The following is a 70,774-nucleotide window of genomic DNA, read 5'->3' as shown; positions in this document are numbered from 1 at the left end:
AGTGATACACAGCAAATAGTCAAGTGATTGAAGCTTATTCATTGAGAATAGCCAACGTTACTACACCGAGACCAGAACCATGTCCCTAACCCTCTAACCCTAACCCTAAACCTAGCCCTATCCTAAGCCTGAACCCTACCTTCCCCGAAACCTTATCCTAACCCTAACCCTGAACAGAGCCCCAATTCTCTAACCCTAATACCAGAACTAATCTCGATGACGTCATCACTCCCAGCTAGTCCCCTGGCCAAATCATTATCACCTGAGATCAATTAAGCCTGCCCACGTGGCCCCTCCCCCTTGGTGAGGTCATCACTTCCGCTTTAATGGCCTAACCAGGCTTCTTTCAAAATCGCCAACACATTGTCCCTGAATAATAAATGTAACCAATATCCAACTCGGTTCTATGTTCTTTGAACACGATTTCCTTGTCAGGAAACAATCTGTTACAGATATTAAGGCCCTTTATTCACGTATTCCTAGTGTTTGAAGCACTGTCTTAGATATTAACCTAGGTTATCATTGGGAATTTCCCGAGTAGGAGTCTCTCTCTTCCAGTGTCTCAAACTCTTTCATTGCGAATTCTACTTTGGTATAACAACTTTTTTACAAATATACCACTACTTACAACATTATTACCACTTGAAAGTCTATCCTACCTTTCAAAGCGCTTTGGATACAAATTCTCAGTATTTCAAAATTCAGTAGAGACGTTCGGGTTCTGAAACGTATGCCAGGAGTTCTAGAGACACTCTGCCATTCCCCTGGTCTGTTGTTTTGAGCTATGAGACTTTTCATTTTTACACGGGTGTCATACCGGCTTTTTAAAGGCACAGTAAAACGTTACTTGGAACCCTACCCTAACTAACATTTTTATTTCATATTGTTCTCAATACTTTCATACTGTTCGATAGCTCTAGGAAAATGAGTTTTTCAGTGGTTCACCAAAACCATTTCCCGAAAACGCCAACTCATTTTAACGGGAAAAATAAATGTAAACAGTGTCACACTCGCTTTTCAGCTGTTTGAACAAGATTTCCCAGTGACAAAATTGTGCTGTTCAGATACTCAGTCTATTGGAATATGTATTCCTATTGTGTGAAGCACATTTCTAAATATTTCCCTAGTCTGGAGTCGTAAGTTCTGAGTGCTACACACCACATTGTCCAGTGATTGAAGCTCATTCATTGTGAATAGCCAACATTACCACACTGTGACCATAACCCTGTCCCTAACCTTCTAACCCAAACCCTAAACCAAGCCATAACCTGAGCCTGAACCCTACCTCGCCCAAAACCTTATCCTAACCCTAACCATGAACAGAGCCCCAATTCTCTAACCCTAATACCAGAACTAATCTCAATGACGTCATCACTCCCAGCTGGTCCCCTGGCCAAATCATTATCACCTGGGATCAATTAAGCCTGCCCACGTGGTCCCTCCCGCTTGGTGACGTCAACACATCCGGTTTAATGGCCTAACCAGGCCTCTTTCAAAATCGCAAACTCATTGTCCCGGAATAATAAATGTAACCAGTATCCAACTGGGTTCTGTGTTCTTTGAACACGATTTCCTTGTCAGGAAACAATGTGTTACAGATATTAAGGCCCTATATTCACGTATTCCTAGTGTTTGAAGCACTTTTTTAGATATTAACCTAGGTTATCATTGTGAATTTCCCGAGTTGGAGTCTCTCTCTTCCAATGTCTCAAGCTTTTTCATTGTGAATTCTAATTTGGTAAAACAACCTTTTTTACAAATATACCACCACTTTCAACATTATTACCACTTGACAGTCTATCCTACCTTTCACAGCGCTTTGGATACAAATTCTCAGTATTTCAAAACTCAGTAGAGATGTTCGGTTCTAAAACGTATTCCACGAGTTCTAGAGACACACTGCCATTGCCCTGGTCTGTTGTTTTGAGCAATGAGACTTTTCATTTTAACACGGGTGTCATACCGGCTTTTTAAAGGCACAGTAAAACATTACTTGGAACCCTAGCCTAACTAACATTTTTATTTCAGAGTATTCTTAATACTTTCATACTGTTCGATAGCTCTAGGAAAATGAGTTTTTCAGTATTTCACCAAAACCTTTTCCCGAAATCGCCAACTCCTTTTGACGGGAAAAATAAATGTAAACAGTGTCACACTCGCTTCTCAGCTGTTTGAACAAGATTTCCCAGTGACAAAATTTTGCTGTTCAGATATTCAGTCTTTTGGAATATGTATTCCTATTGTGTGAAGCACATTTCTAAATATTTCCCTAGTCTGGAGTCGTAAGTTCTGAGTGCTACACACCAAATTGTCCAGTGATTGAAGCTCATTCATTGTGAATAGCCAACATTACTACACTGTGACCGTAACCCTGTCCCTAACGCTCTAACCCAAACCCTAAACCTAGCCCACACCTGAGCCTGAACCCTACCTAGCCCAAAACCTTATCCTAACCCTAACCATGAACAGAGCCCCAATTCTCTAACCCTAATACCAGAACTAATCTCGATGACGTCATCACTCCCAGCTGGTCCCCTGGCCAAATCATTATCACCTGGGATCAATTAAGCCTGCCCACGTGGCCCCTCCCCCTTGGTGACGTCATTACATCCGGTTTAATGGCCTAACCAGGCCTCTTTCAAAATCGCCAACTCATTGTCCCGGAATAATAAATGTAACCAGTATCCAACTCGGTTCTATGTTCTTTGAACACGATTTTCTTGTCAGGACACAATGTGTTACAGATATTAAGGCCCTTTATTAACGTATTCCTAGTGTTTGAAGCACTTTCTTAGATATTAACCTAGGTTATCATTGTGAATTGCCCGAGTTGGAGTCTCTCTCTTCCAGTGTCTCAAGCTTTTTCATTGTGAATTCTAATTTGGTAAAACAACCTTTTTTACAAATATACCAGCACTTTCAACATTATTACCACTTGACAGTCTATCCTACCTTTCACAGCGCTTTGGATACAAATTCTCAGTATTTCAAAATTCAGTAGAGATGTTCGGGTTCTAAAACGTATTCCAGGAGTTCTAGAGACACTCTGCCATTCCCCTGGTCTGTTGTTTTGAGCTATGAGACTTTTCATTTTTACACGGGTGTCATACCGGCTTTTTAAAGGCACAGTAAAACGTTACTTGGAACCCTACCCTAACTAACATTTTTATTTCATATTGTTCTCAATACTTTCATACTGTTCGATAGCTCTAGGAAAATGAGTTTTTCAGTGGTTCACCAAAACCATTTCCCGAAAACGCCAACTCATTTTAACGGGAAAAATAAATGTAAACAGTGTCACACTCGCTTTTCAGCTGTTTGAACAAGATTTCCCAGTGACAAAATTGTGCTGTTCAGATACTCAGTCTATTGGAATATGTATTCCTATTGTGTGAAGCACATTTCTAAATATTTCCCTAGTCTGGAGTCGTAAGTTCTGAGTGCTACACACCACATTGTCCAGTGATTGAAGCTCATTCATTGTGAATAGCCAACATTACCACACTGTGACCATAACCCTGTCCCTAACCTTCTAACCCAAACCCTAAACCAAGCCATAACCTGAGCCTGAACCCTACCTCGCCCAAAACCTTATCCTAACCCTAACCATGAACAGAGCCCCAATTCTCTAACCCTAATACCAGAACTAATCTCAATGACGTCATCACTCCCAGCTGGTCCCCTGGCCAAATCATTATCACCTGGGATCAATTAAGCCTGCCCACGTGGTCCCTCCCGCTTGGTGACGTCAACACATCCGGTTTAATGGCCTAACCAGGCCTCTTTCAAAATCGCAAACTCATTGTCCCGGAATAATAAATGTAACCAGTATCCAACTGGGTTCTGTGTTCTTTGAACACGATTTCCTTGTCAGGAAACAATGTGTTACAGATATTAAGGCCCTATATTCACGTATTCCTAGTGTTTGAAGCACTTTTTTAGATATTAACCTAGGTTATCATTGTGAATTTCCCGAGTTGGAGTCTCTCTCTTCCAATGTCTCAAGCTTTTTCATTGTGAATTCTAATTTGGTAAAACAACCTTTTTTACAAATATACCACCACTTTCAACATTATTACCACTTGACAGTCTATCCTACCTTTCACAGCGCTTTGGATACAAATTCTCAGTATTTCAAAACTCAGTAGAGATGTTCGGTTCTAAAACGTATTCCACGAGTTCTAGAGACACACTGCCATTGCCCTGGTCTGTTGTTTTGAGCAATGAGACTTTTCATTTTAACACGGGTGTCATACCGGCTTTTTAAAGGCACAGTAAAACATTACTTGGAACCCTAGCCTAACTAACATTTTTATTTCATAGTGTTCTCAATACTTTCATACTGTTCGATAGCTCTAGGAAAATGAGTTTTTCAGTGTTTCAACAAAACATTTTCCCGAAAACGCCAACTCCTTTTGATGGGAAAAATAAATGTAAACAGTGTCACACTCGCTTCTCAGCTGTTTGAACAAGATTTCCCAGTGACAAAATTGTGCTGTTCAGATATTCACTCTATTGGAATATGTATTCCTATTGTGTGAAGCACATTTCTAAATATTTCCCTAGTCTGGAGTCGTAAGTTCTGAGTGCTACACACCAAATTGTCCAGTGATTGAAGCTCATTCATTGTGAATAGCCAACATTACTACACTGTGACCGTAACCCTGTCCCTAACCCTCTAACCCAAACCCTAAACCTAGCCCACACCTGAGCCTGAACCCTACCTACCCAAAACCTTATCCTAACCCTAACCATGAACAGAGCCCCAATTCTCTAACCCTAATACCAGAACTAATCTGGATGACGTCATCACTCCCAGCTGGTCCCCTGGCCAAATCATTATCACCTGGGATCAATTAAGCCTGCCCACGTGGCCCCTCCCCCTTGGTGACGTCATCACATCCGGTTTAATGGCCTAACCAGGCCTCTTTCAAAATCGCCAACTCATTGTCCCGGAATAATAAATGTAACCAGTATCCAACTCGGTTCTATGTTCTTTGAACACGATTTTCTTGTCAGGACACAATGTGTTACAGATATTAAGGCCCTTTATTCACGTATTCCTAGTGTTTGAAGCACTTTCTTAGATATTAACCTAGGTTATCATTGTGAATTGCCCGAGTTGGAGTCTCTCTCTTCCAATGTCTCAAGCTTTTTCATTGTGAATTCTAATTTGGTAAAACAACCTTTTTTACAAATATACCAGCACTTTCAACATTATTACCACTTGACAGTCTATCCTACCTTTCACAGCGCTTTGGATACAAATTCTCAGTATTTCAAAATTCAGTAGAGATGTTCGGGTTCTAAAACGTATTCCAGGAGTTCTAGAGACACTCTGCCAATTCCCTGGTCTGTTGTTTTGAGCAATGAGACTTTTCATTTTAACACGGGTGTCATACCGGCTTTTTAAAGGCACAGTAAAACATTACTTGGAACCCTAGCCTGACTAACATTTTTATTTCATAGTGTTGTCAATACTTTCATACTGTTCGATAGCTCTAGCAAAATGAGTTTTTCAGTGTTTCACCAGAACCTTTTCCCGAAAACGCCAACTCCTTTTGACGGGAAAAATAAATGTAAACAGTGTCACACTCGCTTCTCAGCTGTTTGAACAAGATTTCCCAGTGACAAAATTGTGCTGTTCAGATATTCCGTCTATTGGAATATGTATTCCTATTGTGTGAAGCACATTTCTAAATATTTCCCTAGTCTGGAGTCGTAAGTTCTGAGTGCTACACACCAAATTGTCCAGTGATTGAAGCTCATTCATTGTGAATAGCCAACATTACTACACTGTGACCGTAACCCTGTCCCTAACCCTCTAACCCAAACCCTAAACCTAGCCCACACCTGAGCCTGAACCCTACCTAGCCCGAACCCTTATCCTAACCCTAACCCTAGCCAGAACCCCAATTCTCTAACCCTAACACCAGAACTAATCTCGATGACGTCATCACTCCCAGCTGGTCTCCTGGCCAAATCATTATCACCTGGGATCAATTAAGCCTGCCCACGTGGCCCCTCCCCCTTGGTGACGTCATCACTTCCTGTTTAATGGCCTAACCAGGCCTCTTTCAAAAACGCCAACTCATTGTCTCTTCATTATGAATGTAAACAGCATCCAACTCGGTTCTATGTTCTTTGAACACGATTTTCTTGTCAGGAAACAATGTGTTACAGATATTAAGGCCCGTCATTCACGTATTCCTAGTGTTTGAAGCACTTTCTTAGATATTAATCTAGGTTTTCATTGTGAATTTCCCCAGTTGTAGTCTCTCTTTTCCAGTGTGTCAAACTCCTTCATTGTGAATTCCAATTTGGTGAAACAAAGTTTTTTACAAATATACCAGTACTTGAAACATTATTACCACTTGAAAGTCTATCCTACTTTTCACAGCGCTTTGCATACAAATTCTCAGTATTACAAAATTCATTAGAGATGTTCGTGTTCTAAAACGTATTCCAAGAGTTCTAGAGACACTCTGAGACATCCCCTGTTCTGTTGTTTTGAGTTCTGAGAGTTTTCATTTTAACACGGGTGTCATACCGGCTTTTTAAAGGTACTTTAAAACACTACTCAGAGCCCTAGACTAACTAACATTTTGATTTCTTAGTGTTCTCAATACTTTCATACTATTCTATAGCGCTAGGAAAATGAATTTTTCAGGGTTTCACCAACTCCTTTTCCCGAAAACGCCAACTCCTTTTGATCGGAAAAATAAATGTAAACAGTGTCACACTCGTTTCTCAGCAGTTTGAACAAGATTTCCCAGTGACAAAATTGTGCTGTTCAGATATTCAGTCTATTGGAATATGTATTCCTAGTGTGTTAAGCACATTTCTAAATATTTCCCTAGTCTGGAGTTGTAAATTCTCAGTGCTACACTCCAATTTGTCCAGTGGTTGAAGCTCATTCTTTGTGAATACCCAACCTTACTACACCGTGACCTTAACACTTTCCCTAACTCTCTAACGCGAACCCTAAACCTTGCCCAAACATGAGGCTGAACCTTACCTAGCCCGAACTCTTATCCTAACCCTAACCCTAGCCAGAAACCCAATTCTCTAACCCTTACACCAGAACTAACCTCGAAGACGTCATCCTCCCAGCTGGACCCCGGCTAAATCATTATCTCCTGGGATCAATTAAACCTGCCCTCGTGGCGCCTCCCCCTTGGTGATGTCATCACTTCCTGTTTAATGGCCTAACCAGGCCTCTTTCAAAAACGCCCACTCATTGTCTCTTAATTATGAATGTAAACAGCATCCAACTCGGTTCTATGTTCTTTGAACACGATTTTCTTGTCAGGAAACAATGTGTGACAGATATTAAGGCCCTGCATTCACGTGTTCCTAGTGTTTGAAGCACTTTCTTGGATATTAACCTAGGTTTTCATTGTGAATTTCCCGAGTTGGAGTCTCTCACTTCCAGTGTGTCAAGCTCCTTCATTGTGACTTCCCATTTGGTGAAACAGCGTTTTTTACAAATATACCAGTACTTTAACCATTATTACCACTTGAAAGTCTATCCTACCTTTCACAGCGCTTTGGATACAAATTCTTAGTATTTCAAAATTCAGTAGAGATGTTCGTGTTCTAAAACGTATTCCAAGAGTTCTAGAGACACTCTGAGACATCCCCCTGTTCTGTTGTTTTGAACTCTGAGAGTTTCCATTTTAACATGGGTGTCATACCGGCTTTTTAAAGGTACTTTACAACACTACTTGGAACCCGAGCCTAACTAACATTTTGATTTCATAGTGTTCTCAATACTTTCATACAATTCTATAGCTCTAGGAAAATGAATTTTTCAGTGTTTCACCAACTCCTTTTCCCCAAAACCCCATCTCCTTTTGACGGGAAAAATAAATGTAAACAGTGTCACACTCGGTTCTTAGCTCTTTGAACAAGATTTCCCAGTGACAAAATTATGCTGTTCAGATATTCAGTCTATTGGAATATGTATTCCTAGTGTGTGAAGCACATTTCTAAATATTTCCCTAATCTGGAGTTGTAAATTCTCAGTGCTACACTCCAATTTGTCCAGTGGTTGAATCTCATTCTTTGTGAATACCCAACCTTACTACACCGTGACCTTAACACTTTCCCTAACTCTCTAACCCTAGTCCTAAACCTAGCCCTAACCTGAGGCTGAACCCTACCTAGCCCGAACCCTTATCCTAACCCTAACCCTAGCCAGAACCCCAATTCTCTAAACCTAACACCAGAACGAACCTCGTTGAGGTCATCACTCCCAGCTGGGCCTGGGGCTAAATCATTACATCCTGGGATCAATTAAACCTGCCCTCGTAGCCACTCCCCCTTGGTGACGTCATCACTTCCTGTTTAATGGCCTAACCATGCCTCTTTAAAAATGCCAACTCATTGTCTCTTAATTATGAATGTAAACAGCATCCAACTCGGTTCTATGTTCTTTGAACACGATTTCTTTGTCAGGAAACAATGTGTTACAGATATTAAGGCCCCTCATTCACGTATTCCTGGTGTTTGAAGCACTTTCTTAGATATTAACCTAGGTTTTCATTGTGAATTGCCCGAGATGTAGTCTCTCTCTTCCAGTGTGTCAAGCTCCTTCATTGTGAATTCCAATTTGGTGAAACAGCGTTTTTTACAAATATACCAGTAGTTTAACCATATTACCACTTGAAAGTCTATGCTGCTTTTCACAGCGCTTTGTATACAAATTCTCAGTATTTCAAAATTCAGTAGAGATGTTCGTGTTCTAAAACATATTCCAAGAATTCTAGAGACCCTCTGAGACATCCCCCTGTTCTGTTGTTTTGAGCTCTGAGAGTTTTCATTTTAACACGGGTGTCATACTGGCTTTTTAAAGTTACTTTAAAACACTACTTGGAACCCTAGCCTAACTAACATTTTGATTTCATAGAGTTCTCAATACTTTCATAGTATTCTATAGCTCTAGGAAAATGAATTTTTCAGTGTTTCACCAACTCCTTTTCCCGAGAACGCCAACTCCTTTGACAGAAAAATCAATGTAAAGACTGTCACACTCGGTTCTCAGCTGTTATAACAAGGTATCCCAGTGACAAAATATTGCTGTTTAGATATTCAGTCTGTTGGAATATGTATTCCTAGTGTGTGAAGCACTTTTCTAAATATATCCCTAGTCTGGAGTTGTAAATTCTCAGTGCTACACTCCAATTTGTCCAGTGATTGAAGCTCATTCATTGTGAATACCCAATGTTACCACACCGTGACCTTAACCCAATCCATAACCCTCTAACCCTAACCCTAAACCTAGCCCTACCCTAAGCCTAAACCCTCCCTACCCGAACCCTTATCCTAAGCCTAACCCTAGCCAGAACCCCAATTCTCTAACCCTAACACCAGAACTAAACTCGATGACGTCATCACTCCCAGCTGGTCCCCTGGCCAAATCATTATCACCTGGGATCAATTGAGCCTCCCCACAAGGCCCTTACCCCTTGGTGTCGTCATTACTTCCGGTTTAATGGCCTAACCAGTCTTCTTTCAAAAACGCCAAGTCATTGTCCCTCAATTATAAATATAACCAGTATCCAACTCGGTTCTATGTTCTTTGAACACGATTTCCTTATCAGGAAACAATGTGTTACAGATATGGAGGCCCTTTCTTCACGTATTCCTAGTGTTTGAAGCACTTTCTTAGATGTTAACCTAGGTTGTCATAGTGAATTTCCCGAGTTGGCATATCTCTCTTCCAGTGTCTCAAGCTCCTTCATTGTGAATTCCAATTTGGTGAAACAGCGTTTTTTACAAATATACCAGCATGTTAACCATTACTACCATTTGAAAATCTATCCTACCTGTCACAGCGCTTTGGATACAAATTCTCAGTATTTCAAAATTCAGTAGAGATGTTCGGGTTCTAAAACGTATTCCAAGAGTTTTACAGACTCTCTGACACATTCCCCCGGTGTGTTGTTTTGAGCTCTGAGAGTTTTCATTTGAACACTAGTGTCATAAGGGCTTTTTAAAGGCACCTTAAATCACTTCTTGGAACAGTAGGCTAACTAACATGTTGATTTCATAGAGTTCTCACTACTTTCAAACTATTCCATAGCTCTAGGAAAATGAATTTTTCAGGGTTTCACCAACTCCTTTTCCCGAAAACGCCAACTCCTTTTGACGGGAAAAATAAATGTAAAGAGTGTCACACTCGGTTCTCAGCTGTTATAACAAGGTATCCCAGTGACCATATTTTGCTGTTCAGATATTCAGTCTGTTGGAATATGTATTCCTAGTGTGTGAAGCACATTTCTAAATATATCCCGAGTCTGGAATTGTAAATTCTCAGCGCTACACTCCAATTTGTCCAGTGATTGAAGCTCATTCATTGTGAATACCCATTGTTACCACACTGTGACCTTAACCGTGTCCCTAACTGTCTAACCCTAACCCTAAACCTAGCCCTACCCTGAGCCTAAACCCTCCCTACCCGAACCCTTATCCTAAGCCTAACCCTAGCCAGTACCCCAATTCTCTAACCCTAACAACAGAACTAAACTCGATGACGTCATCACTCCCAGCTGGTCCCCTGGCCAAATCATTATCACCTGGGATCAATTGAGCCTGCCCACGAGACCCCTACCCCTTGGTGACGTCATCACTTCTGGTTTAATGGCCTAACCAGTCTTCTTTCAAAAACGCCAAGTCATTGTCCCTCAATTATAAATGTAACCAGTATCCAACTCGGTTCTATGTTCTTTGAACATGATTTCCTTGTCAGGAAACAATGTGTTACAGATATTAAGGCCGTTCCTTCACGTATTCCTAGTGTTTGAAGCATTTTCTTAGATATTAACCTAGGTTATCAGTGTGAATTTCCCGAGTTGGAGTCTCTCTCTTCCAGTGTCTCAAGCTCCTTCATGATGAATTCCAATTTGGTGAAACAGCGTTTTTTACAAATATACCAGCACTTTAACCATTATTACCACTTTAAAATCTATCCGACCTTTCACAGCGCTTTGGATACAAATTCTCAGTATTTCAAAATTCAGTAGAGATGTTCGGGTTCTAAAACGTATTCCAGGAGTTCTAGAGACTGTCTGATACATCCCCCTTGTCTTTTTTTTTTTTGAGCTCTGAGAGTTTTCATTTGAACACGGGTGTCATCCCGCCTTTTTAAAGGCACCTTAAAACACTACTTGGAACAGTAGCCTAACTAACATTTTGATTTCATAGAGTTCTCACTACTTTCAAACTACTCCATAGCTCTAGGAAAATGAATTTTTCAGTGTTTCCCCAACTCTTTTTCCCGAAAATGCCAACTCCTTTTGACGGGAAAAATAAATGTAAGCAGTGTCACACTCGCTCCTCAGCTGTTATAACAAGGTATCCCAGTGACAAAATTTTGCTCTTTAGATATTCAGTCTGTTGGAATATGTATTCCTATTGTGTGAAGCACATTTCTAAATATTTTCCTAGTCTGGAGTTGTGAATTCTCAGTGCTACACTCCAATTTGTCCAGTGATTGAAGCTCATTCATTGTGAATACCCAATGTTACCACACTGTGACCGTAACTCTGTCCCTAACCCTCTAACCCTAACCCAAAACCTAGCCCCACCCTGAACCTAAACCCTACCTAGCCCAAACCCTTATCCTGAGCCTAACCCTAGCCAGAACCCCAATTCACTAACCCTAACACCAGAACTAACCTCGATGATGTCATCACTCCCAGCTGGTCCCCTGGCCAAATCATTATCACCTGGGATCAATTGAGCCTGCGCACGAGGCCCCTCCACCTTGGTGACGTCATCACTTCCGGTTTAATGGCCTATCCAGGCTTCTTTCAAAAACGCCAAGTCATTTTCCCTCAATTATAAATGTAACCAGTATCCAACTCGGTTCTATGTTCTTTGAACACGATTTCCTAGTCAGGAAACAATGTGTTACAGATATTAAGGCCCTTTCTTCACGTATTCCTAGTGTTTGAAGCACTTTCTTAGATATTAACCTAGGTTTTCATAGTGAATTTCCCAAGTTGGAGTCTCTCTCTTCCAGTGGCTCAAGCACCTTCATTGTGAATTCCAATTTGGTGAAACAGCGTTTTTTACAAATATACAAGCACTTTAAGCATTATTACCACTTGAAAATCTATCCTACCTTTCACAGCGCTTTGGATACAAATTCTCAGTATTTCAAAATTCAGTATAGATGTTCGAGTTCTAAAGCGTATTCCAAGAGTTCTAGAGACTCTCTTACACATCCCCCCGGTGTATTGTTTTGAGCTCTGAGAGTTTTCATTTGAAAATGGGTGTCATACCGACTTTTTAAAGGCACATTAAAACACTACTTGGAACACTAGCCTAACTAACATTTTGATTTGATAGTGTTCTCACAACTTTCATACTATTCCATAGCTCTAGGAAAATGAATTTTTCAGTGTTTCACCAACTCCTTTTCCGGAAAACGCCAACTCCTTTTGACGGGAAAAATAAATGTAAAGAGTGTCACACTCAGTTCTCAGCTGTTTTAACAAGGTATCCCAGTGACAAAATTGGGCTGTTCAGATTTTCAGTCTGTTGGAATATGTATTCCTAGTGTGTGAAGCACATTTCTAAATATATCCCTAGTCTGGAGTTGTAAATTCTCAGTGCTACACACCAAATTGTCCAGTGATTGAAGCGCATTCATTGTGAATAGCCAAGTTTACCACACCGTGACCGTAACCCTGTCCCTAACCCTCTAACCCTAACCCTAAACCTATCCCTATCCTGAACATAAACCCTACCTAGCACGAACCCTTATCCTAATCTAACCCTAGCCAGAATCCCAATTCTCTAACCCTAACACGAGAACTAACCTCGATGACGTCATCACTCCCAGCTGGTCCCCTGGCCAAATCATTATCACCTGGGATCAATTGAGACTGCCCACGAGGTCCCTCCACTTTGGTGACGCCATCACTTCTGGTTTAATGGCGTAACCAGGCTTCTTTCAAAAACGCCAAGTCATTGTCCCTGAATTATAAATGTAACCAGTATCCAACTCAGTTCTATGTTCTTTGAACATGATTTCCTTGTCAGGTAACAATGTGTTACAGATATTAAGGCCCTTTCTTCACGTATTTCTAGTGTTTGAAGCCCTTTCTTAGATATTAACCTAGGTTATCAGTGTGAATTTCCCGAGTTGGAGTCTCTCTCTTCCAGTGTCTCAAGCTCCTTCATGGTGAATTCTAATTTGGTGAAACAGCGTTTTTTACAAATATACCAGCACTTTAACCATTGTTACCACTTGAAAGTCATTCCTACCTTTCACAGCGCTTTGGATACAAATTCTCAGTATTTCAAAATTCAGTAGAGATGTTCGGGTTCTAAAACGTATTCCAAGAGTTCTAGAGACTCTTTGACACATCCCCCTGGTCTATTGTTTTCAGCTCTGAGAGTTTTCTTTTTTACCCGGGTGTCATACCGGCTTTTTAAAGGTACTTTAAAACACTACTTGGTACACTAGCCTAACTCCCATTTTGATTTCTTAGTGTTCTCATTACTTTCATACTGTTCTATAGCTCTTTGAAAATGAATTTTTCAATGTTTCACCAACTCCTTTTCCCAACAACGCCAGCTCCTTTTGACGGGAAAAATAAATATAAACAGTGTCACACTCGGTTCTCAGCTGTTTGAACAATATTTCCCAGTGGCAAAAGTGTGCTGTTCAGATATTCAGTCTATTGGAACATGTATTCCTAGTGTATGAAGCACATTTCTATATATTTCCCTAGTCTGGAGTTGTGAATACTCAGTGCTATACTTCCATTTGTCCAGTTTTTGTAGCTCATTCATTGTAAATTCCCAAAGTTACTACACAGTGACCCTATCCCTATCGCTAACCCTCTAACCCTAACCCTAAACCTAGCCCTAACCTGAGCCTGAACCCTCGCTATCCCAAACCCTTATACTAACCCTACCCAAGCCACGTGTCCAGAGGGGCAGGCAAGATGGCGGCTGTCTCACAAGCCACAAATGTTGCCCCACCTCTAGCTGAGCCTTTTGCCCTCAGATGTGGAGTGTGACACGTTTAGCATTGGGTGCCCTTTCCTTCCCTCCCTCCATCCCTCCTCCTTTATTTGGGCTTTTCTGACGTTAAATAAATAAGTTTGTTTGAAAAGAAACTCCAGTTTTTTATTCTACTGCCACGCTTTGTAAAATCTGGGGTATTTAAAAAATTTAATCCTGAGTAGAATAAAGGAATCGAGAAAAAAAGCAAGCGAGTGCAAAGGGTTAATGTAGGCGGCTACATCAAGACAGGCAGTAAATGGTGGCTTCTAATCTGTTCCTAGGTTTTACTTGGATTAAATTACTTATAAAAACATTGGCTTCTCATGGAACTTAATGAGACATTTATTACATTTAGAAATCTAATTTATAAAGTAACTTACGTAGGTATCTTTAATTAAAAAGGCACAAAAACTTATTCAGTAAAACTTATAGGTTTGATACTTTATTGGTCTGATCCAAATGCATAAACACTGTCCCACCTCCAGCCCATTCAAAATGCAGGCTGCTTGAGGCTTTTGTCTTTCTTGAAATTCTACTGCTGTTGACAATTTTGGCTATATTTAAGAAATATAATGATTTTGCCCTTCTTTGAGGTGAAAACTTTCATAACATTCAGTATATGTATATAAGTAAAACATATTAATTAAATTTTATTTGATAAAGCTTTCCATGCGATTTCAAGTATCAATCTGTTTAATTAAAAAAATATTTCTTTTAAGAGAGAACAGACTTTTGTAACATTTCGGGGCTCATGAAATGTCTACTCTCAAAAGTCACGCTCAGTCTTGAAATACACTTGGAAAGATCAAACATATAATATATATTTATATATATGATTTAAGATTATGTACTTAAGTTATTTTAAAGAATATCATTTACATTTATTCTGGATCATAGAATTGATCCTCCTTTTTTAAATCAGACCAAGAAGTAACATATTTTGAATTCCTAATTATCAGAGAAAACACATTTTATTTTCCTAAAAACACTTTATACTTTAGGTATTTAATTAATTTCTCCCAATTCAATTTGCACTTTAAACTTTCAGAGCTTGCAAGTCAAATATTAGCAGTTCTTTGATTAACAACACTTTTATATTTTTTAAGAATAAATTTTAAAATCTAATAATTAACTTTAAACCATGTTTTTTCTGCCCAGGGAAACTGAGAAGCAAATGTGTAGGTATTAAAAAATGACTACTGGTGGAAAGCTGATTTTAAAGGAGCCACTTTTTCAGGAAAAACCTTTTGGCCTAGCCACTTGACCTTTTCTGGGTAGGTAGGCTAGCAAAAGGTGTAGCCATTTAAATGCAAATTAACATTCTTTAAAGATGGCTCCTGGTGGGAATTGGATTACCAGTTCTTCTGGGGGAAGGGAGTGACTACCTCTTCCTCTATTAACAAAGGGCATAGCCAGTCTTTATCTGGGCTACCTGATCTTTATAATATATTCTTTCAAAAATTTTTGAGTTTCAAATCCAATTCCAGTTACTTTAAGGCATTTACTTTGGATAAATTCTATGTCTTGAAGGCCTTAAAGTTAAATTTTAACACCTTTCATCAGCATTTTAAAAACTACTCTTTATTATGGAAATGCCAATCTGCTGCTGGAACTAGCCTGTGTTCTTTCCTTTTGGTCAAATCCACCATTTTTATTAGAAAAAAGTTCTGGGTTTTTCATTTCTGTAGCCTTTTCATAATGATAAAAGAGACCTTAAACTTTCAGAGCTTCAAATTTTAGGTAACAAAATTAAATACTTAGCATTTCTCAAATCAATAATACTTTTACATTTTTAAGGATATATTTCAAATAAAATATAAGGCATATTCAATTAATAGATTAACTTCTATCATCTAGACTTCATACTAGGCATACTCAGATCAACATTTCAGTATTATAAATTTCAATACATTTAGATAATTTAATTTTATCATTTGATTTAGTAAACTTCCAAGTTCTTTTAAATTCCCAGCCGATAGGCTTGGCCCAGCCACTAAATTTCAAAATGGTCACAATTTTCCTGCTGGGGAAGTCAAGAAGCAAGCTCAGCCATTCATATGTAAACTTGACTAACTACTTCCTGCTGTTTACTTGCCTCTGGCGGGAAATTTCAAAAGAGCTACTTTAGATGCCTTGGGAAACTAGCCTGTATTTCTTTCTCTGGTTCATCTCTGCCATTTTTAAGGCCAAAAACAGTCTCGGGTTTTTATTCTGTACACAGCAAAAGGTCAAGTTCAGCTCAAAACTATGCACACTCATTTTTAAACTGGCCATTTCCCTTTATATGTGCACAGAAATCCCCAATGCATTTATGAATTTGTAAAAGCTTTAAGTCATTAGCTGGGGGAAAAAAAAGGATGGCGAAGATGAGGGCCTTCAAAGTGTCTTTCTTGGGGAGTGGTGTCCATATTGGATAGCCACGTGTCTCCCTTCCCCCACATCCTGCTTGCTCTGGGGGAAAGATTCAGTGATGGTCTGGCATCTACTGTTTTTATTTTATTTACTTTTTCAATTTTTATTTATTTTTATTTTTAAGGAAAGAAAAAGATTTTTTAAACTAAGAATTACTGGCAGTTGCTGAGAAATTTCTTTAACCTTTTGCACTCGGATGTCGAGTGTGACTCAACATGGTTAGCATTAGAATTGTTAACGAAAAAAACCATTGAAACCTGTAAAGAATTTTAGTGAGTTTATTTGAGCCAAACTGTCGACATATGCCGGGAAGCAGAACCTCAATGAATTGAGATTATGCTCCGAAGAATGGTGGGTTACATCTGTATTTATGCATTGCCATCAAAGGACGGACATAGGTGGGCTACATGAAATTCATTGGATAAAGTCAAATGGTGGGAAACCCCTGGGATTGGACAAAAAGTAAAATGATGGACACACACTTAGGTGGGTACAGGAACAATTAACATGATAATGAAGAAATTTGAGGCATCTGTCCTGGCGCCTACCACATTTGGTTGTGCCCCAGGGGCTCCAGCAAAAGAAGGAAGTTACAAGTTACCCAGACATCTCACAGATATGTTATCTTAGAGGCAAAAAGGCAAATGGGCTCAGTAAAGAAGATCCAAGTTGATCTTTGTCAGGGAAGGTATCAGCTTAGGAATGACTGCCCACTATAACCTGTTTGTAGTTAAATATTTAATTTTCAAACCATCCTTTGTGGTTATTCCAGGTCTCTGAGTTTGCAAGACTGCCACGCAGGCCTCCCCTGAGCTTGTCAGGTTAGCATGTGGCTCCTTTCATCCACAGAATAAAGGAATCGAGAAAAAAGCAAGCGAGTGCAAAGGGTTAATCCTTCTCTACTTGGTTACAAGTAGTTTACACGTGGAGGCAGAGGAGGTGCAGATGGAATTCTTAGAGACTTGAACCCTTCCACTCCACCCCACATAGACATTCTTAAACTCTCCTGTGCTGAATCAAGGCCATCACCAATTAAAATAGGAATATTCTCTGGACTTTTTGCTGAGTATTGGTCACACAACTGCTTTCTAACCTTTTCCCAGATTTCATCAACAAAACTTAAGAAAGAAATCAAGAGTTTGACTACACTTAACAGAGCATAGTTTAAAGCATTTTTGAGGATTACCCACGTTTAACACCCGGCTAATTCATATCAATTCACAACATTATTCCTTTAAATCTGTGTTCACATGCTTGTGGGAGTGACCCCCTCGCTTCCTTCCCTTCGTACTCAGTCCCTGTTTGGGGGCCAAATGTGGGAGGAGAGCTGTTTCTCTCTTTTCCACGTCCTGCATGGAAAAGGAAACAGTCCGGTTGCTGAGTGTAGGAGCTGGGGATTAAGAAATTAAAGAAGGAAAGAGATCAAGAGGCAGAAATAGATTATGGCTGGGAGCTGGGTGGGAAGCCATTTCTCTGACGGAGAAGCAGCATGACGACAACGACCCGAGCCACGCAGTGCGTTTATTTTATAGGCCTAGATTTACATATCTAGTCCGCCCCCTGCCGACACCTAGGCTGCTATGAAGTCCAGCCTTATTGGGGAAGCATGTTCCCAGGGCGTGGTTCTGCCTACACCCTGAGTTCAACTGATGATAATTAAAGGAAAATGCCCATGTGTCTTCCCAGGCAGTCCTCTACACACAATGAAAGCAGTCCTGAGGGGGAAGTTTATAGCTCTACAGGCCTACCTCAAAAAAAAAAAAAAAAAATGGTAACAAATCATCTAACTCAACAACTCAAAGAACTAGAAAGAGAGCAACAAGAAAAAAACAGAGTGATCAGAAGGAAGGAAATAATAAAGATCAGAGCAGAAATGAATGACATAGAGACCAAAAAAAAAAAAAAAATACAAAAAATCAACAAAACCAAGAGCTGGTTCTTTGAAAGGATAAACAAGATTGATGAACCTCTAGCCAGGCTCACCAAGAAGCAAAGAGAGAGAACCCAAATAAACAGAATCAGAAATGAAAGAGGTGAAATAACACCAGACCCCACCAAAATGCAAAGGATTGTTAAAAAATACTACGAACAACTCTATTCCAACAAACTGGACAACCTGTGCAGAAGTCAGTTTTCGGCTCTCAAAAGAAATTTCAATCGTTGTACTGTTGATATTTGGTTCTGTTGACTAATGAGTTTGCTGACCACTGACCTACACAATGGAATACTATGCTGCGGTAAAAAAGAAGGAGTTCTTACCATTTGCAACAGCATAGATGGAACTGGAGAGCATTATGCTAAGTGAAATGAGCCAGTCAGAGAAGGATAAATATCACATGATCTCACTCATTTATGGAATATAATGATCAACACAAACTAATGAACAAAAACTGATCCAGAGACAGAGAAACATCCACCAGACTGTCAAACCTCAGAGGGAAGGTAGGGGAGAGATTAACCAAAGGACTTGTATGCATGCATATAGGCCTAACCAATGGACACAGACAAAAGGGGGGTGAGGGCATGTGTGTGCGGGCTGGGAGGGACTAATGGCAGGATGAGGACACGTATGTAATACCTTAATCAATAAAAAAAGAAATGTACATTAGATTACTGGCACAGATTCAGATTGCTATTCTCCCTCCCTCCCCCACAAATATCAGGATTACATTGGAATTAGCCTTTTAGCTTTCTCATTTTTACTATTGAAGTAAGGAGGACTTTATATATCCTGAATGTCAGTTCTTTGTCAGATATATGGCTGAGCAACCAGAAGTCAGGATCATTTTGTAGCCTAATCTTGTAAGTGATAGCCTGTTAGGGACAGAAAGAGAATAGAAGGGACTAGCTACAGTTATAAGAAATATTAATCATGTTCTGTTAACTGTGATTGTTCTGTCTGTTTAAAGAAAGCACATTAGATCTGGCTGAGAGTTGTATGCCCCAGGACATGGTAGTTAATTCCTTCCCCATGCCTGTAATTCCTCAGAATAAGCTTCATTCTCCTTTCCAAGAACTTCCTATCATCATGGAAAGATTAACAATCTTCTTGCCAAAACAAACTGGATAGGGGAGGTGCCCACCCTTTGCTACCCCCAGCACGCATTGCCTGTCCTGTAACCATTATACCTTGCCTACTTCCCCATGCCTGTAATTCCTACTCTTCTATATAATCTTTGTCCTTTTACCCAATATAAGCAGCTGGCTTATGGTGGGGTGCAGAGCAGATTTTTATGGATGACCTGCTCTCTCCCATCCTGCTGGCATTATTGGAATGTTTATATATGGTTCAACTCTGTCTCTGCTTAATTGGCTCATGTGATGACAAGCAGCCATGACCTATTGGTTGTCTGGTTTCAAACCATTGTTTTTGTCTTATTCTATTCATATTCTAATGTTGTAAACAAGTCTCTAGGCCCAGCCCACCTTCAAGGGAAGGGAGATACAAAAGGATGTGACTATCAGAAGGTGAGACCATGGAGAGCCATTTTAGAAACTGCCCACTACAAATGTCGAATTTTAATAACAATTAACATCTATTTAAACTTAGGATGAACATTTTTGATGTCATCTTAACGATGTATGAGTGGATGCAGAGTTTTCCAAAATTGTTTTAGAAATAAACAAGTACAGATGTTTGAAGACCTCAGAGCTTCAGGCCTAGTGCAGCTGGGTCCTTTTGGGTGGGGACTTGCGAGCAGGGTGGGGTGTCTGGGGGGAGTATGGGTCACCAGGAGTCTGCCAGCAGCGGAAAGGGCAGAAAATCCATAGCCCATTTCTGGGAGCTCCAATTCAGGTGGATGGAAAGTACAGGAAGATGCAAAGTGCATCTGGATTCCATGAGCATCAAAGGCTAGGAAATGCAGCTGGTTGTGGGTTTAGGATGGAGGGAGAAAAGGAATAAAAATGCAGTTTTCGAAACACAAATGAGTCTGGAGTGTGTAGGATGAAAAGAGAGGGCAAGGCTGGAAGCCAGTATCCAGCAGGAGGGATGGCAGGAACCCAGGACAGGGGATCGCACCCAACTGCAGATGGGAGAGGAGAGGATGCAGTTGGCACATGTTCTACAGGAGACTAATAGATGAAAGGGGCCGAAGATAGTCCTCCAGCAGACCAGGAGTAAGTCGCTTGAGAAACACTGCACTCTGGGCGCTTTTGGGAACTAATAGTACGAGGCCAGGGATCTCATCTCCCCAAGTTCACATCGTACTTGAGGGACAAGACAGCTCCGACTTCCTCTCTGGTGCGGAACAGGAATTCGCTGGTGCCTAAGCCGCCCCAGCCACCTAGAGAAAGAAAAAGGAAAGCAAGAGAATGGGAGGGGGAGAGGGTGGGAGAAGGGGGCAGGCGAGGAGGCTGGGCGTAAAGAGGGACCAGGACTAAAAAGAAAGCCTTTCTTTGAGTCTGGAGTAGGGGCCTGGCGTCGAAGGGCCGAGAAAAAAAAGAGAAGTCTGATTAGGGGCGACAGCAAAGAGGTAAAGAATGGAAACCGAACTTTGTAGCGTGACGATTGAAAGGTTTGCGACGCAGGAAACAAGACAGAGTCCAGGCCATGGAAAGGGGGGGAGGTTTTAATCTTGCGCTCCCGGGCGAAACTCACAGGTCCGAGAGTGGGCCAGGGGAGTTCGCGCCAAAACGGGGCTTAGGTACTTCCTTTATACAGCTGTTTAGTGAGGGGAGGGTGGAGGGCATGAGAGGTGTGGAATTCCTGCCTCGGGCAGGGGTCTGGAAAGGCTGGCAAGGTCTGGGAAGGCGCCAGTTATCTTTGTCACCATCTACCTTGTGGATGCTTGCAGGGCTGTGGTCTTTCCCCCCTGCCTTGACCTAACATCCCGGCCTTTTTGGTGATAGGGGGCGCCGAAATCGTCTGGCTACTTCCTGCTGATCAGGGGCGAGGAGGGTGGGGGATGTTAAAGGCCAGGGTCAGGCAGAGGCTGGTTGAGGGTGAGGGGCAGCCTAGTGTAGGGATGGAGCAGGAGCTGGTTTACAGTCACCGGTGACATTTCTGGATCCGGGAGCGGATGAATTTGAGGAGGCAGGGAGCTAGGAAAAAAAAAAAGACACAGATGAGAATTAGGGGCCCTATCAGGGGTAGGGTCCAGGTAGCTCTAAAGAGAGTTGTTCCGGGAGTGTCTTGCACGTAATTCTTCACTCAGCTTAGTCAGGTTCTGCACGTTCTGTTCCACCACTCTGGACTCGTTGATGTAGCAGCAGCATTCTTCTTGAAGGAACATGCAGGTTCCTCCTCTTTTCGCAGCAAGAAGGTCTAGGGCCCATCGGTTCTGCAGGGCTATTTGGACTACCGATGTTACTTGCCGCTGCAGGGAGGCTAAGGAGGTAGTAGTAGACTTCAGGGCTATCTGGAGTCTGTCATTGAAATCCTGAGCAGAGATTATGCTGTTCCCGAGGGCCCCCCCCCCCCCAGCGAGGCCTATCGAGGCAGCGATACTTACCCCCAACATGACCAGGAGGAAGGCGGCCCTGCGGGCCGGGGGTGGGATGAAGGGAGCAACCAGGCAAGCTCCGACTCTCCATACAAGGTTAGCTGGGGAACTACTGTGACCACGAAGCAAGGCCCGGGGTCAGAGGAGTTTACGCAGTTGCTTAAGGTGCCATTGCACCAAAAGAAGGTACCCGAGCTGGCCTTGTGGGACTGGCTGCAGTGTGGTTTTGGGTACAGTTCCAAGTGACCCGTCCCACAGTTACCGGGTTGCTGGTCTGGTAGCATATCCGTGGGGGCAAGGTGGGCTCTGGAGTTCCCGGTTCCCAGAGGGGAATGCCAGCCAGGGGAGGCTGACATTCACCGTGTCCTTGGGTTCCTGGAGGAGTCATGAGTGGGACGGCAGCCAGCAAAGGTCTTTGGAGAGAGACACATAAAAAGCAGTGCGAGACATTGGGCAGGGTGCGGGTCTCGTTAAGGAATAGTAGAGTGTGTTGGATAAGTTGGAGCCAAGAAGACAGGACTTCTACCCCGGGGGGAATCAGGCAGCTTCCCTTTAAGGGAATGTTCGGCCTGTAGGATGCTTTTGGAGACCTGGATTTGGGCCTCCTGGGCCATGATATATTCCCGGGCGATGAGGATGGTCCCTGAAGGGGTTGAGCTCCAACCACCCCCATATAGTTTTCCCATAATGCCTGCAACCCATCGCTGGTCCCAGGGGTCCCGGACCCTGATGTTGAAGGTCCCGTCCTTCCAGAAAAAGGAACCAGACCTGACCTCATTGTAGGCATCATGGATGACACAGCCTGACCAGCGGCAATCCCCACAGGTGTTGACGTCTCGATTACACCTGTCTGGGTTCCGCTGATCGTAAGCAGAGTAGGCATATGGTCGGCCACCATTGGACACTGACCAGAGGTCTACAGCAATCAGGATCTCCGCCTGGCATCCGACCAGAGGACAGTCCTGAGATCCTACCTGCCGGGTGACTTGTGTGCTGTCCTGGTCTGCTGTCCTGGTCGTAGGTTTCATGGACCTTGAACCTCCACACATAAGCAGGTGTGGGAGGGTGTAGGTTGCCCAGGGCTGGGAGGAGAAGGAGGAGGGGGAGGGCGGCTAAGGCAGACCTTAGTGGGGCCCAACACCTCACATTTATAGAAGTCATGCTGCTCCAGAGTCCTCTTGAGTCTGGAGAGGTGGTGCCACGATGGATCTTCAAGTAGTTTGGCTGCAGTGGGGGTTGTGAGGATTACTGTGTGCGGTCCCGTCCACCTGTCAGCCTGTTCCCGGAGCAGCTGCCTGCCAGTCCTGCCCTGGGAGGTGTCCCCTCATTTGATGGGTAGGAAAGTTGGGGCGCATTCCTCCTGGGGTGAGCAGGAGGAGCAGGCACTTATGACTGCCTCTCGTAGTGTGGGCGAGGTGAAGAGGGATGAAGGCCGTCTCCAGGGTCCACTCCAGTGTTACTATCGTGTAGGAGGCTTTCTGACGTCCCTGGGGGTCTAGACAAGAGCTTCCATCCACAAACAGAGTTAAGTCAGGATTAGAGAGAGGAAGATCTGAGAGTCCTGCCCAAGGTTGGGTGAGGACCTCTGACGACCTCAGGGCAGGAGCGCTTTGCTGCAGGTTGGGTGGAGGCGGCGGGAAGGAGAGTGGCTGGGTTCAGGGCTGGGGACTGAGTTAGGGGGATGTCAGGACTCTCCAGGAGCAGGAGATGGAGTTCCTGCATGGGGGAGGGGGCAAGGAGAGATAAGGACCGGTGTGACAGAAGATCTTGGAGAAGACCTGTAAGGGTTGCTGGAGGCCAATCTTCTGGGCCTCCTTGGTGAGAGCAGCAGCTGCAGCCAGAGCCCGGAGGCAGGGCTGCAATTCCCAAACTGTGGGATCAAGCTGTCTGGACAGGTAGGCTGCGGGGTGAAGGCTGGAAGAATCCTACCAGTGGAGGCCAGCTGTATGCCTCTGAGACGTGTCCAGGGAGGGGCTGCAGAGAAGGAGAACATCTCCATACTGGAGGAGAGTGCTGGGTTCTAATGAGCATTGTCAGAGGTCTCTGTTAGGCCTGGCCAAACAGATGAGGGCTGTCTCTGAACCCCTGGGGCAGGACCGTCCAGGTGAGTGGGTCCTTTTAAAATCCTTGTCAACAGTTAACTTTAAAACTTCTTGGAACAGGCCTCTAACTGCTTGAATTCAGAACTGAGTTTCTGATAAGCCTGTGCCAGCAAGAAAGTTGTTCTCTAGGGAGGGAGGAGAGGGGGAGAGGGCGGGGTGAGAAGGCGCTGAGGCCAGAGCATGTTTGCCATCAATACCCATGACCGAGATCGTGGAAGGGGCAATGGCCTGGAAAAGGAGGGCAAGAACAGAGACGTAGCCCCCGTATGATCAGGAAGGAGATCTGCTTACCCACTACCTTGAGCGTTTACCTGGGGGCCTGGCGAGGGTGATGGGTCGTTGAGTCCTGGCATCTTCAGCCTTCAGCCAGTTCCAGCGTGGCCAGCGGCAGGTCATGACCTGGAAGGACGGCCCCTCTACGTTGAGACGCAGAGGGCCCGTCACTTTTCCAGGGGCAGTCACTTTTCCAGTGGCCGCTTTGACCGCACGCCGGGCAAGGCTGGGCTGGAGCCCGGGGTTGGGGCACTGTGGCCTTCGTTTCTGCACTGGAAGCATCCTCTCGTTGCACCCCCACCACGCACGGTCCCTCTTGGACCATGCGTGGCTGCCACCGGCCCCAAAGGTAGCAAGGTTTGGGTTTGCAGACTCATCTCCTGTCGAAGGCGGGGCGTACTCTGCCTGCTCCTCACGGGCATTGAAAACCTTAAATGCCATATTCACCAGATCCCGGACAAGGGTCTGAGGGCCATCCTCTGTCTTTTTTAACTTTTTTTCGGATATCTGGGGCTGACTGCGAAATGAAGTGAGTGGCTAGAACTGTTGCTCCTGCCGGGGACCCAGGGTCTAGGCGAGTATATAAAGTCAGAGCCTCAGTCAGCCTGTTAAGGAAGACCACGGGTTCTCATCTGGTCCCTGAGTAACTTCCCTCAGTTTGTCAAAATTAACTACCTTGTGGGAGACGGCCTGTAGGCCGGCTATTAGGCATTGGAGCATCTGGTCGCGATGTCGGCGCCCCTCTCGCCCTTCCGGGGTATCTAGTTGGTACACCCAGCCTGGTTCCTGACGAGGAACGGCCTGGGGAGGTCGGGGAGTGAGGATGGGGGAAGGGAGGGAGCGGACGGCAGGGCAGAAGGAGGCAGGGCGGAAGGAGCCCTGTTGCTGGGAGGCGGGCGAGCCGGAGGGGAGGAGGAGGAGGAGGCGGGGCCGCGGACCCGGGGGCTCCAGGGTCCGAGCCCGGGTCGCTGTCCGGGCGGCCTGTGCCTGAGCCAGGGGCGCTGCCCGCCCTCCCCATGCCTGCTCCCTTGCCGCCTCCGCTCCCCCACCCCGGAGCGCGCGGGAGCCAGCTGTTTGGAGCGGCTTGCGGGATGGCGGGAGGGTGGCTCTCGTGCTGTGCGGCGCCGATGGTTGCGGCGATGGTTGCAGCCGCGGGGAAGAAAGCGCAGCGGCGGCCGCGGGAGGGAGCGGCGCGATCGCGGTGGTGTTACCCACGGCCGCGGAAGCCGCGGGTGGGCAGGTGAGGTGCTGCCGAGAAAGCACCTGCCACGGGGAAGAAGGAGCCGTGGCGGAGGAGGAGGAGGAGGAGGGAGCCGAAAGCGTTCGGCGGGAGGAAGAGGGGTGGAAGTGAGAGAGCAGCTGCATCCAAAGAGTCAGAGAGAGTAGAAGGAGCAGAGGAGGACAGAGTCAGAGAGAACAGAAGGAGCAGAGGGAGGGACGGGAGCGCAGATTGAAAAAGGCCTGGACATATGGAACCTCCAGCCCCTTCCCAGCTCATTGGCAGGAATTGTTAAGGTCGGTCAGGATGTTAAAATCGAAAGTCCCATCTTCAGGCCATTGTGACCTGTTGTCCAATTCATACTGAGGCCATGCCACGGTACAGAAGTAAATGAGGCGTTTAGGACGCAGATCCTGGGACAGGCCCAGCTTAGCCAGATTGGTGAGTAGGCACCCAGCGGCGCCTGCGAGTCAATTTTGGATTTCTGGTTGCCCATTTTGAAACCTAGGGTCAGTAGCAAAGGCCCAAGGATCAGCGTCCCAATCGTTGAGCCAAGGCTACGGACGGGAATCCGAGGGATGGTGGGAGACGTCTCTCGCCGACCCCCTGGGATCCGGAATGAGGCCAAAAGGCCGGAGACCGAGGGGAAGTAGAAACGTCTTCACTACCCCCCAGGGTCAGAACCTTTCCTGGAAAGGTCCGGAGGGCTATGCCCGGAAAGCAATCTCTGACGCGGACCGCGATTTACGGACAGAGACGCGGACGGAGGACCCTAGGAGTCAATAGGGACTGGGACTCACCAACTGACGCTGCCGAGCTGGAAAGAAGCCTGAGGGTTCCGGGGAGACAAGTGGGGAGGGGTACCCCAAATGGGATACACACTCAATCCCCACCCGGGTTCGGCACCAGATGAAAGGTTTGCGACGCAGGAAACAAGACAGAGTCCAGGCCATGGAAAGGGGGGGAGGTTTTAATCTTGCGCTCCCGGGCGAAACTCACAGGTCCGAGAGTGGGCCAGGGGAGTTCGCGCCAAAACGGGGCTTAGGTACTTCCTTTATACAGCTGTTTAGTGAGGGGAGGGTGGAGGGCATGAGAGTGTGGAATTCCTGCCTCGGGCAGGGGTCTGGAAAGGCTGGCAAGGTCTGGGAAGGCGCCAGTTATCTTTGTCACCATCTACCTTGTGGATGCTTGCAGGGCTGTGGTCTTTCCCCCCTGCCTTGACCTAACAACGATAAGAGCGGCATGAAATGTGGAGCAGCCTGAGGGTGGAAGGTGAGCTGATGGCCCGGCCGCGGGCGGGGTCTGCTGTGGGGAGCCGGCCGGGTGCGGGGCAGGCAGTCCGGCGTCCGGGCGCGCTGGGAAGATGCTGGAAGGGCGCGGGGAGCGGCTCCCTTCCCGAGCGGGCTGGGGAGGGACCAGCCTAGGGACACACCCAGCCGGAAGCCCTCCCCTCGGCGCGGCCCGCCCTTTGTCTGTGTTGGAGGCCGGAAGCGAAGTCTGCCAACTGGGACTTCTGAGCCGGGGAAGGCCCGGGCGTTCCTTCCCTGCGCCCCCAACTCTGGATCGCGCGCTCCGCTACAGTGCTGGGGGCCATGGGTGCTGTGTGCCGCCGACCTCTCGTCCTCCTGGAGCCCCCTCTGGGGCTGGGACTGTTGCTACTGCTCCAGTACGGGCTGGCTCCGTGTCGCGCTTCCCCGCGGCTCTTGGACCATCCGGCACCCATTTGCTCCCAGCAGGTGAGACCCTGCAGCGCCCCGGAGCGCGGAGGGACGGCTAGGCTGCCTGGACCGAAGCTGGAGCGGGGCCGGCAGGAAGTCTGTGTTGGGATCTTCGAGGGGGTTCGCGGCTTGGGCACAAGGAGCGGGCGCACCAGGGCGGACACTCGAAGCGTTGGGAGTTGAGGTTTGGAGCCGGGAGAAGAGGGAGTTTCCAGGGAAAAGAGATCGCGTGGTGTGTGTTGCACCACCTGGGCGGAGGCGGGAGGCGGGAGGCGGGAGGGACACCTCTGATGGGCTCCTAGGTTTGGGGAAAGAGATCGTGGAGTGCGGCCCGCCCAAGAGATAGAGTGGAGCTGGTTAGAACGAGCAGGGGGGAGGGACTGGGCCAGCTCCCCCTCCTCCCGCGCCGCGCACCCTGCAGACGCCCTGCTGGGCCCGAGCGGCCGCCGCCTGTAGAGCCCTGGAAGATAATTTGACCCTAATGCTACCTCTCCAGAGGAGTCCGGCAAGTCCGCAGCAGCCAGATCAGAGGTGGAGGCCCCAGCGGATATTAGCCCGCTCCCCCGGGGGGAGGGGGGAACACTTCGGAAGGACAACGCTGCGCACTAGCCTGGGCGGCCTCCGGGGCCCAAGGGTCAGAGCCTCCGGTGAGACGCGGTCTGTAACCTTCAAGGAACAGCAGGGCAGAGAACGCCTGCGGACGGGCAACTTTGTACCACCTCCCCAGCAGGGCTAAGCCCTGAGATATGCAGATGATTAAGACACCGCCCCTCCAGCGCCCTGCATCACCACTGCCACCACTCAGGCCTGGGATCTCAGTTTTACAACTGTCGAATAGTATCCACGTGTGCCCACAGGAGGTGACACACCTACCCTTGGGGTAGTGGCCCTGTTGTAGAGGACAAACTTAAGGGGTGCGAGGGGGGGGGGGGGGGAGAAACAGCAGCCTGGCTGGTGTTGCTTAGGGGTGGAGTGGGGACCTATGAACCAGGAGGTCAGCATTCCATCTGGTCAGGGCACAAGCCGGAGTTGGGGGCTGGGTCCCCAGTGTGGGGCGTGCAGGAGGCAGCAGATCAGTGATTCTCATAATTGAAGTTTCTGTCTTTCTCTTCCTTTCTGAAGTCAATAAAAAAATATTTTTTAAAAAAGGAGGAAACACAGTGCCCGCCTTCACAGCTTCTTTCCTCAAAGTGTTTCCCCTCTTCCCTCCACTTTCTCTCTGGTTTCCTCTGCTCCCTCCCTGCTCAGTGTCTGAGTCAAAGGATGTGAAACAACTCTAAAGATATTTCTCCTTATCTAATTTTTGTAGAGGATGGACTGTGAGTTAGTTTAGCATAGGAAAAATATGTCCTTGTGACTCCCACTATTGGACAAAGCAGGAGATATATGCTCAGCAGATCCTTCCCGTAGATTTGGTATAGAACTATTCTACCATGGAAGATTCCAAGTTCATATTTTGATGGCCATTTGTCAGGTACCTGCAAAGTACAAGGTACTGTTGCTGGGAACTGAAACTATAAAGAAACCCTAATGTCCAAGGGACTTGAATCATCCAGGAGAGAAAAGGCTTGAAGGTGGTAACTATGATACAAGGTGGCCTGAAGCAAGTGCTCTTTGTACAACCAGTGCATGTACAAAATTCCAGGGAAAGGAAAAATTACTTCCAGCTGGGGTGTTCTTTCTGGCAGAGAAGACAGTGTGGTAGCCCTGAGGGGTCAGTAGAAACCTCCTCAAGTTGTTGAGCATCCCATGTGGTGGAAAGGGGCTGAGCCACAGCCCTTGGTTGGGCAGGATAATGTATGTGGTTGAAAAGTGAGAGGGAGGGATTCTCTCTGGTTGGCAGGAGAGCTGGACTAACTGACTTTAACATTAATTGCTAAGTGGGAAGCTACTGAGAGTAGGGAGCAGGGGCACAGAATGATTCCAGAGAGAGCTGGGAAGAGATGCTCATTGGCCAGGTTTGTCTGCTATCTCCATGCCCTTCCTCCTCCCTCATAACTGCATAGAACTGGCTTACCAACAGTACACTTCTGTGACAAACAGCTCCCCAGTATCATTGACTGAGCCCTTTAAAAAAAAAGTAGCTAGCCCTGGCCAGGTGGCTCACTTGATTGGAGAGTCATCCTGTACAACAAGCATGTCAAACTCGCGGCATGCGGCCCACTGGCTGTGAGTTTGACGTACTTGTACACCAAAAGGTTGCGGGTTCAATTCCGGTCAGAGCACATGCCCAGGTATTGTGTTCAATTACACATGGGAGCACATTTGGTAGGTAACCGATTGTTTCTCTCTCTAAAAATAAATAAAAACATGTCCTTGGGTGAAGATTAGGAAAAAAAAAAAGAAACTACACCCCTCAGATTGTTCTCTCTCTGCTGGTGTTGTAGCTGCAACACCCTATAATGAGGAGAGTTAAAGCCGAAAACTTGATCTCAGAGGACCCGCGTTTACACCCCTCTTCATCACTTACAGTTTCTGCAACCTTGGACATTTTAGGCTGTCTGCACCTGGATTTCCTTATTTCCACAGTAGAAGGGCTGGTTAGGTGAGCCATCTCAAAGTGGGCTCATAACACTTTACAGAATATAACTGTCTATCCAAACCCCAGTTTGGTTTAGCTCTCAGTGACTCTCTTATAGACAGAGAAGAGCTTATTCTGTTCCTAGCCCAGTGCTACAACACAGGATGTGGGAGCTTGATAAATATCCTATCTAATAAATAGGGGATATGCTAATTGACCCTCATGCCGCTGCAAAGATAGCAGCGCCCACAGCCAATAAGGAGGGAATATGCTATTGCTGCCACACCCTCAAAGATGGTGGCTCCCACAGCCACAAGATGGTGGTGCCCAGTCCCCTCAGCCCCTCTGGGGTGGCAGGCGCGGCAAGGCCAGGCCTGCCCCCAGGTGGGCCCACTGCGTGCCTCCCTCCGGAGTCCCCCAGTCTCCTTAGCCCCCCAACCACCCAGGGCCAGCCTGAGGCACAGGCAAGCCTCAGATGGCAGCTGTCTAGCCACCCAGGGCTGTCCGAGGCTCAGGTAACCAGGGCCGGCCGAGGCTTGTGCTGACGGCAATGGCAGCAGCAGAGGTGTGATGGAGGCATCGCCTTCCCCCGATCACCACGTCGCCTCCCACCCCTGAGGGCTCCTGGACTGTGAGAGGGGGCAGGCCGGGCTGAGGGACCACCCCTCCTCCAGTGCATGAATTTTCATGCACGGGGCCTGTAGTCTGGAATAAAAAATCATAGGGATGAGTGGATTATGAATGAATGGTTAACTCTGCTTGAACAGCAGTGAAAAACTGGCTGCTTGGATTGGTACCTCAAAACCTGATGACATTGAGTTCCCACAGAAGTTGGTACTAGAGAAACCGTAGTAATTGCAGTTCCTGGGTAGGCTTTATGCAAGGTTTCCCTTGGCTATCAGCCCAGAGGAAAGCCCACAAAGATAGACAGTTAGCACACAATGTTTCAGACAGAGTGTGTATGGCATTCTAAATTATTTCTCGGTGTGAGCACTTCTGGTTTTGACTTGTGGTACAACAACTGTTTGTTTTAACCTTTACTGATTTTCAAAAGCTGCTTTCAGCTGGGCCGCTCTTCAAAGTGTACAAAGGTATGTTCTGTGGATGCTCTTGTGCAGTGTAGGCATTTAGGCAGTCAGGGCTGCTGTCACTGCTGGCAGTAGACCCAGCAAAAAGTTAACAGGTTCCTCTGCCATCATGCTGGACTTCTTACTTCCCCACTATGCTAACCTTTTATCTAGAGACTAACATCAAAGAGCTACAGAGGCTAAGCAAGAGGTGATGCAGTGCAGGGGAGAGCACATTTGGCTGTGAGTGAGACCTGGGCTCCCCTCACCAGCTCTACAGCCCTTGTCTGTTACTCTACTGCTGTGAGCATGTGTTTTAGTCTATAAAGGGAGGTGACCCTCACATATAGGATTATCTGGAGAGTGAGTAACTTGCTCGATATATGAAAGGGCCAGATCACATAGGTTACGGTGTGGGAAGGTGCAAGGGGTACTGACATGTACTATAGATTTGTTCAGGCACTATGCCAGGGGTGTTAGCATGTATAACTTCATTCAGAGCTCGCAGTAACCTGCCGGGCCTATCATCCCCTGTGTTAGAGAGGCTAGGTAATGGGCCCAGGATCGCACTGCTGACCCTGGTGAGTGCAGAGCTGAGAACCAAAGCTCTGCCTGGCCCTGGCCACCACGGCTCAATATTTTTTTTTCTATTTTTTTTATTAAGGTATTATATGTGTACATATCTTACCATTGCCCCCCCCACCCCACTCCCATATATGCCCTCACCTCCCCCCCAGAGTTTTGCGTCCATTGGTTATGTTTATATGCATGCATACAAGTCCTTTGGTTGATCTCTTATCTCCCCCACCTCTCCCTAACCTTCCTGCTGTAATTTGACAGTCTGTTTGATGCTTTACTGCCTCTGTATCTATCTTTTTGTTCAAGGTTATAATGTTCTTTATTATCCATAAATGAGTGAGATCATGTGGTATTTTTCTTTCATTGACTGGCTTATTTCACTCAGCATAATGTTCTCCAATTCCATCCAGGTTGCTGCAAATGGTAGGAATTCTTTCTTTTTTATGGCAGCATAGTATTCCATTGTGTAGATGTACCACAGTTTTCTGATCCAGTCATCTGCTGATGGGCACCTAGGCTGTTTCCAGATCTTAGCTATGGTGAATTGTGCTGCTATGAACATAAGGGTGCATATATCCTTTCTGACTGGTGTTTCCAGTTTCTTAGGATATATTCCTAGGAGTGGGATTACTGGGTCAAATGGGAGTTCCATTTTCAGTTTTTTGAGGAAACTCCATACTGTTCTCCACAGTGGCTGCACCAGTCTGCATTCCCACCAGCAGTGCATGAGGGTTCCTTTTTCTCCGCATCCTCGCCAACACTTGTCGTTTGTTGATTTGTTGATGATAGCCATTCTGACAGGTGTGAGATGGTACCGCATTGTCGTTTTGATTTGCATCTCTCGGGTAATTAGTGACGTTGAGCATGTTTTCATGTGTCTCTTGGCCTTCCTTCTGTCTTCTTTTGAAAAGATTCTATTTAGGTCCGTTGCCCATTTTTTTATTGGATCATTTATCTTCCTTTTATTAAGTTGTATAAGCTGCCTGTAGATGTTGGAGATTAAACGTTTATCAGTGATACCATTTGCAAATATGTTCTCCCATGCAGTGGGCTTTCTTGTTGTTTTGTTGATAGTTTCTTTTGCTGTAAAAAAGCTTTTTATTTTGATGTAGTCCCATTTGTTTATTTTCTCTTTATCTTCCATTGCCCTAGGGGCAGTATCGGTGAAGAATTTCTTTTGGCATATGTCTGAGATTTTGCTGCATGGCTCAATATTTACAGCGTCGGCCTGCACACTGAAGGGTCTTAGGTTTGATTTCCATCAAGGGCAAGTACCTGGCGCACATGTGGGAGGCAACCAATCCATGTGTCTCTCTCACATTAATGTTTCTCTCTCCTCTCTTCCCCTTCCCCCTCTCCACTCTCTCTGAAAATCAATGGGAAAAAATATTCTCAGGTGAGGATTTAAAAAAAATAGTTCTGCCTGGGACTTCAGAGTTTACTTCTCTTTACCTTGCACTTGGTAGTGACCACTGAATGCACAGGGTGAATACAGCCTTTTATTTCTTCATTTTAATCTTCACCACTATGGGTAGATAATGTTGGCCCACAATTTTTTATTGAGAGGCAGCATAGCAGTGATTAGGAGCATGAGTTCTGGAGCAAAGTTGCTTGAGTGTTAGCCCTGTGGGACCTTGAGCCACTTAGATAACATACCTGTGCTTCAGTTTATTCACTAGTAAAAATGAGATAACGGAACTTACCTCAGAGGGTTGTTGCAAAGATTAAATGAGATATGTTTATAAAGTGCTTAGCATGATGCCTGACACAGAAGAAGAGCTTGATAAATATTAGCTGCTACCATCATCATCATCATGAACATTCTCCTTCTTGGATTTCTGCAGGAGGCCTTAACATAATGTCATTCACAAATAGGTAGCTTATAAATAATATCCTGATCCTACTATTTTTTTTAAATAGGCATTTGAAATAAAGAAATTAGGAATGATTTATTGGAGGGGAATAAAACAAGATCCAAAGACCCCGAATGTATTTTTTTAAAATATGTTTTTATTGATTTCAGAGAGAGGAAGGGAAAGAGTCAGAAATATCATTGATGAGAGTGAATATTGATCAATTGCTTCCTGCAAATCCCCTACTGGGGATAGAGCCCTCTACCTAGGCATGTGTCCTGATTAGGAATTGAACCATAACCTCCTGGTTTATGGGTCAACGCTCAGCCCCGGAGACACACTGGCTGGGCCTGAATGTATTTTTTACATTATTAAAATGTTTTGTTAATATAAATTCTATATAGAAATTAAATTATAAGGAAAAAATGTCTGCTATTTCTTCTCCTAAACCAGTGGTCGGCAAATTGCAGCTCACAAGCCACATGCGGCTCTTTGGCCCCTTGAGTGTGGCTCTTCCACAAAATACCACGTGCGGGCGCACAAGTACAGTGCGATTGGAACTTCATGGCCCATGCGCTGAAGTCGGTTTTCGGCTCTCAAAAGAAATTTCGATCGTTATACTGTTGATATTTGGCTCTGTTGACTAATGAGTTTGCCGACCACTGTCCTAAACAAATTAATGTTTTCATTTGTTTATCTCACTTTTCAGTCCTTTCATTTGTTTGGAGTAACATCATAGATAAAATTCTGTCTTTTAATTAATTTTTATCAAGGTTGATCCTTTTAAAATGGTACAAAGATGTTTAAAACAAAAAAGAGCGAATCCTTATTCCACCCTTTACCCCTTTCTAAATGATGGATCCACTTATACTTCTTTTAGTTATTCTGACATTTGTCTCTGTCTTTCCAAATGTACTTATATTGTTATTCTCGATTTGTCAATTTTAGATATTATCTACTGACTTATAATAGATGAATAGCTAAATGTCTTATATTAATCTCCTTCCACTGCTTCTCCCAATTTTTCCATTGTAGTTATATCACAATTTCAGTTAAATCAATGGTCAGTGTTTATTATGGCAAGTAAATAATCTTCACTGATGAGACAAGTATGTGTACTTTTGATTATATTTCTTTTTTGTTATAATTTATTTTCCTGTGGAGGTAATAATTGCTTTAATTCTTCATTTTCATAATTTTCATTGTAGCTAGTCTTAGTTTTTTCTATCAGATTTGTCATATGTTTTTTTTCCACAAACATCAGATATCCCATCAATTTCATTCCCCTGTCCCCAGAAAACTTCCCCTGGTGCCCTCTGTCCTCCGCTCCAATCTGGAGTGATTACTCTCTAGACCAGTGGTCAGCAAACTCATTAGTCAACAGAGCCAAATATCAACAGTACAACGGTTGAAATTTCTTTTTTCCCCCCCCATTATTTTTATTAAGGTATTATATGTGTACATATCTTACCATTGCCCCCCACCCCATGAAATTTCTTTTGAGAGCCGAAAACAGACTTCTGCGCATGGGCCACGAAGTTTCAATCGCACTGTACGTGCGTGCTCGCATGTGGTATTTTGTGGAAGAGCCACACTCAAGGGGCCAAAGAGCCGCATGTGGCTCGCGAGCCGCGGTTTGCCGACCACTGCTCTAGACCTGTAGCACAAATGCCATACTAGGTATTCTGTCATGTTTACAGATCCCATGTCCTGAACCTGTGTTGTCTTTCTCAAAGATTACCTCCCTCATTTGGCTAGAGCATATCCTCTTGCGATTTCCTAAGAAAAGTTATGAGGGTATGGGGGATGGATACATACAGAGGTGGAAAAAGTAGTTGTGAGTACACAAAACACAGTTTATTCTTGTATTTATTAATTATTGTATTTATTTGCATTACAACTGTAAACCTACTTGTGTCAACCCCTGTATAAAATGTATTTATTTATTTATTTATTTAAGTCTTTACATGTCTAAAAAAATGTCTTTATTTTGCCCTCACTTTTAAAATAATTTGGCTGGCTATAAAAACCTTAGTTTAAAAATCATTTTTCTTCAGAATGTTGAAGACATTGGCATTTTTATAGGAATTGCATTGAATCTATAGATTGCTTTGGACAGTATGGACATTTTAGTTATGTTAATTATTAGAGGCCCAGTGCACGAATTCGTGCATAGGAGGGGTCCAGCTGGCCCACCCCAATTGGGGCCAATTGGGCTGGCCAGGGGGCAGGACCATGGGCAGTTGGCAGACCGGCCCCACCCCCAATTATGGGGGTCGACCAAGGAGGGGTTGGCTGGGGGGAGGGGCCGCAAAAGAAATTTCAATTGTTGTAGTGTTGATATTTGGCTCTGTTGACCAATGAGTTTGCCGACCACTGTTATGTAGGATTCCTATCAATAAGCACAGTATACACTTCCATTTATTTGTATCTTCTTCAGTGTCTTATAATTTTCCAGATACCAGTCTTTTGCCTCCTCGGTTAGATTTATTCCTAGGTATTTTAATTTTTTTAATGCAATTGTAAATGGGATTATTTTTTTAGTTTCTGTCTCTGATAGTTTATTATTGGTGTATAAAAATGCAACTGATTTATGAATATTCATTTTGTATCCTAGTACTTTACTAAATTTCTCAGTTCTAGTAGGTTTTTTTGTAGAATCTTTAGGGTTCTCTCTATATAATATCATGTCATCTGCCTTTTATTTCTTCTTGTCTGATTGCTGTGGCCAGGAATTCTAGTACTATCTATATATATAAAAGGCTAATATGCAAAGTGTCCCCCCCGGGAGTTCGATCGCTCGCTATGATGTGCGCTGATCACCAAGGGGCAGCGCGGAGCGAATGGAGGCCCTGGCGGCAGCCAGACGGAAGGCCTTGGATGGAAGGCCCCAGCCGGAAGGGTCCAATCAGCCCTGATCGCTGGCCAGGCCTAGGAACCCTACCTGTGCATGAATTTCATGCACCGGGCCTCTAATGTTGAATAAGAGGACATCACTGTCTTGTTCTTGATCATAAGGGAAATACTTTTAGTTTTTTTCCCCAGAATCTTCTTTTTATTCCTGCTATACCAAAAGTTTCATGATATTGGGCCTTGTCCCTCTCTTCATCTCTTCCATTCCTTTATTCCTCAGTAACCAGTGTATCTGATATATGTCTGTCTACATGTTTTTCTATGTTCATACAGTTATATTCCTGGATTTTTTCATTACTTATTTCCATAGAAAACTGGATTCTACAATAAAGAGTTTTTGCATCTTATTTTTCTCACTCTTTAACACATTTAGTCATCACTCCAGCTCAATAGACATCTGTGTATCTAATGCTCTTTAATATTTGCATAATCCATAGTAGAAAGTCATCTATTTAACCATTTCTGTTTTGATGGACATTGAGATTTAAATTAGATCTTACTTTATTCAACCATACCCTATGATGGGTATTCAATACCACAGAAAAAGAGGGAAAGGTATTTTTTAAAGCTAGCAAAGCTAAATTCTAAAACTTGGTAAGTCATATACAAAAAGAAAACTACAGACTGATCTCACTTATGAATATAAATGCAAACAATTCTATTAGTAAATATTAGTAAATTTAATAGTAGACTATCAAAAGAATAGTGTTCCATAATCAAGTAGGATTTATTCCAAAATTGGTCCATTATCAGCAAGTCTATCAACATAATTCATTATATCAATAAAGGAAAAAATCTATGAAGTTATGTTAATAAATGCTGGAGAGGTATTTGATAAGGTTTAGGAGCTTTATATAAAAGCTATGAAGAACATATTTATATACAACAATGGCTATCAAAAACCAAGACCAAAAATAGTATTAAATTTTTTTAAAATTTTTAAAATATATATTTTTTAGTGTTGGTAGTATTACAGACGTCTCCGGTTTTGCCCCCCCTTTAACCCCACTCCCAGCCCTTACTCCCACCCCCTTCCCCCCACTTATTGAGCACTTATTATAAGAAGGGGACTAGTAATTAAAGAGCAGCCATTATGTGCCAGACACTGGACAAATTTAGTCTCATTTAGTAGGCAGTGAGATGGTTCTCTGGGTATTGCAGCCAACAGAATTTCTCATAATGATTCCCCTAGGGCTTCTAGTAACAGTGTGGGGGCATGTATTATTTTACTTAATTGTATAATTAGTACAAGAATTCATTCCCTTTGTTCAAAAATTTTCACAATACAGACAGATAAGAAGTTAAGAGCACCATACATATACCACCATCACTACTAGCTCACTTCCTGCCCCAATATCTTTATTTCTATTTGTATCATTTAATTTTCAACAACACTATGAAGTTAGTATTGTAGTTATTCTGATTTTACAATTGAAGAAATCAAGGCTTGGCAATGTTAAATTTCTTGAGGCGACTCAACTCCAGGGGTTTTATGAGGATTCATGAAACAATATAGTATGTAACTCGTGCAGAAAACAGTCTGGCACATCTTCCTTAGGCAATTTGTAGGAACTTAGTGAAATTTCTGTACCAGGGACTGGAGTTTTTTTTATCTCCCCTCTTTCAGCACTGTTTCTAGACTGAAGATTGGAAGCCTCAAGGGATTAGAGGCCTATCACCAGAGCACCCCAGGGGAACCCTCTCAGTGTTTTTAAAGTTGGAAAGTTTGTCCAGCTGGTGTGGCCTAATGGTTGAGCATCAACTTATGAACCAGGAGGTCATGTTTCGATTCCCAGTTGGGGCATATACCCAGGTTGCGGGCTGGATCCTCAGTAGGGGGTATGCAGGAGGCAAATCAATTCTTTCTCATCATTCATGTTTCTATCTCTCCCTCTTCCTCTCTGCAATCAATAAAAATATATTTTTAAAATAAATAAATGAAGTTGGAAGGTTCCCAGCTCATAATACTCAGAAAACAGCAGTTCTGTTTTGTTATCCACTTCTCCTCCTATTTCTCATTAGTTGGGCATGATGAGAAAGTGTGAGGATAATATCATCCCCCTTCCCAGGCTAGCCCCCAAAAGTGAGAAGGCAGGGCCAGAATGAGCCAAAAAAAGGTGTCTGGAGCCCACTTGTGAATTAAAGTTCTTTTCCAGATGTAATGACCTCCTTCTTTTTTTCCCCACAGGGGCTAAACTGCACAGTCAAAAATAGTAAGTCATCTTTTTTTTTGTTCTTGTTGTTGCTTTGATAAAGTGCTAACCTCATGCTGATCACTGACAAAAGCGCTGCCCTTCCTCTTCCAGTCTGGGATGGGGGCTGCACCTTCCAACAGTAGGTACCCTTGAGAGCCTTGAATGCGCACACCTGCGCTTCTTAACCAGAATATTCATCATCCATGGCCTGGCTGGTGTGGCTCAGTTGGTTGGTCCTCCTCCAGCACACTGAGGGTTGCTGTTTTGATTTCTGTCGGGGCACACACCCAGGTTGTGGGCTTGATCCCTGGTGGGGAGGCAGCTGATAGATGTTTCACTCTCACGTTTATGTTTCTCTCTGTCTCTCCCTCTCCCTTTCTCTCTCTAAAAATCAATAATAAATCTTTTTAAAAATGAATATTTAGCTCTAGCTGGTTTGGCTCTGTGGATAGACTGCTGGCCTGCGGACTGAAGGGTCCCAGGTTCGATTCCAGTCAAGGACACATGCCTAGGTTGTGGGCTCAATCCCCGTAGGGGCGTGCTGGAGGCAGCCGATCAATGATTCTCATCATTGATGTTTCTATCTCTCTTTTTCCCTCTCCCTTCCTCTCTGAAATCAATAAAAATATTTTTTTAAAAACTTAAAAAAATGAATATTCATTATCCAAAGTCAGGAAGTGAGAAGCTAAACTGTCCTTTGGATTTTGAGATTATCCTTAAGGTGCTGCCGTGGTGTGTCAGTAATTCAGCTTGATTTGTCAGAGCTCTTCACTGTAACAGGAGAGAGAACTGTGGTTTTAATTCAAGAAAGAACATATTTTAAGTGTCTGTGCTAATTAGGGACCCTGGCATATAAAAATAAAACAACTCTTTTCATTACCCCATCCTTCCTCTGTCCCCATTTCCAACCACTACTTCATTTCAAAACCAACTTTTGTACTTTGTGTTCTTGATATGCCTTTGAGATTTCAAAGCTTTACAGTGACCTGGGACAAGCACAAGAAAAGAGGGGGCAGTATGGGAAAGCTGAGAACCCCGCCCCTGACGTTTAAGGTCCAGCTCTCTGGATGCACTGCTGGGCATCTAGCTTGCATGCTTTAGTTTCTTACAGTGTCTTGCAGAGCATGCAAGTCTCTGATTTCTGCTTTTCCTGGCTTCCAGGTACCTGCCTGGATGACAGCTGGATCCAGCCTCAAAAATTGACCCCCTCATCCCCAAAAGATGTCCAGGTCCAGCTGCACTTTGCCCACACCCAGCATGGAGATTCCATCCCCGTGGTTCATATTGAATGGACACTGCAGACGGATGGTGAGTGTCCATGCCAGTGAGACCTGAGGGATTCTGCTCACCTCAAGGTGAACCCACAGACTAGACCCGTGGTTGGCAAACTGCGGCTCGTGAGCCACGTGCGGCTCTTTGGCCCCTTGAGTGTGGCTCTTCCACAAAATACCACGGCCTGGGCAAGTCTGTTTTGAAGAAGTGGCATTAGAAGAAGTTTAAGTTTAAAAAATTTGGCTCTCAAAAGAAATTTCAATCGTTGTACTGTTGATATTTGGCTCTGTTGACTAATAAGTTTGCCGACCACTGGACTAGACCATCTGACTCTCCCATCAGAGTCAGACTTAGGTTTCCAGTCCTGTGCTCATACATGAGGACCCAAATTAGTGCTGAAAGGATCCATCATTTCATACAGTGAATACTTTTTCAGTGTTTTAGATATTGGTCCACAATATATTCTCATCCTACTATCCTTTATGAAAGACCTTCCTTCAGCCTAAAATCTTTATCACCCCAGAAAAAAAGTCACATGGTTAATTCTGTGACCAGACCAAATATTTAATGGTTAACACATTTGTCAGCCTGCTTTTTCCCTTACTTTAGATGTTACCATTTCTTCAAATGACACCCCCCAAAAAACTCATAGGGATAGAGAGTTGTATTACAGAATTGAGAAAATTGGGGTTAATAAGAGCCAGCTCTAGATTTCTGAACAAGGCCTGGGGAAGTTCTTTTTGTAAGTCCCCAGCCCCTTCTGCTGTTGCAGCCTCTTCAAGGATGGTGGGGTGGCCATATTAAACACCATGCCCTGTTGCCAACGCCTTAGCCACAAACTTGCAAAGCCTTTGTTTCTAGACCAATATAAAGTGTTGCTTGTCCCTGTGTAGCTGGGAAGTAACTATCTGCAGGGCAGGAGGCTAACTTAGACCCAAGAATGAGCTGGGAGGAACAGGAAGTACAGGGTTGTGTAAGACGGGCAGATTTTCTTTTAATAGTGAGCAAGCCTAACCAACAGGGAAGTGACACACCCAATGGTTTGTCTTACTCATCTGAATCTGTGTCTCCTCTCCTCCCTTTGGTCTTCAGCCAGCATCCTCTACCTGGAGGGTGCAGAGCTATCTGTCCTGCAGCTGAACACCAATGAGCGTTTGTGTGTCAAGTTTGAGTTTCTCTCTAAACTGCAGCATCATCATAAGCGGGTAAGAATCAAGCTCCTGGATGGATTATGTTTCTCTGATGATCACGATGAGCAGAACGTGTTTTTGAAAACTTCCTAGACATGCCAACCCCCTGCTTTTCCTTTCAACCTTCCCTAGCTAGTCATTGTAAAGAAAGTTGAATGGGGAGAAGACTTCCCCTGTCCTGCTTCCTGCCACCTTTATTTGTAACTGATATTAATCTGGGCCCTACCTTTGAAAAAGAACAACTTTGCCAAGACCAGAAAACTGTGGGCAGAGCACAAGCAAGTGAGTTCTGCACAATTTCAGCTCACATTGCTGTTCATGGCCAGATGGTAAAATGTTGATTCTCATTTAGTTTGTTTAAAGCGGTTGTTTTCAAAATGTGGTCCCAGAACTGCACATCAGCATGACCTTGGCTTGTTAGAAATGCATATTCTAGAGCCTTACTCTAGACCTGCTGAATCAGAAACTCAGGTGGCAATCCTTCAACAAGCCCACCAAGTGATTCTGATGCAAGCTCCAGTTTGAAAACTGCTAGTTTACATCTGCAAAAAGTGGCCATTTGCAGATCTCCCACAAACACATTTCCCGCTCCATGTTTCATTAGCCCCCAAACTTGAGTGATAGGTGCATGGTGTGGACCAGGTGCCTAGATACTTAAAAGCAAAGGGCCCCACCAGGGTAATTAGAATGGAAGTTGAAGTCAGTATCTGTTATATGCACCCTCCAGAAAATCTCTCCACTCACATTCTGTCATCTCTGCAACAAAGATGCCTATAGGTCCAGGATGACTAGGGCTTTTTCTGTCCCTCCCTCTGCACTTTCGTGCTCCAGAACAATCTGAAGAGATCCCTGGATTTCCCATTTGAGGAAGAAGAATCACTTAACAAATAGTTTTTAGCTGCCTCTTGTGTGCCAGCTCTTTAATAGCCCTGAGCTGGTTTGTGACACCATTGTTCTGTACTTTGGGAGGACTGATGTAGGAGGAGGGCTTTCCCCAGATTCTCTTGTATATGACACTATATTGATGAGGCCAGGTCTAGGTTTTTTGAAATAGGAAGGAAAAACCAGAGGAAACAAAGAGCAAAGATACAGAAACCTCTGATTTTGGATCTTGTTGTGATGGTTATTTCTTCTTATTTTTTCACTGATCTTTTGGGTATGGGTAGGGTGGGGTTTTTTGGGCATAGCTGTGTGAGAGGTATGGTGTGTGACCTGTCCAACCTCCCCTTCCTCCCTTTTCTTCAGTGGCGTTTTACCTTTAGCCACTTTGTGGTAGAACCTGGCCAGGAATATGAAGTGACCGTTCACCACCTACCCAAGCCCATCCCTGATGGGGACCCAAACCACCAGTCCAGAAACTTTCCTGTGCCAGGTAAGAGTGCCGTACCAAGCCCTTCCCTTCACCACATGGCTCTGCAGAAGAAACCAACAAGTGGCCCAGACATCAGCCTCCCTGCTCAGCTGGACAATGGCTGCCATTGTCAGCATGTGGTACCCACAGAACAAACAGATGCCAGGGATGGGGAGTCCTTCTGTATGTGGCCTCAACCTCTACTCCCTGAAGACAGAGCCCGTTCTCTGTTGGCACAAACAGTGGATATTGGCCCACGACCCCAGAAGTTTTATGGGAACTGGAGCTCCTTCCTGTCCAGAGAAGCATGCTCCTACCTAGAAAGGATCAGGAAGACAAGCCCCTTTTGGAAGAGTTGTAACCTTGCTTCCAGCCTCGTCCCAGCTTCCATCACCTTGTTCTTCACTTTCACCCCACATCCTGCCTGCATTTATCTATACCACCCAATGTATGACACCATCTCTTCCCCCACTAATCTATCCTGCCTATGAATACTGCCAGGTTTATCTATTAAAGCAGCATTCAATATGCACCTTCTATTTTTCTGCCCTCCCCAGAATCTCAGCCACTACTTACAACACTTTTTATTGTTCAAAACCAACTATATCCAGAACACCAGCCTCTCTGAGGACAGGATCTGGGCCTCATATTCGTTTGTGTAGTCACTAGAACCTCACAAATTGGCTTGCATATACTAGGTGATCAGGAAATGCTTGTTAGAATGAGGATGACCTTCATCTGTGGAGCAATTCCACACACACACAGACACACACACACACACACACACACACATATACTCACTATCCACATACCCTACTTTATTTTCTTTTTTCTTACTCATCACTCCCTGACATTTCATAATATATTTGTGACATTATTGTTTGTTTTTATTGGTCCCTTCTACTGGAATGTAATCTCTAGAGGACAGGGACTTTGTCTTATTTACCACTATATCTCCAGTTTTTAAAATGGTTCCTGGCGCATATTGAGAGCTCCATAAGTATTTGTTGAATGAATGAATGTCCCCCAGTTCCCTCCCCTCTCCTTAAAGTAGACTGACTCAGTCCCTGTCATCTCTCTTCCTCTCTGAAATCAATAAAAATATATTTAAAAAACAAAACAAACAAAGTAAAAATGTTACAGTCAAGGAAATTGGTGAAGGAGATCAAGAAGATATCTATGGAGCAGTGGTCCTTAAGGTAGTCCCAGAACCAACAATGTCATTGAATGCAGATTCTCAGGACCCATTCCAGACCTGCTGAATCAGAAACTACTGATGATTACACACATGAAAGTTCATGAAACACTGCCATGGAGGAACAAAGAACAAAGTTCTCCCCTCGTAAAAAGGCAGAGGCAACTCTAGAGAAGAAGTTGCAATGGGGAGAGATGGAACAGAAGTGGCCCAAGACTTTGGTTATCTAAAGCAAGCTCAGGATAAATACACTTGAAACTAGACAGTTCCCTGATAGAGGAGGGATGAGACAACCAGGTCAGTCTCAGTGCTCTGGGGTCTCTGACCAATGGCCACAGTCCAGTCCTAGAGCTTGCTTTGAAGGGGCCATCCTTGAATAGGCTCCCCAGAAGGAAATGGATGTTATCTTTGGTATCGGCATTCTGGAAGAAGAGCAAACTTTATAAGGCAGAGACTTAATGGTTTCATTTTTTTTCTGGGTCTGCAGACTGTGAGGACCCCAGGATGAAGATGACCAGGCCCTGTGTGAGTTCAGGTAACTTTGGCTGGCATGCCAGGGGAGCTTTATATACTTACATGCCCTCTTCTCACTCCCAGCCTATGTCTGTGCCCTGGGCAGGCAGCCTGTGGGATCCGAACATCACCGTGGAGACCCTGGAAGCCTACCGGCTGCGGGTGAGCTTCACTCTGTGGGATGAATCTACCCATTACCAGATCCTGCTGAACAGTTTCCCACGCACAGAGAATCAGAGATGTTTCAAACACATACTGGATATACCTGCGGTAACTCTTGCCACTCTTAACCCCTCAAACATAGCTCAGAGCCACCTCTCCAAACCTTCAGAGTCCCCTTACTGGTCCTGACAAAACTATATTGCCAGAAGTCTAGCGCTCAGTGCTGTGCCCTTTGGTATGTAGTTGATACATACTAGTAGTTGATTCTGTGGTTGAGGTTTCCTTTTGCTCTTAATGTCTGTAGTTAGTTGGTCTCTGCCCTGCTTACCATCCCATCCTTTTTGTCCTTCCCTCCCACATTCTCCGCTGTTCTCTTTTTGTTCCACTTTGTTTATTCTATTTATTTCAAAAAGGATTTGAAGATTTTTAAAATAGGAAATGAAGACAAAGGGGAAATAAAGATGAGGCAAGTAAGATGGAGCCAGGGTGAGATGAGTACAGAAAATGTATGCAACGCTGCTGGGGGTGAGCACAGATCTGTCTCCATGGTCCTTAGCAGCTAATGCAAAGAGGGAAATATTTGTCACCAGCTGTGTTCATAAGTTAACAACAGGCCCGGTGCACTAGGGAAACAGTTTTCCTGGAGCAGAAACCTGAAGGCATTTCTCTTGTAGCCTTTGTGAGGCACACTGACAGTAGTGGGGAACGCTGTCATCAATTCCTGCAGCACTGTGGCCAGCTCTCATCCAGCTAGCCTCACCTATCCTTTCCCCTCTCTTTAGCCCACACGAGAGGACTTCCGCCAGCGATCCAATGTCACGCTCACCCTACCAAACTTTAATTGGTGCTGCCACCACCAAGTGCAGGTGGGTGAGTGTGATATAACAGAGAGAGCATGCACAGGTGGGCATTCCTTCTAGAGGGATGAGGGAGGGGAGAAGGGCAGTTTGTGACTGGTGCTCTCTCTGAGGACCCAACGCCACTACGATCTGGGACCCCCTGACTGGAAGGCCTTCTCTCCCAGCCTCACCTGGGCAGGGCTCCTCTTGATGATGGATGGGTGCCACCTAACTGCCACACTGAGATACTAAGCAGTCAGCCAGGGTCCATTACTCTTCTGTCAGGAAAGCGTTGATGGGGTCCTGTGTCTCCCAGTCCCTGTCTTCCCTGCCCTTCTCTGGTCTCATAGATCCAGCCCTTCTTTCGCAGCTGTCTGAATGACTGCCGTAGACACTCCGTGAATGTTTCCTGTCCAGAAATTCCAGGTAGGAAGCAGATGACTATTTTGGAACACAATTGGGATAGAAATAAATGAAGGTCAACAACTTGAGCTGAACCCTGGCCTGATCCTAAGGGTGAGGGCAGAGTTTAACTTGGAGTTATTCAGGTCTGTGATGCAGGGCTTTAGAAAGACACTCCTGGGTTGGACTCCCGACTGCCTTGTATTAGCTGTGTAGACTTGGGTAAAGTACTTAATCTTTCTGATCCTCAACTTTTGTGACTGAAAAAATGGGGATTGTTACTGTCATAGAGTTACAGTTATATTCCATGTACAGAACAAAATCTTCATAAGTTGTGAACCAAAGTACCAAGAAGTAGAAACTCCTGCCCCCAGGTTCATAGATGAAGAAACTGAGGCTGAGATATGTAACTTGTCCAAGATCGTACACCGAGGAAGTGGCAGAGGCTGTTCAGAGGCCTAACTTGTGGCTATAGTCAAAACTGAGCAGAAAGCAACAGGCATTGCACTGGTTTCGACACAAACCCCAGCCTGCCAAGTGAAGGGTGGGGCATTACTTAGTAGCCTAGAAACTCAGGTGTTTCATTTAGGTGATTTCATCAAGATAAACCTGTATCTAAAGTGGTTGAGCCCTAGCCAGTTTGGCTCAATGGATAGAGTCCTGTGGACTGAAAGATCCTGGGTTCAGTTCTGGTCAAGGGCATGTACCTTGGTTGCAGGCTTGATCCCTGACCCTGGTCAGGGCTCATGTGGGAGGCCACCAATCGATGTGTCTCTCTCACATCAGTATTTCTCTCTGTCTCTCCCCCTCGCTTCCACTCTCTCTTAAGAATCAATGGAAAAATATTCTCAGGTGAGGATTAACAAACAAACAAATAAATAAACGTTGGTATAGGGTTGGTATAGGGCCACGGCCATTAGCAGGTCCTCGGTGAATGTCAGTAATGGTTTGGTGATTACTGTTAATAATTGAAATACTATTTTTCTTTGTTCTTATAGCAGACCTGATTGCAGGTAAGGCCACTGATCCTTCACATAGTGTGCTGCAGGAGACCCAAGGGGACATTCCTCAGGGGCCACATGAGAAGTTCCTGACTGAGCCTGGTCCCGAGCCAGGCATACAAAGTTGCCCAGGGGTGGGTGAGATCACCAGCATGTCATGGTGCAGGCCGGAGAGGCCAGCCTAGGGGCTGGAGGACCTCAGGGCTGGCATACCAGGCCTCCCTGCCACATCATGCTGTTCTGCTTGCCACAGAGTACATACCCCTGTGGGTGTATGGTTTCATCACGGGCATCTCCATCCTGATGGTGGGCTGCATCATCCTGCTGATCCTCTGCATGACCTGGAGGCTATCTGGTAAGGGGCAGACACTGTGGTGCGGATCCTGGGGTTTTCCCTCTGCTCTTCTCTTTCTTCCCATCTCCCCCTTCCCACTCCAGTTTCTGTAATGCTTTGCTCAGAAGGCACCCTTCAATCTCAAATTTGTACAGATGTCACCTCTGTTATCAATTAGAGCCTGCAGTAAGGCTGACCTGGCTGGGCTCAAATACCAGCTCCATCACTTACCACCTGGGAAAATTACTTAATTCTCTAAGCCTCAGGTTCCTCTTTTATAAAAATGGAAATTATAATGATATCCACATCGTCAAACAATTATAAAGATTACATGAGATAATGCATATGGATTCTTAGCATAGAGTTTGGCACATATTTGCTTATTACATGTTAGCCACAACTATATTTATTGCCACTGAAATTAATATTAAAATCAACAGGTTGGGGCCGTGGGCAGGTAGCTCATTTGGTTAGATATGGCCTGATTTGCCAAGGTTGTAGATTCAGTCCCTGATCAAGATACATACAAGAATCAACCAGTGAATACATAAATGAGTGGAACAACAAATCAATCTCTCTCTCTCCCCCCAGCTTCTTCTCTCTAAAATCAATTTTAAAAAGTCAACAGGTTGGAAGGAATTAGAGTGGAGTTTTCCTGCATGAGACATGATCAGCCAGGCAGGTGGAACAACCTGAGCGACCCCATCCTGCAGCAGTCTCCAGACTGTACTCCTGAGGTCAGGGAGAGTAGCATGACAAGGGACAGCATGCTATGATAGGGAAAGCTCTGGGGAACCAGAGCACAGGGTTGTGTACCCCAGTTCATTGATTTGCAGTCATAGGCAAGTTGCTTAATAAACCATAGATTTGGTTATCTTTTTTGGAAAATAGAGTCATAATGCCTCCCTCTCACAGCTGTGGATGGGTTAAATGATATAGCAGGGAAGGTGCTTTTTGGTCGGTATTAATAAATATTGGTTCCCCCCTCCACACTACAGCCCTCTCTGGCCAGGTTCTAAAGAGAGAACATGGATTTTCAGGTTAGGGGACTCGGCCTTTCCCTGCCCCTCCACAACCCTGGACTCCTTCTTCATTGATCTGGGAGGCCATTTCCACACTTACAAGGCTCATCAGGATTATTTAATCAGTATTAACTATTGTGTGGTGGAAAGAACACCAAACCAGACACCAGAATACCTATGGAGAGGGTCCTGCTAGGAATACTGGCAGTGAAATGAGTTAAATGTCTCTGCAAGTGCTTTATAAACCATAAAGTTCTCTATAGATGTCAGGCTCTGTAGACTTCTTGTTTCATTACTGCTTTTGCACTCTGACCTTTCCTGAAGTGCCACATGCAGGCTGAAGGAAAGGATAGGAAAGAAACCTCATTATCTGACTTGTCTTTTGACAGTTCTGGGAAGAGGCCCAAAGGGTGGGGATTAAAATGAAGGCTTTACAGTAAGGGTCTTCCTTGACCATCTATGGGTTCTCTTTCTCCCATCTGTATCACCAAGGAGTTGACTCCTGCACTAAGTTTCATTCATTGCATCTCTGATGGGGGCAATTGCTCAAGTATGTTGGTTTCCTTTCCTCACTTCAAAAATACTAGGAGAAAATGTAAATGCACCTGTTGGAGGCTACTTTTGGAGATATATTGTAAGATTTATGCTTCCCGCAAAGACATCTCTGGGGAAGGGCTTTTCCTCAAGTGAGGAGTCTCCTTGAGAGTGGCCAAACTGTGGGAAGAGTACAACCAGGACTGTAATGAGGTACTTCAGTCACCATTCTAGGGGTTCTGGCTGGGTCCCTTCCACAGAATACTTGTGACTTCAGCTGACTGAGTATGTGTCGGACACATAAACAATCTCATTTAGTCACCCACCACAGACCCATTTTACAGAGACTTTCCCATATCTCACAGCTTGTCATGGCTGACTGAGATTCACATCTGAGCAACTCCACACAGCACGATCTCCCTGCCTCTGGCTGCCCTCCCTTATAAGTTGCCCTTTGTTAGGGGTGGGCCAGCACTCCTCTGTCAGATGCCGCTGTGAGTTAGTCCCTAGTTTTTCAAAAGAACTATGATGTTTTTTATTTCAGGGTCTCATCATGAAAAATATGGCAATGACACCAGAGACACAGGTCAGTATTTCCTGGTGTGGGTATGCTGGGTTTTGCGTATGTTTATTTTTATTTTTTAATATATTTTTGTTGATTACAGAAAGGAAGGGAGAGGAAGAAAGAAATAGAAACATCAATGATGAGAGAGAAGGTGTGTGTTTATTATTAAAGATGTGATGGAGGGTTCTCCTGAGATAATGGGTGGGTCACTTTCTGCAGTGTAACTCCTGAGTCCCTTCAGAAGACCTCATCCCCAAAGAGGCCACCTTAAATGGCATGGCTGGGGCAAAAGTTTTTTAAATCACTTGGACAAGGAAAGGAGGTAAGGTACCAACCATATTTTGTGAAAATAAGGTCATCCCTGGCCCGGCTGTGGTGGCTCAGTGGATTGAGTGTTGTCCAATGGGCCAAGAGGTGCCGGATTCAATTCCTAGTCAGGGTTATGGTCTTGATCCCCAGTAGGGGATATGCAGGAGACAGCCAATCAGGGATTCTCATCATTGATGTTTCTATCTCTTTCTCCCTGTCCCTTCCTCTCTGAAATCAATAAAAATTTATTTTTTTAAAAAAGAGGCCATCCCTGTTCCATAGTCAGGTCTTTGTTTCTATTTTTTTCTTTTTGATGAACTTACATAGGCTGAAGGCCAGATAGAAATGTGAGAGATCTTTTTTCCAGAAGGTACCAGACTGATTTTTTTCATGTAGCCAAAATAGGTAAAACAGAAAATCTGGCTTGCTCCTAGATCTCGGTTGCATTTCTTAATCCAGGGAGCCAAGCTCTGCCTGGTCTGGGTCCCTCCCCTTGGCCTGTGGTGTAAGGTCAGCACAGACACACACCTGAACCTGTGAGCTTTGCTTGCCTTGTTTCCTCCAGATGTCCTGCCCACCACTGGCCTGATGCCCCCTCCCCTGAAGCCCAGAAAGGTTTGGATTGTCTACTCCGCCGACCACCCTCTCTTTGTGGATGTGGTCCTAAAGTTCGCTCAGTTCCTGCTTACTGTCTGTGCCACTGAAGTGACCCTCGACCTGCTGGAGGAGCAGATCATCTCAGAGATGGGGGTCATGACCTGGGTGGGCCGGCAGAAGCAGGAGATGGTAGAGAGCAATTCCAAGATCATCATCCTGTGTTCCCGAGGTACCCGGGCCAAGTGGCAGGCCATACTTGGCTGGGAGGAGCCTGCTGTCCAGCTTCGATGTGACCACCAGAAGCTAGCTGGGGACCTTTTCACAGCAGCCATGAACATGATCCTGCCAGATTTCAAGAAGCCAGCCTGCTTTGGCACCTACATCATATGCTACTTTAGTGACATCAGCAGTGAGAGTGATATCCCAGACCTCTTCAACATCACTTCTAGGTACCCACTCATGGACAGATTTGAGGAGGTTTACTTCCGGATTCAGGACCTGGAGATGTATGAACCTGGCCGGATGCACCGCATTGGGGAGCTCACAGGGGAAAATTACCTGCAGAATCCCAGTGGCTGGCAGCTCAAGGAAGCTGTGGAGAGGTTCAGAGAGTGGCAGGCTCAGTGCCCTGATTGGTTTGAGCGTGAGAACCTCTGCTCAGCAGATGACCAGGATACCCCGTCCCTGAATGAAGAGGTGTCTGCAGAGTGGCTACTGCCACCTGGAAGAGGGATTGTGAAGCAGGAGCCCCTGGTGCAGGAGCCTGCTGCTGAGGGCCACCTGGTGGTGGCACTGCTCATCACTGAGGAAGGCAGAGAAGTGGCCAGGCTACAACCTAAGCTTCAGCCCCAGGGGCAGCTGGTGGCCCAAACCCTTCACACTATGGTGCTCCCCCTGAAGGCTGTCCCTCCCACTCAAGATGCGGTACCTGCCCCTCCTGCTATTATGAGCAGCACAGCCAGTCAGTTGGCCATTGTGGAAGGAGATGAGGCCTGCCCACTGCTGGAATGCTGTGACCCTCAGCAGAACAGTGTCCTCTTCCTCCCCATGGACTCAGAGGACCCACCTCTCTGTAGCACCCCTATGGCATCACCAGACCACCCCTCAGAGGATGAAAGGGGGCAGCTTGAAGGCTTGATGCTCTCACTCTCCCAGGAAAGTCTGAGCTATCAGACCCCTGAGGGATGGGAGAGACCTGTGGTGGTCTTCAAAGACCGATACATACCCTATGGAGAGGGGCAGTGGGAGTCAGTGCAGTCTGACCAGGGCTACATCTCCAGGAGCTCCCCACAACCCCCTGATGGACTGGTGGAAATGGAGGAAGAGGAAACAAAGCAGAACCTGGGAAAGTCTGCCAAGCAACTCTCCCATGAGGCCCTGGAGAGCCTGAGAAGCCTCCAGCGACAGCTTTTCTTCCAAGAGCTTCATAATAACTCTGGCTGGGACAATATGAAACCAGAGAGGCCAGTTACATAGTGCCTCCTAGCCAAGAGCATTGAGAGAAGGGAGTGTACATGTGTGTCTCTATATGTATATACTAGAGGTCTAAGTGCACAAAATTCATGCACTTGGTGGGGGTGTCGTTCAGCCCAGCCTGCACCCTCTCCAATCTGGGATGCCTCTCACAATCCGGGACTGCTGGCTCCCAACCGCTCGCCTGCCTGCCTGCCTGCCTGATTGCCCCTAACCGCTTCTGCCTGCCAGCCTGATCACTCCCTAACCATTGCCCTGCCAGCCTGATCAATGCCTAACTGCTCCCCTGCTGGCCCAGTCACCCTTAACTGCCCTCCCCTGCCAGCCTGGTCGCCCCTAACTGCCTTCCCCTGCAGGCCTGATTGCTCCAACTGCCTCCCCTGCAGACCTGGTCCCCCCCCCCAACTGCCCTCCCCTGCTGACCTGGTTGCCCCCAACTGCCCTCCTCTGCAGGCCTGGTCATCCCCAATTGCCCTCCCCTGTAGGCCTGGTCCCCCCAGCTGCCCTCCCCTGCAGGCCATCTCATGGCAGCCTTCTTGTGACCACATGGCTGCGGCCATCTTGTGCAAGGAAGTGATGGTCAATTTGCATATTGCCTCTTTATTATATAGGATATTCATATGTGAAATGATACCTTTAAAATATAGACATCTTGATTTTGATCTTCCTTAATTTTTTTTACTGGGACCCTAGAGCCCCCAAATCTCACACTAGTCACCGTAGTGCTGGAAATTCTGTCAATCAGAGTGTGGTGTTTGTTGTCAGCCAAATGCCAAGAGCTTCAAGAATTTGTATAAAGCAAGCCAGGCCTTTCTTTTTGTATTATTTTGAACCATAGCTAAATAAAATCCTGCTTTGCCCAGAAGAGCCCCTCCAAGAACAGATGCCCTCCAACCTATGACTCTCCCACCTCTCTGGCTCTGCTCCTAAATAGACTGTAGCAGAGGTGGCTCCAGGTGGGAAGAAGCCAACCTTGTGACCAAAACATGAAGGGGAGCAGCTGCCTGTGACTGCTGTCCAATGCAAGCCTCTGAACTTTGGGTGGATTTCCATAAGTTTTTTCTGCCAGCTGTCTTGATCCTAGTTAGGGGTGTGAGGGGGGGTATAATTAGATGATGTGCAGTCTGGACATTGCTTGATGTAGTGTTGCTTATACTTTTATAAACCAGTTTCTCTGCCTAGGAAGGCCCTCAGCCGTGTTTCAGTTTTGAGGGGGTATGTTCAGTCACTTAAACATTCATATAGTATTTGAGCTGGGATCTCCGAATGCCAGGGTATGATGGCTTTCACTTATTTCCTGCTGATCTTTGAGTATTAAATAAGGCATAAGGGAAAAGAAGCTATACTATGGGTGATTTTTATTCTGTGACCTTTAGGCCCAGCAATTGGTGTTCTCCTTCCCAAAAAAGTCAGGGGGAGAGCCAGTCTGTTCTGCTCCAGGATCTTCAAGACAGTAGGGGCCCAAGTATACCTGAACTCAGAGTAAAATGCAGAGCTGGCGTTGCAGCCCTGGCCCTGGGCCTCAAGTAAGGTGTATTGGAGAGTGAGTGTCCTTAAAAGAAGGCCAACAACAGTTAACACAAACAGGCCCCTGGCTCTGCTGCTTGCCAGCCAAATGACTTAAATCAAGATATCTTCCTTAAGCCTGCCAACTGATGATCACCGTTGGCCCCAATTCAACAGCAACAGGACTCTCTAATTTGTGGTGTGGTAAAGAAAGAAACTTGATTCAGTGCAAAACAGCTCAATTGTGATACAGGACAGCTATAGGACAGTTCTGGGGCCAGGCCCTTCTTGGGCCAGATAGCTCTGCTCTGTGCAGGTCTGCTTTGTGCTGTACTGCTCTGCTTTGTTCCATTCATCTTTGGCCTGCTCTCTGCTCCAGCAAGACATCTTTGGTGTTTAGCTCAGCAAAGGAGACTCAGTCTTGGTGGAGGGAAAGTTACACTTTCAGAACCAGAGAGGAGCTGGCTTATATAGATAGAAGTCCCCACCCCTGACTCCTGATTCATCTGTCCTCATGCAAATGAGGACTTCATATCCTCCCAGTTTGATTGGTCCAGAAGGCACTGCCCTCATGGTCAGAATAGAGCCACTCTGGTTGGTCAGAGCTGTTAGCTCCAATTGGATGTGGAAAAACCTCAGTCTTATTGGTTAAAATAGGATTCCAGGAGCTTTTATAAGGGCTGATTCACATGGCAGAAACCATGCAAACAGGCAGTTCAGTGCAGGTTTCTCCTTTAAGTATAGTTTGTGTAAAAGGCCCCTGTGTAGAAATGGCTGCTAGGCTATTTTTGTTTTTATTTTAGCCCAGTTAGCCACTAGGAGACATTATTTTATTTTTTTATTGTTTAAATATTACAAATAGTAGTACATATGTCTCCTTTTTTCGCCCCAATTGACCTTCCCCCAGGCTCCCCTACCCGCCGGCATATGCCCTCACCCCACCACCCCAGTGTCTTGCGTCCATTGGTTATACTTATATGCATGCATACAAGTCCTTCGGTTGATCTCTTGCCTTCCTCTCTGCCCCCCAGCCTTCCCGCTGTAATTTAACAGTCTGTTCAATGCTTCTCTGCCTCTGTATCTATCTTTTTGTTCATCAGGTTTTAATGTTCTTTATATCCATAAATGAGTGAGATCATGTGGTATTTTTTCTTTCACTGACTGGCTTATTTCACTTAGCATAATGCTCTCCAGGTCCATCCATGCTGCTGCAAATGGTAAGAATTCCTTCTTTTTGATAGCAGCCTAGTATTCCATTGTGTAGATGTACCATAGTTTTCTAATCCACTCATCTGCTGATGGGCATTTAGGCTGTTTCCAAATCTTAGCTATGGTGAATTGTGCTGCTATGAACATAGGGGTTCATATATCCTTTCTGATTGGGGTTTCTGTTTTCTTGGGATATATTCCTAGAAGTGGTATTACTGGGTCAAATGGCAGTTCCATTTTTAAGTTTTTGAGGAAACGCCATACTGTTTAGGAGACTTTCTTAGTGGGTGTCTTTTTTTGTCAGGGTTCACAGGTCTCATCTTGTCTCTAAAATGGGTACAGCAGGAATTCCTACCTCACAGAGTTCTTGTGAGGAGTGGATGAAACATACCTGTGAAGCACTTAGGTGGTGTCCTACACCAGAAAACACAGGTGGTGTCCTACACCAGAAAACACTGGACACACCATAGCCATAACCAGGTTGGTCCAGGCATTTCCACCCTTCCCACACTGCTGCCTTTCTAAGGAGTCCAGGGGTGTCTTTAGGTCTCTTTGCCTCTGAGCAAGGAGAAGAGCTCTAACCTGATTCTGGACCAGAGCAGTTTATGAACCCAGGGTACTGATTATCTTTCCTCTTGCTACTGCTTTTTTTTTAACCATATGTTTACCTTTTCAGATTATAAAAGTAATATGTGACCCAATACTTGGCATATATTAAGAGCTCAGCAAATGTGTTGTTTGAGCAAACGTGCTCATTTGGGGAAAATAGAAACAATATATATTATGTTATAGAAGACTATAAAATAAAGCAACTGCCCCCAGCCCATAGGTATAGGCTGTGAAGTTGTACCCCATTGCTTTCTGCCAGATGGGACCTTTGTCCAATGTCTGTTTCCCACTCAGTGCTTCCAACATCGCTCCTAAATAGCTTCTAGGTCCATCTCCTTTCTTTTGGCCTCTCCCGAGCTCTCCATGCCCTACTGCTGCTCCTAGATCTTGGCACTGGGTCCACACTCTCATCCTGTCAATTTAGGTTGGTTAAGGCAAGCGGGGCACCCTACTGAGCCAGCTTGCCTGTTAGAGGAACATAGATGAGATGTTCATCCTCTCCCATGATTTGAAGGATACAAAGAAATCTTGTCCAATATGCCTGCTCTCTACCCAGGTACCTAGATTCATTTCCTAGGAGGAATGGCCCCTTAAGTTATTAATACTTTAATATAAATTAATTTACTGGATCCTTCCTTTCTGAATAGAGAGGAAGAAGATTTTAGTGCCCTGAGAGGATGAGAGAGCAGAAAGGGGAAAGGGAGGCAAAATTGGCTGGCCTCTACTTTTGCCTGCACACTCACATGGTGTCTCACCAGTTGTCTTGCTCAATGCCTCTTCCATGGCACTCACACAGAATATGAAAACTAGCCCCTGCTTTTTAGCCAGAACTGCACAGCTTTAATGAAGGATAAGTTCAACCTGTTAACAGCTGAAGTCTGAAGGCTACTTGGGGTACAGATTTTGGAAGCAGACACACCTGGATTCAAATCTGGATCCCTTCCTGACTATGGTGTGGCATTTCAGCAAGCTTCTCTGGAAATGGAAGTGAAGCTAGTTTGAGGTGGCTGTGAGAATGAAATAACACAATGTGCATCAAGGGCCTGAAGTGCAGGGTCAGGCTCAACCCCTCAGGCAAGGCCATTCATAACTAGATCATGCTTACACTTCTTCACTTTTCCCAAAATGCCTCATATATGCTCTAGCTGACCAAAATCAATGAGAGCTTGCATGCTTAACTATGAGAAATGTATAAATATTTGTAACATGCTTAGTCAAATTAATCAACTTATTTTACATCTAGATTTAGGAAGGAATGAAGGTATGGCCTTATGTTATACTATAATTCTTTCCTGTGTAAATTTTGTCCCCTCATTATGATTATAAATGTCTTCAGAAAAAGAAATATTTTTGCACATGTCACCTCATTTAATTCTTACCACAGCCTTGTGAAATAGGTAATGTTGTTCCTGTTTTATAAAGAATGAAAATGTTCCAGGAGGTCAGATGAGAACCCAAAGGCATAGCAAATTGGAGGCAAAGAAAGCTTGTGACCAGGCTCTGTAACTTTGGAACAGCCAGAGCGTCATAGGGCAACAACGCAGAGTGGTTTGAATAGTGCTGGCTGTCTCTGTGCTAAAGAAAAACAACAACAACAAACTATAATTTTATTTTTGTTCAGACTCTATGTTCTGTCTTAGACTTCACAAAGTAATAACAAACAAAACAAAAACATGGCTTTGTTCTCATTCATACATAAGGATTCATGCTTCTGAAGGGGCAAGAGTAATAGAGAAGGGCAAAGTATTTAAAAATTAGTTCTCAGTCTTTTCCCCTTTGGTAAGTTATTTTTAGAAAGAAATGGGAAATAAAGCTCTGGATAGCTGGGGAAATCACTCACAGGCTGCATCTCTGTTAATTCTGCCTACAACTAACCTGGCTAGACACCAGGTCAAGGCCAAAGCCACACTGCCTCCCTGAGTAGCATGCCACTAGGAGGAAATAACCAAGGTTTACTCATAACGTTAACACAAATATGGACAATGGTAACAAATGTCACAGTGACATTTAAGAATTTAGTAAGGAAACCTGGACAGGAAAGATTCACGCAGGAAGTTTGTCATAAGTCTCAAGTCTTTATTTTCAGAACAGAAGCTGGTTTTATTTTTAAAAAGAGAAGGAGGGGGGCATGATAAATGCTAGTGAGGTGCCACTTCCCCTCTTCCAGGCTCTAACTGCCAGCTAGCTCTTCCACAAAAGCACATGAAATCAGAGTCAGGACCTGTTAAATTAGACCAGACTTTAGAGGGTCTAGTCCAACCCCTTTTTAAAACAGGTAAGCTGTCAGTGGCTCAGAGCGAGGACATGCTTACTTGCTTAAATGTTAGAAGCAGGCAATGTGAATTCTGAACCTGGGTTCCTGGCTGTGAACTGCGCTTCCCCTCAACCTTAGGAGAAAGTGCACTCCTGTTTTTCTAACCATGGAGAACATCTCCAATTTGACTCCCATAATGCAGATGCCCTTAGAAGGCGAGAAAAATGAAGCTTTATGGGTAATTTCTTGTGAATGGGGCAAAGGAAGTAAGTAAAAGCACTCAAGGAAAATATACCAGAAGGAAGGGAGGGACTGACTCTCTGAACACAAGGTGCTTGCATCAAATATTTGGAAGAGGATGGCTAGGGAGTGGGGGCGGAGGGGGGGGGGAGATATGTGGGGGCAGACAAATCTACCAAAATTGGCCCAATTACTATCAGTTTTATTTTTTTAACTTTCTGTTTATTTTTTCTTTATTGATCAAGATATTACATATGTGTCCTTATCCCCCCATCTATCAGTTTCTTGATGTACCTAGGGAAGTGGCAGCTCATGGGAACCTATCACAGCCTCCCACCAGAAAACCAAAAGCACTCAGAGATTTTACAGTCATTCAGTGGGGAGAATACCATCCAAACAGTAAAAAGGGGGTCGGGTAGGGGACCAGCCAGGGGCTGGCACATAGCTCAGATGCAAAGTCCTTTCACATTCTCTGAGATTAGGTAGCTAGCAGGAAGCAACAAAGCTGGAGGGAGAATGTGGAAACAGAGGAAGCAGCTATTGGGGCCCACCCAGGGTCTGGGCCCCAGAACTCTGAGCACATGAAATTCAAAGGGAAAGAAGAGGAGTCAATACGGAAAGGAGAAAAGACAGAGGAGGAAACAATTAGCTGCAAAATTCCACCAGTTTATGTTAGACCTGGTATGGTTAGGGGTTGGAAGCATGATAGTACATTGAGTATACACATTTTTTCTCTTTTGTGAGAGTATCTGGTTCATCCATGAGCCCCTCTTGTGTCTGTCCACATGGGTGTCTTCTGTCAACAAGCCCCCAAAAAGTTGGGAGAAAGTGACCCCATGTAAAAAAACTGAGGCCCAGAAAGCAAAAGTGACAGTCAAAACTACAATCCATGATTTTTCTGATCCTTTGTCCAGGGTTTACTACACCACACAAAACTTCCTGAGCATAACAAAGTGAAGCGGAAACAAAAATTTTTCACCCCTCTACCCTATTGTGGGGTGGAGGAGAGTATTTCCTGGCCTTGCTCCCAATTGCACTCTTACCTCTCCTAAAAATACTTATCTTACCTCCAAGATTCCAAGAGTGATGCCCACATTAAGACTATTAGTGGGAAACCCCTGGATGTCCCTTCTCATCAACCTCAACAAGAGGAATACCAGAAAGAAAGACTGGTGGGTTTGCCTATCCTATTCCATGAAGCCTGCATTTTCCCTGGAGATTCTCTTAACAGAGCAAAAGACAAAAGTCACCACCACCATTTCTGGTCTTCACAAAACTTTCTAGAGGGCAGGTGGGCCCATGAGAGACCCAACTTCACATCTATCCAGGAACCCCACCAAGGGTGCTGTTCTGAGCCAAGATCTGACCAAGCCAGCAACAAACCTTGGGAAAAGAGATATGAATGCACAGGGAGAGAGACAGGCAAGCCAATGGCTGATGCTTCAGACTTTGTAACTACCTTGACATCAAAATCCCACCTGGATCTAGTGACCATGTTGAATGCAACTTCCAAGTATTTTGTCTTTATTTTTTTTGCAAGCAGCATCAGTGCGTGATGCAACGAAAGTCAAAAGCATGGAGGTGGAAATGCCCATTCACCCGAGAAAGGGTGCAGTTTGGTCCTCAGAATATGAACCCTCTGACACTCTCCGCCCCATAAGCTGAGAAGAGAGGAATAGGATTGAGGAAGATCCTGGGTGAGCTTCTTTCTTGAAGAAGAGAAACTGGGCAGCTCCCAGGAGCCCAGCTCTTTCTGGGAATTTATTGCCACAAGTTTAGGTAGGAACAAGGAGGGTGGTGGTATGTATAGTGGGCTGGGCCTCCCCAGGTCTCCTACTGATTGCAACGGGCCACAAGGTGGACATAAGAAAACAATACTACATGTACATAGAGACATAGGCTTTGCATCTACCATTTGGAATAAATCCAATAAACACATGAGGGGACAGTGGATTCTGAGTCTATTTCAAGGCATGGGACAATGGCCACTAACCACAGCCTAAAAGAAGCTGGCACTTCTAAGCAAGACAGAAGGCCTAAGGTCCAGCACCTTGTGCCTGGGCATCTCCTTTCCTCCATTCCTCCCTTCTCCACACAATGGCTAGGAATTAGGGCGGAGATGGCAAAAGCAAGAAGCAGAGGTATCCAGACCCTTAGAAGTGAGAATCAGGGTCAGGCATGGAGAAGGGAGAATAGAGTGAGTAGACCCTCCTCCCTCACCATTAGCTGTTGGTCTTCCTCCAAGCAGTCTTGACCCAAGGAGTGCAAAAGGACACACTAGCCCTTAACTCTATTAACAGTTACCTGTTCTTTTTAAAAAATATATATCTTTATTGATTTTAGAGAGGAAGGAAGAGGGAGAGAGAGAGATAAGAAACATCAATGATGAGAGAGAATCATTGATCAGCTGCCTCCTGCACACCCCCCTACTGGGCATCGAGCCTTCAACCTGGACACATGCCCTGATGGAGGATGGAACCATGACTTCCTGGTCCATGCTCAACCACTGGAGCCACACAGGCTGGACAACACTTACCTCTTCTAAACAAAGCTTGATATAATCTGGGTGAGAGAAGGTTAGAGGACAAGGGAGCTGAGGTCTCTCAACCGAAAAGCAAGCCCCACCCCACCCCCCTTATTCCCCTTAATTCTGGGAGGCCACATCTAGGGTGTTGACATAGCCATGGGCCCCTGCCTCATTGTTCTCTGTGATACAGTGACTCAGCTGGGAGCCTCCCTGAGGTGGTGGTGGAGGTGGCAGTGAAGGCGGGGCAGAGGGCGGAGCGCCATAGCCCCCTCTGGCCCAACTGGAAGAAGCTGGACTTTCGGGGTCCCAACAGCCTTCTAGGGCCTCCAGGCCACGGCATCCAAGGAAGAAGAGATTCTTGAGCATGAAAATGGAGAGGGGCTGCTGGTAGCTCACCACTAGGAGGCAGCGCAGCGCCAGCAAGGGCACGTCCACCAGGCAGCCGCCCAGTAGGCGCAGAAGGCGACTGCAGCTGCCAGGTCCAGGAGCTTGGTCCCAGGACAAAGCTGCAGCTGCAGCTGCTGCAGCGTTGAGCTCATACAGCCAAAGCACAGGCGAGGAGAGGGTGAGGAAGTAGACTATGATGAGCAGGTAGCGAAGGTGTGTGGGGAGTGGCACGCGGCCTTCCAACATCAGTTCCACTAGGGTGAAGCTATCAAGCAGATCTAGACACGTGCCTAGGAAACATCCCGAGGCGCGGTGTTGCTGGGGCTGCAGAATCAAGGGGCCTGTTGAGCTCAGGGGAGTGCCCACCTCGCTGATGGCCCGCACCAAGCTGTAGAGCAGAGGCACCGACAGCGCCATAGTAAGGCGGAAGCCTGTGGTGCCCAGGGGTGCGTGCAGCTCAATGAGGTCCAGGATGGACGTGCCCAGGATGAGCACCACCTTCGGCGTGAAGGCGATGGAGTAGATGAGCCAGGCCAGGTAGGCGAAGGCAAACTCGCCCACCGCCTCAGCCGCCCCTAAGCCACCCCCTGGACCTCCGGAGCCCCCGCGGCCACCGTGAGCCTTGACCCCTGCCGCAGCCCCAATGGAAGCAGCGGGCAGGTGTAGGGGCGGCGAGGCATGATGGTGGTGCTGGTGGTGGCTCGCAGCACTGCCCCGACGGCCCTGGCTGTTCTTGGCGAAGAAGATGGCCCAGCCCGCAACCACCACCAGGTCGGTGGCAATCCAGGAACACCAGTACAGGTCGGTGACTGCGATGAGGTACAGGTCTAGGAGCCCTCCCTGTGCCAAAAGCAGCACCACGGACAGCGCCTGGTAGCCCCAACGACACCCCGAACTGGGGGCGCAGTCCCCACTGTGATGCTGACCTCTGTGGTCTGGCGGGGCCAGGGCCTTGCGGTTACAGCAGCAGCAGCACGAACAGCAGGAGGCGCCGCTGCTAGTCCCTGCGCCACTGGTAACCCCAGCCAAGCGGACCCCGGGGCCCCCAACGCTCCCGGCAGCACCCGCACAGAAGATGCCCCTGGCAGCACTCCCACTGACGTCCGCTGCTGTCATGCTGCAGGAGTAGGTGGGCGTGGAGGAGGGGGTGGCGGCCGAGGAGGAGAAAGAAACACGCGCGGCTGGGTCAGCGTTTGGGGCTAGGGGTCCTGCGATCCCGGCAGTGGCGGCCGTGGGAACCAGTGGTTTGCTTATACTGACGCTCTGGTTGGGGTTGTCCTCCCGCTCGGCACCTGTGCTGCTGCTGGGAGAACCGCTGCCCCCGCCGCTGCTTTCCCCCTGGCTGGTACTGGCGCTGGTGTTGGTGTTGCTGTCACCGGAGCCTCTCCTGCCACGAGGGAAACCTCCCTGGAGGAAGAAGGACTGTGACCCGGTGGCGGCTGGGAGCGGCAGGACGGAGCTGGACGAGGACAAGACAGAGACCGAACGGGGATGGCCAAGAGCTGGGTGCATTGTTCTCCCGGAGGCTGCCAGCTGTACCCTGCCCGCCTCCCCAGCTTCTGGAGTCCTACCTGGGTCTGGCAGCAGCGAGATCTGGACTGGAGTCGCCCGGACTGGGCCAGCTTGGGATGGTGACCAGCTGATACCACCACCCCAAGTAGCCACTTGCAGGGAGGAGGGAGGAGGGGCAAAAAGGAAAGGGAGGCTGGCTTCAGGGAAACCAGGACTGGATTCAAGGCGGGGAGGGAGTAGGAGGAGAGACTGGAGAAAGCATGGCTGGCTGCATCAGCTGGAAGAAAAGGGAGAGAGAGAGCTGTTGGGATGGGAAGCACTGTGGCCAGGAGGATGAGAGGGGCGGAGGAGGTAGCTATCACTAGGAGGAGGGATAGGGAAGTGAGGGATCAGTGCTGGGGGAACCTAAAGGAAGCATAGGATTCCTGGAGAAGATTCTTCAAGGCCCCACCAGCAGAATTCCTGGAGCATTAGTGGTTAGTGACCACATGGCCTTGGTCTCAGTATAGACCATGCCTCCCAGCACCAGGTTGAGGTGACAGGTTCAGGCCTCTATTCCCAGTCAGCAGTTTCTTTTGCAGGAATTAGGGCAGCTTCGGCCTCTATGCTGTCTAGTGCCCTTTCCACCACACCAGCCTACCTCTCTTTAAGGCGCTTAAAAACTAATAGAGCAGTCAGGTCTTTCTGACTAAAAAGACCAGAAACAGCAGCCGCAGACATGTATTTCTACATATTCATGTGTCCTGCATTGGGTTCAGTGAGCCACCTTGGGGAGGTCCCAATTTCCAGAGAATGTAGTAGTTCTCTGTATATAACTGCTTGGGAAGACAGAGCAGGTAAAATAATTATTGAATTGGAAACAATAGGAAGATGTATCCAGCAGAAAGGAAAACAAAGAGGCATTTATAGGTATGGGTACCTTGATAAAAACAAAGGCTCAAAGTGGGTGATGGTGAATGTTACAACCTGCCAGGGTGGACAGAAGGTATAGTGGTTCTGCACCTACAAGCACGGAACTCATACTGACTCACCCCATGAACTCAGTCCACGACTGGGCTGGAAGGCAGCAGGTAGAGTTATACCTTCAGGGAGTTAGGGGAGAAAAAAATGACTAGAGCAGTTGGGGGTTGAAAAAAAAGAAGAAAAAAAAAAGATGAGGCTCATGTATAAAGCAAGGCTGGAAATTTGCCTGCTCCCTCATCCTCCACATACCTCAGACTGCATGTTTCCTGACTTCCTTAAACCTTCTGCTGCTAGGTTCATCTTCCTAGACACCATAGAGCCTGAGGGAAGGGATCAGTGGAACCACAGTAGTTGGTTGCACAGGGCTTGCCACTAAACCTGCCTCTTGAATAAGGGTCAGTTTGAGTCAAACCTTTCTCCAGTCTCTTAGAGGTCAGTCTGTATAACTAATCCATGGGGGTGTGAGATTTAGAACTCACAACCTTCATTATTTCCACCTGCCCCTGGCACATGCAATCTTTGGAAAGTTCTTTGTCCAATCGTCATGTAAGGCAGAGCAGATACTAGTATAGTAAATGGTAAGATCTTGAGCTCTGGGATCAGTAGTCTTAGCTCTGCCACCGAGCTTGTATAATCTTGGACTGGTTATTTCACCTCCTAAGCTTCCAACTATCCAACTAAAAAGGTATCAATATCTATCTTAACAGGCTATTGTATAAAGACAGGAAATGAATTCAAAGGGTTTTTAGCCCAGTGCCTGGAACAGAGTATGTACTCAGTTAAAGGTAGTTGATTATGATGATATTATCATCATAATTTCATTTAGCTCATGTCTTAACCTCCCAGGGAACATTTACTCATAGCACAGGCCATTAATGACTGCTTTCTGGGCTGGATTGCTTCCTAAGGCCACATTCAGAGTTCTGCTCCCCCATAGCTTTGCACTTCAGTAAGTGCTAGAGAGCAAAGCTGCTCTCATTAGGAGCAGTGGTACTCGGGACTGGTCTTCACAGGCTTCAGTGTGAGATATTCAGCTATGTCAACTGGTGCCAAAGCCCACCCACATGGGGCAAGGATACAATCTGCACTCATTTGTGAGCATTGCAGCAGGTTCTGCAAATGTTAAGACTGAACCAGTCCAAGCCAGAAAGCAGATTGGTGGGATGCCATCTGCTAACTGGAGTGATTATAGGCAGTCTCCTAGCTCTCTCCCAGAGAAAACGCCAGCCAACAGCTACCCTGAACGACTTCTGCTCAAGTTAATGAAGCAGTTGAAGAAGCAGACGCAGCTAATGAAAGCTAAGAACTGGGCTCCTGAGAAAACACTAATGAATCTGTCCCCACTCCTTCACCCCTATGTCCCCTTGTCCTGGGGTCACTCACAGATACTCCCCTTCTGCTCTCACCTGTCAGGTGCCTCCATCAGGACAGATTTCCTCCCTGGTGACTTGTAACAGCCCTTTGATGTTAATCCTTTGTATTTCTGGGAAATGTAATCAATCAGATTAACTTCCTATAAGAGATTCTTTAGCCCACTTTCTTTCAGGTCTGAGGCCCTGAATGAAAAGACCATAGATAAAAATGATGAGAAAACAGGGTACACCATAGAATAAGTTGGTAGTCTGAGTATTAGAAGTATTTCCTCTTTGCATTGGATTTTTTCTAACCTTCTGTGTACACACATACACACACACACACACATACACACACACACACACACACACACACACAAGGGGGGGGAGGGGGGGAGGCTTTGTTTCAGCCAGGAAAGGGATTGACAAAGATGTGACTATGATGAGAAGGAAGACAGAAAGATATTCTCATATTTAAGTGAGTACATACATTCCAGAAGGGTCTAGTCACTGAGTACCTCATAAGCACCTTGGGTCCATGTTAGATATCTTATATACAATAACTGAAAATTGAGAAACAGAGGTAAAGCAACTTACTCCAAGTCACATAGCTACTTAAGGGCAGAGTTAGGGTTACAGCCAGACTCTGACTCTCAGTCCAGAACTCTTACCCACCTATTCCTTCTCATAGGTCTAGGACGGCAGCAGCTCACAGGCATCCTGGATAAAGAGACAAATCAAGCTGGTTTCAACCCCCCAAAATATTTCCCTAAACAGCAGTTAAGTGCTAGGCACTGAATAAGGCTCATTTGGAAACCTAATATTCTTTTTTTTAAATCCTCACTGAGGTTATGTTTTTATTAATTTTGAGAGAGAGAGAGAGAGAGAGAGAGAGAGAGATCGGTGTGAGAGAAGCAGCAGGGGTTGCAACTGAATTAGACTGAAGGCTCTTGCAGACCAAGGCATCCATCCTCTTGAGGGGTCTGAGCACAGACTTGCTCACTCACAAACTCACTCATTCTGGGCTCCACCACAGGGGCAGCAGCTTGAAAACCACCAGTGACATCTGGGGAGGAGCTGGATTCCCAAGCTCAAGGCTGGAGGAAGGTCAGGACAGTTCTCTGTTGGGATGGAAGTGCTGGCAGACATCATTGTTCCCCCAACCAGGCAGCAGGCACTTGTTAACTTGGTTAACAACATTCACCCTATTCTGGTGATTCCCTGAGACCCCACTCTACCCAACTCAAGTGCACAGACCAAACCTCGTTTGAAGGCTTTGCCACACCAACAGCCTGTCTGAGCTCATGATGTGGACTTTCCTGAAACCTCTCAAAGGTCCAGTAATCCAAAACAGTCAGTAATCCCAAACAGGTATATCCTTTACCTCTTGCTAAGCAGCCCCAAGACTGGCACTAGTGGCAGCCAGCCTCAGTTCACAGCTTACCTTTTACTAGGACCCTCCAAGCCCAGCACAGGTGACAGTCAACTACAGGTCACTTTGCAGCTCCTACCAGGTGGCCCTGAATCAGGCATAGGCAGTGGCTAAACTTGGCCTATACCAAAGCTCCTCCCAAGAGGTCCCAGAACCAACACACCTGGTACCTGGCTTTAGAACATACCAGGGCACCACCCAATCAGCTCCAATAATGACATACCCAAAAGGGTGGACTCAGTAGGCCCAGGTGAAGCAAATCCCACTCAGTGGGGTCAGACCCCTGACAAATAGGTTATCTGCTGCAGTCATCGTCACTTCTCATAGCCAGTCAGTCTGAGGATCAATTCCTCCCAGTGATGTCACAGCAGCAATCAAGGCTCCACTACAACAGGAGGGCACATACAATCCACACAAGGGATACCAAAGGAGTACCCAGCTCAGGTGACAAGGAAAAGGACACCTACTACCTACAGCCACTCTACCAAGACTAAGGGATACAGCAGCTCTACCTAATACATATAAACAAACACAGGGAGGCAGTCAAACTGAGGGGACAAAGAAACATGAAAAACAGGATAAAATTTCAGAAAAAGAACTAAACAAAATGAAGACAAGCAATCTATCTAATGCAGGGTTCAAACACTGGTTATAAGGATGTTCAATGACCTTAGGGGAATAGTAGATGAACTCAGTGAGAACTTTAACAAAGATATAGGAAATAAAAAATAACCAGTCAGAAATGAATACAATAACTGAAGGATACATTAGAGGAAATCAACAGTTCATTAGATAAAGTAGAGGATGAAATTAGTGATTTAGGAGAGAAGGTAGAGGAAAAAATCCTATCAGAACAGCAAAAAGAAAAAGAAAAACTGAGAAAAGTTTAAAAACTTCTAGCTCAACATCAACCATACCAACATCCTCATCATAGGGATGCCAGAAGGAGAAGAGAATTCATTTATTAGTGCCAACAGTTTTTTTTATTGTTTAAAGTATTACAAATAGTAGTACATATGTCTCCTTTTTCACCCATTGACTTCCCCCAGGCCCCCCCTACCTCCCAGCACATGTTCTCACTCCCCATTGTCTGTGTACATCGGTTATGCATGCATACAAGTCCTTTGGTTCATTTCTTATCCCCACTCCCAAACACCCCAACCTTCCTCTGCCTTCCCGCTGCAGTTTGACATTCTGTTCTATGTTTATTTGTCTCTGTATCTATTTTTGCTCATCAGTTTATGATGTTCTTTATATTCCACAAATGAGTAAGATCATGTGATAATTCTCTCTCTCCGACTGGCTTATTTCTTTTTTATTAATGAATAAATGGTACTCTTTATTATTATTTTTGTTTGTTGTTTCTTTGTTGTTGTTTTTTAATCTTTATTGTTGAAAGTAGTATTACATATCTCCCCTTTTCCCCCCCTATTGACCCCTTCTAGCCCACCCTGCCCCTGGCCCCAGGCCTTCACCACCTCATTGTCAGTGTCCATGGATTATGCATATATGCATACAAGTTCTTTGGTTGATCTCTTCCCACCCACCCACCTCCCCTGCCTTCCCTCTAAGGTTCAACAGTCAAAGCACAAAAGTTTTTAATATTGATAAAGTTCACTTTATTTTTTCATTAGTTGCTTATGCTTTTATTGTCATATCTAAGAAACCACTGCCCAATCCATGATTATGAAGATTAACACCTCTGTTTTGTCTAAGAGTTTTATAGTTTGGGCTTTTACACTTGCTCTTTGATCCATTTTGAGTTAATTTTTGTGTATGGTGTAAGGTTCAGCTTAATTTGTTTAAACATGAATATTCAATTATCTCAGCACTCTTCTTTCACCTCTGTGTCCTTTTTTGTCTTTTAAATTTATAACTTGTTATTTTTTTCAGCACTCCCTTATTTTCTGGCACAATAAGATATTACCTGGAATCAGTAATTTTTGCAAGTAGCCATGGTTCTTTTGGTGGGAAATGGTATTTGGAAACCATGATCTAGGTTGTTACTGAGGTGTCATTGTTTTTAGGTTTTTTTTAAGCAAATGGATCTTTTTTCTTTTTTTTTTTCTTTTTTATATTCTTTTTTTATTAAGGTATTATATGTGTACATATCTTACCATTGCCACCACACCCCACTCACATACATGCCCTCACCCCCCAGTGTTTTGCGTCTATTGGTTATGCTTATATGCATGCATACAAGTCCTTCGGTTGATCTCTTGCTTTCCCCTCTGCCACCCAGCCTTCCCGCTGTAATTTAACGGTCTGTTCAATGCTTCTCTGCCTCTGTATCTATCTTTTTGTTCATCAGGTTTTAATGTTCTTTATTATCCATAAATGAGTGAGATCATGTGGTATTTTTTCTTTCACTGACTGGCTTATTTCACTTAGCATAATGCTCTCCAGTTCCATCCATGCTGCTGCAAATGGTAAGAATTCCTTCTTTTTTATAGCAGCGTAGTATTCCATTATGTAGATGGATCACAGTTTTATAATCCACTCATCTGCTGATAGGCACTTAGGCTGTTTCCAAATTTTAGCTATTGTAAATTGTGCTGCTATGAACATAGAGGTGCACATATTCTTTCTGATTAGTGTTTCTGTTTTCTTGGGATATATTCTTAGAAGTGGGATTCCTGGGTCAAATGGAAGTTCCATTTATACTTTTTAGAGGAAACTCCATACTATTTTCCACAGTGGCTGCACCAGTCTGCATTCCCATCAGCAGTGCAAGAGGGTTCCTTTTCCTCTCCCTAACCTTCCCCTTGTAATTTGACAGTCTGTTTGATGCTTTACTGTCTCTGTATCTATCTTTTTGTTCAAGTTTATAATGTTCTTTATTATCCATAAATGAGTGAGATCATGTAGTATTTTTCTTTCATTGACTGGCTTATTTCACTTAACATAATGTTCTCCAATTCCATCCCGGTTGCTGCAAATCATGAGAATTCCTTCTTTTTTGTGGCAGCATAGTATTCCATTGTGTAGATGTACCACAGTTTTCTGATCCAGTCATCTGCTGACGGGCAACTAGGCTGTTTCCAAATCTTAGCTATGGTGAATTGTGCTGCTATGAACATAGGGGTGCATATATCCTTTCTAATTGGTGCTTCTAGTTTCTTCCGATATATTCCCAGGAGTGGGATTACTGGGTCAAATGGGAGTTCCATTTTCAGTTTTTCGAGGAAACTCCATACTGTTCTCCACAGTGGCTGCACCAGTCTGCATTCCCTCCTGCAGTGCACGAGGGTTCCTTTTTCTCCGCATCCTCGCCAACACTTGTCGTTTGTTGATTTGTTGATGATAGCCATTCTGACAGGTGTGACATGGTACCTCATTGTTGTTTTGATTTGCATCTCTCGGATAATTAGTGACATTGAGCATGTTTTCATGTGTCTCTTGGCCTTCCTTCTGTCTTCTTTTGAAAAGATTCTATTTAGGTCTGTTGCCCATTTTTTTATTGGATCATTTATCTTCCTTTTATTAAGTTGTATAAGCTGCCTGTAGATGTTGGAGATTAAACCTTTATCAGTGATGCCATTTGCAAATATGTTCTCCCATGCAGTGGGCCTTCTTGTTGTTTTGTTGATGGTTTCTTTTGCTGTGAAAAAGCTTTTTATTTTTATGTAGTCCCATTTGTTAATTTTCTCTTTAGCTTCCATTGCCCTAGTGGCAGTGTCAGTGAAGAATTTCTTTTGGCATATGTCTGACATTTTGCTGCCTGTGGATTGCTCTAGTATTTTTATGGTTTCCCATCTTATGTTTAAGTCCTGTATCCATTTTGAGTTTATTTTTGTGTATGGTGTAAGTTGGTGATCAAGCTTCATTTTTTTTGCATGTATCTGTCCAATTTTCCCAACACCATTTATTGAAGAGACTGTCTTTATTCCATTGTATGTTCATGCCTCCTTTGTCAAATATTAATTGAGCATAGTGGTTTGGGTCGATACCTGGATTCTCTATTCTGTTCCATTGATCTATATGTCTGTTCTTGTGCCAGTACCAGGCTGTTTTGAGAACAGTGGCTTTGTAATACAGCTTGAAATCTGGTATTGAGATCCCTCCTACTTTATTCTTCTTTCTCAGGATTGCTGTGGCTATTCGAGGTCTTTTTTTATTCCAGATGAATTTTTGGAGAGTTCTTTCAAGGTCTGTGAAATATGCCGTTGGTATTTTAATGGGGAGTGCATTGAATCTGTAGATTGCTTTGGGTAGTATGGACATTTTAATGATGTTGATTCTACCAATCCATGAACATGGTATGTTCTTCCATCTGTTTACGTCTTCCTCTATCTCTTTTTTCAGTGTCCTGTAGTTTTCCGTGTATAGGTCTTTTACCTCCTTAGTTAAGTTTATTCCTAGGTATCTTAATTTTTTTGGTGCGATGGTAAATGGGATTGCCTTTTTAGTCTCTCTGTCTGTAAGTTCACTATTGGTGTATAGAAAGGCCATAGATTTCTTGGCGTTAATTTTGTATCCTGCTACATTGCCGAATTCATTTATTAAGTCTATTAGTTTTTTGACGGAGTCTTTCGGATTTTTTATGTACAATATCATGTCGTCTGCAAATAAAGACAGCTTTACTTGTTCTTTTCCAATTTGGATGCCTTTTATTTCTTCTTCTTGTCTAATTGCAATGGCTAATACTTCCAGTACTATGTCAAACAGGAGTGGTGAGAGTGGGCATCCCTGTCTTGTTCCTGTTCTTAGGGGAAATGGTTTTAGTTTTTGTCCATTGAGTATGATGTTTGCTGTGGGTTTATCATATATAGCTTTTATTATGTTGAGGTATGAGCCTTCTATTCCCACCTTGTTGAGAGTTTTTATCAAGAAAGGGTGTTGGAGTTGTCAAATGCTTTTTCTGCATCAATTGATATGACTATGTGATTTTTATCTTTCAATTTGTTTATGTGATGTATCACGTTTATTGATTTGCGGATATTGTACCATCCTTGCATTCCTGGGATAAATCCTACTTGGTCATGGTGTATGATCTTTCTGATGTACTGCTGGAGCCGATTTGCTAGAATTTTGTTGAGAATTTTGGCATCTATGTTCATGAGGGATATTGGTCTGTAATTCTCTTTCATTGTGTTGTCTTTATCTGGTTTTGGTATTAGGGTGATGCTGGCTTCATAGAAGGAGCTTGGAAGTGTTCCTTCCACTTGAATTTTTTGGAATAGTCTGAGGAGGATAGGTTTTAGTTCTTCCTTGAATGTTTGGTAAAACTCTCCTGTGAAGCCATCAGGCCCCGGGCTTTTGTTTGCCGGAAGCTTTTTGATGACTGCTTCAATTTCGTCCATAGTTATTGGCCTATTGAGCTGTTTAGATTCTTCTTGATTGATTTTTGGAAGGTTATATTTTTCTAGGAATATGTCCATTTCCTCCAGGTTGTCCAGTTTGTTGGAATAGAGTTGTTCGTAGTATTTTGTAACAATCCTTTGTATCTCAGTGGGGTCTGTTGTTATTTCACCTCTTTCATTTCTGATTTTGTTTATTTGGGTCCTCTCTCTTTGCTTCTTGGTGAGCCTGGCTAGAGGTCCATCAATCTTGTTTATCCTTTCAAAGAACCAGCTCTTGGTTTTGTTGATCTTATGTATTGTTTCTTTGGTCTCTATGTCATTTATCTCTGCTCTGATCTTTGTTATTTCCTTCCTTCTGCTTACACTGGGCTTTTCTTGCTGCTCTTTTTCTAGCTCTTTG

At 45.0% G+C, this 70,774-nt stretch overlaps 3 protein-coding genes across 15 annotated transcripts; 1 reads left to right on the top strand and 2 right to left on the bottom strand.

Annotated features, from left to right (window-relative positions):
• Positions 1-20,954: 20,954 nt before the first annotated feature.
• Positions 20,955-26,566, bottom strand: LOC307104319 (uncharacterized protein). Of its 3 annotated transcripts, XR_013813885.1 has the most exons (4): positions 24,932-26,566; positions 24,295-24,382; positions 21,891-23,855; positions 20,955-21,766 (listed from the first exon to the last, which is right to left on the bottom strand). XR_013813885.1 is itself a non-coding variant. In XM_079779205.1 (3 exons), the coding sequence occupies exons 1-3, from the start codon at positions 25,619-25,621 to the stop codon at positions 23,566-23,568; spliced, it is 1,068 nt and encodes a 355-aa protein (XP_079635331.1). In that variant the 5' UTR covers positions 25,622-26,566; the 3' UTR covers positions 20,955-23,565. The 3 variants fall into 3 exon arrangements, 1 of the variants encoding a protein (XP_079635331.1); XM_079779205.1 differs by having other exon boundaries at positions 20,955-23,855; XR_013813884.1 differs by having other exon boundaries at positions 20,955-23,387; positions 24,295-26,566.
• Positions 26,567-26,964: 398 nt separating this feature from the next.
• Positions 26,965-51,742, top strand: IL17RA (interleukin 17 receptor A). Of its 11 annotated transcripts, none has more exons than XM_079779134.1 (14): positions 26,965-27,211; positions 38,315-38,339; positions 39,483-39,629; positions 40,686-40,798; positions 42,029-42,155; positions 43,817-43,854; positions 43,927-44,112; positions 44,787-44,870; positions 45,194-45,269; positions 46,244-46,258; positions 46,500-46,601; positions 48,681-48,722; positions 48,802-48,852; positions 49,576-51,742. In XM_079779134.1, exons 1-14 carry the CDS (start codon positions 27,068-27,070, stop codon positions 51,081-51,083), a joined length of 2,658 nt encoding a protein of 885 aa, XP_079635260.1. In that variant the 5' UTR covers positions 26,965-27,067; the 3' UTR covers positions 51,084-51,742. The 11 variants fall into 11 exon arrangements, with proteins under 11 accessions (XP_079635260.1, XP_079635270.1, XP_079635263.1 ...); XM_079779144.1 differs by having other exon boundaries at positions 43,817-43,864; positions 43,949-44,004; XM_079779137.1 differs by having other exon boundaries at positions 43,817-43,864; positions 43,949-44,112.
• Positions 51,743-51,891: 149 nt separating this feature from the next.
• On the bottom strand, positions 51,892-63,807 carry TMEM121B (transmembrane protein 121B). Its single transcript, XM_079779146.1, has one exon. The coding sequence runs from the start codon at positions 61,322-61,324 to the stop codon at positions 59,543-59,545; it is 1,782 nt and encodes a 593-aa protein (XP_079635272.1). The 5' UTR covers positions 61,325-63,807; the 3' UTR covers positions 51,892-59,542.
• Between the last annotated feature and the right edge of the window lie 6,967 nt (positions 63,808-70,774).

The sequence above is a fragment of the Cnephaeus nilssonii genome, assembly GCF_951640355.1.
Source record: "Cnephaeus nilssonii genome assembly, chromosome: 8".
In the NCBI taxonomy this organism is placed as follows: domain Eukaryota; kingdom Metazoa; phylum Chordata; class Mammalia; order Chiroptera; family Vespertilionidae; genus Cnephaeus; species Cnephaeus nilssonii.
Note: the sequence above shows the minus strand (reverse complement) of the source record. Positions and strands in the feature narration are given on the sequence as shown.

Excerpts from the sequence above, each read along its gene's own strand:
- LOC307104319 (XM_079779205.1), bottom strand. The coding sequence starts at position 25,621 with ATGCAGCTGCTCTCTCACTTCCACCCCTCTTCCTCCCGCCGAACGCTT. Across the intron at positions 24,383-24,931 it reads TACAGGCCGTCTCCCACAAG|GTCATGACCTGCCGCTGGCC; the intron begins GTAGTTAATTTT and ends CCGTCCTTCCAG. Across the intron at positions 23,856-24,294 it reads CACCCTCGCCAGGCCCCCAG|CCCCTCCCTGGACACGTCTC; the intron begins GTAAACGCTCAA and ends CCTTCTCTGCAG.
- TMEM121B (XM_079779146.1), bottom strand. The coding sequence starts at position 61,324 with ATGCACCCAGCTCTTGGCCATCCCCGTTCGGTCTCTGTCTTGTCCTCG.
- IL17RA (XM_079779134.1), top strand. The coding sequence starts at position 27,068 with ATGGGTGCTGTGTGCCGCCGACCTCTCGTCCTCCTGGAGCCCCCTCTG. Across the intron at positions 40,799-42,028 it reads TGCAGCATCATCATAAGCGG|TGGCGTTTTACCTTTAGCCA; the intron begins GTAAGAATCAAG and ends CCTTTTCTTCAG. Across the intron at positions 48,723-48,801 it reads CAATGACACCAGAGACACAG|AAAGGAAGGGAGAGGAAGAA; the intron begins GTCAGTATTTCC and ends TGTTGATTACAG.